The sequence below is a fragment of the Lytechinus variegatus genome, chromosome 8 (assembly GCF_018143015.1).
Source record: "Lytechinus variegatus isolate NC3 chromosome 8, Lvar_3.0, whole genome shotgun sequence".
Classification (NCBI taxonomy): Eukaryota; Metazoa; Echinodermata; class Echinoidea; order Temnopleuroida; family Toxopneustidae; genus Lytechinus; species Lytechinus variegatus.
The window spans coordinates 39,243,685-39,315,773 of NC_054747.1; the positions used below are offsets into that span (position 1 = coordinate 39,243,685).

The following is a 72,089-nucleotide window of genomic DNA, read 5'->3' on the forward strand; positions in this document are numbered from 1 at the left end:
GGAAGAAGCAGGCGCGAAGAACTAGCCAACAAGGCCATGGAGACTAAAAAAAAGATGGTATCACCTATATAATCTTTATAATGAATAGCTGAGAAATGCAGGTCAAAACTAATCTTGAGGCATTGCAAAAGCTATAGCGTTAAGTTTGATTTAAAAGTGACTCTTTTATAAACCTTTTACTTGTTGATTGATGATAAACATATAGGCATAATCATTGCAGAAATTCAATTCAAATATTCATTTTCTTCCATTTAAAAAAACAAATTGAAGAGCAGTTACAACAACAGGAATAAAACTAAAATCTATGACCTTTTCTACTATAGTTCTTGTGATGATAGTTATGGGAATGATGCTTACTCTTCTTATTGATATTAATAATATTTTTGTCATTATCAATAATACAATTGATATCATTTTGTAGTAGTATTAGTATAAGTATTTGTATTACAATTATTAGTATGTTATTATCATTATTATTACTATCATTATCATCACCATCGTTATCACCGTAATTATATAATTATTATTATTATAAATTGTGAATGTTATTACTACTATAATCATCATTGTCTTTTTTTCATAATAATTGGTATTTTTGAAGATGAAACTCTTATTAACGTCTTCATGTACTTTATCACCATTAAATTCATTATCATGTCCTTATCGTATATTGATCCTAAGAACATTAAAACCTAATGAAAACTTTACGAAAGAAAAATTCACAAAGGTAAAAGTATTTGAAACATTAGAATGCAAAAAAGAAGGAGAAATAGAGGAAATTAAGGATAGAGGAAGGGGCGAGAGTGATTATGATGATATCATTTTGGTCGACATGCAGATTCACCGCATCTTGTGGGGAGAAATCAATAATTAGATTAATAGACGGCGTTGTGAATTTTCTTTCTGTTAGACAACAAAGTAATGACAAATTTCTCTATTTCAACACATTTCAAGGGATTTTTCCCCTACATAATGCTCTACGATACAATCATGTAGGAATTCTCCGAAAGTGACGTATTATGTTCTTGTGACTGTGGTAATGAAAAGAAAATCATGATAATCTCCCTGTTCAATAGCTGTTGCCACAAAGTTGAAACTCATTAGCTCGGAGGGTAATTGGCTTAATGCTTGCTTAAAAGTCGGCAGCGCGCGTGCCATGAATGTGTACATTGTGCAAATGTGAGCATTTTGTTTTTGAATTAAAAAATGGCATACGTTTACCAAACGGTCTCTTTAATATGGCAAAACTGATAATAAATAAGCTCTCCTTTAGTGGTCATGAGACTCTTGGTGAATGAAGAAATGGTGAATGGAGGAAGACGTATTGTACTAGAGGGGCTTTCAAATTATTGGTCAAGAGATTCAAACTACACTTTGAAATTCAGTTTCATAATAAATATCATCCAATCAGAGCCCGTAACACAAATCTTAGCGGTGAATAGCAAAATGAAAGAACACTTCTAATTGGCTACTGGTCAGTAGTTTGAATTTAATGTGCTTGTAACATTGATCCAGACTGGTCAGTCCATTTAGTGATTGATCGCTAAATCTTCTTCGTGTTACGGAGCCCAGATCCCTGTTAAGTCAAGTTTAACGATTTTCCACTGGGCTGTGTTTTACGATTGATCATACACAATAATCAACGCAATCGATTTAAAAAAAAACGGTCCCAAAATCAATTGTTAAGTTTAATGTTACAGGGGCCCAGGTGTAGTCGCTCTGTTTTCAAAGAAAAATAACAATATACAGTAAAAAAAAATGCCCATCAAGTTCAAGAGCGCTACTCGTTCGCTGCTTCCTAATCCAGCCCACCTTTCCACGTTATCCTTAGTCGTTCGAAAGAAGGTCAATAAAAGCAATAGCTTTGTCATTAATTTTGATATACCCCGAGTACACTCGACTTGGGTATAAGGAGGGCATGAATCATTTCATTTCCCTCTCAACTCCAAGTTGAACGGGGTCTTCAGGTAAGTAAACGCTCTTTGCAAAAGACTTGGCAAACACTTAGCATGCTTAGAGTAAAGGTATTGGAAAGCGGGTTTTTCTGCAGACGTTTCTTTCTAATTTCTTTTGGGTCAGGGGTTCCCCCTCTCTGGCTCTGTCTCTCTCTCTCTATCTTACTAACTCTTTTAACCCTCTATTTTTTCTCTCTTTCATTTTCTCTCCAACTCTTGCTTTCTTGTGGTTTTCGGGCATTATTGTTACAACCCATTGTATTGTCAAAACAATAACATCATCGACATCAACTACCCATGAAGCAGAGTAATTGATACCACTATACTACTCCTCCCTTCCCCGCTCCTCCTGCTGTTGCTGTTACCATGGTTACTACTTCCATTATTTCTATAACTCTACTGGCATAGCCCTAAGAAGTGGGGGTGCTGGGGGGGGGGGGGGGTGCTGCGTGTATCATTCTCAACAGGCAACACCCCTGGAATTGTGGTAAGTGTGACAAAATGGAAAAAATGCAATCGAAAAGAAAAGTCTTTTTTTTCTTTTTTTGCTTGTCAAATTTCTCGGGACCAAAATGACCTACGTTTTTTGTTGTAGCGAATCCTCTTTTTATATTATTTTATTTATTCTCTTATTTGTTTATTTATATTTATTTATTATTATTTTTTGTGGGGGGGAGGGGGTTGTCAAATTTGAATCAGCAACCCCTGACATTCCAAGGGCCTTGTCTACTACGATCATTACTGGTTCTTATTTTACTATTTCTACTACAATTACTACCAAATAGTTTTTTAATGTTATATTGACCATATTAGAAGAAAAAATGCCTAGAAAACTGAACAGACTTCCATATTAACATTTTTTTTTTACAAACAGAACATGTTCCATATTCCCGTTAGAATCGCATAGACCCCCGCGAAACACCACTTTCTCAGACAATTAAGTTCGTTGTGTAGCAATGAAAAAGTCAAGTGCTCAAGTCTTAAGTTCCCCCGTCTTAGGTTTCCCGATACGTGCATGCTAATATTTTCCACTTTAAGGCTCAACTCCATGTCAATACATCTTGTCAATGAAAAGATTAGACTATACGGACACTGTATTCATTTTTCATATTCCTATATATCTTGTTAATTTGTCCACCTCAGGTCCTGGTGCCATTGGGTGGCCTCAGGGGCAAACTCAGACATTTTAACATTGAAGCAATCAATTGTGAGATGATAAACAACTAAGTACTACATTTTGAAAGTATGAATGTGTTTATTCAGGCATCCCCCTCTCTGAAAAATGTGTGTGTGTGTATGTCAGAGTGTGTGTGCGTATGAGCGTTCATGTGTGCATGGAAAGTCCGCGGTTCGATCCCCGGCCGCGGCACCTATGCCCGTGAGCAAGGCATTTAATCTACAATGCTCTTTTATCCTGCTTTCAAATATAAGGAAATGCTATATAAGCATTATTGGTAGCTAGGTGTGCACTTGTTAATAAAAAAAATGCTGCCTTGGATCAGAGACAGTATACAGAACAACATGCGAGGGTTGATTTTCGAACCCGCCTGCTATTGTCAAATAATTGATCAGATAGCATGATTTTAGACATTTTTGAGAAAAAATGTACATGTTCTTTTCCAAGCCATGAAGTTGGTAATATCATGAACTTGTAATAATCCGAGAGTAAATATGAAATATAAGAATCGTGATAGTTGTATGCTGTATCATGTTCAAGAATAATGTTATTAGGAGGTTTCTGGAAGAGGGCCTATGGGGCTATTAGGACACCCGATTTAATCAGAACTCACGCAAAATTTTGTATAGTTGTAAAAAAAACTGTTTGAAAACCGAACCTTTGTTAAAATATTTATGAAACGGTAACGATATTCCCCTGATTTGTCATGTTTATCGCATATCGGAATGGCATATAAGCGCTTTACTGTACTTGCACCCATCACGCTAAGCCGATGTGCTAATCAAATATCATATTGACGCTTGGGGTTTAGGGTTACGGCTTAATTAAAAACATGATACTATGAGAATACAAATATCGCGACTCTAGGCCCATTTGATATCAATAATTTATCTCATGGAATTTCAGTTATTTACTGAGAATATAACACAAACCCTCATAAATGTTAGATATGAAAGGGATCAAGTATTGTCGTTTTTTGTTTTTAGCCTGTAACGACACGGTATCGATTTTATTCTTTAAATGAATGAAGTTGATAAATTGATTCGGCAGGGGATGGACATGCTGAATAGGAAAGGAAAAGAAAAGGAGGGAGAGTAAACGGTATAACGATATGAAATAAGTATGATGAAACAAAAGCCACCACAAAAAAAGCAACAGTGGCCTTTAATTAAGCTGCCAACGAAAAAAAAAGACGACGAAAGAAGAAGGGAGTGTGGGAATGGACAGCACTTGCACTTCCAGCACAAAAAAACGAAAATAGTGAGGGGAGGAAAAAAAGCCAGTTCATCCCACACATTTCGCCTTATTTTCCATGGCGAGACTTTTCTGGTTAACGGCTGTTACAATCACCTGGGAGTTGTGCGTAATCATCATCGGTCACTTGGTATTTAAAAGACTTTTCCGCTGGAAAGATCACAGTGCACCTACAGTATGCCCAACAGTGTGTTCACAGTGTTGGATACACTGTGAAATTATCTTCACACTGTTCAATTCGAGTATTCTAACAATGGAAATCACATCTTAACAAGCTCCACTGTGTTGAATAACTGTGAACACTCACCAAGTTGAGGTGCCCACAGCGTGGAATCGAATCTTCATATCCCCCACGATGTGAACACATTGTAAATAAGCTTTGAACACACTATGAACACACTGTAAACACCCTGTGAATACACTGTGAACACACTATGAACACACTATGAACACATTATGAACAGGCTGTGAGTACACAGCGTGAATGATCTGGTAACACACTTTAAAACGCTGTGAACACACTGTATACTGAAAACACACTTTAAACACATTGTCAACACATTATTATCAAAAGGTAAACACACTGTGCATACACTGTGAACACACTGTTAGCACACTGTAAACATACCGTGTATACATTGTGTACACACTGTCAACACACAGTAAACATACAGTAAATACACTGTGATTACACTGTTAACACACTGTGTATAAACTGTGTACACACTGTCAACACACTGGAAACACACTGTGAATACACTGTGAACACACTGTTAACACACTGTAAATACACTGTGAACACACTGTTAACACACTGTAAATACACTGTGAACACACTGTTAACACACTGTGAATACACTGTGAACACACTGTTAACACACTGTAAATACACTGTGAACACACTGTTAACACACTGTGAATACACTGTGAACACACTGTTAACACACTGTAAATACACTGTGAACACACTGTTAACACACTGTGAATACACTGTGAACACACTGTTAACACACTGTAAATACACTGTGAACACACTGTTAACACACTGTGAATACACTGTGAACACACTGTTAACACACTGTAAATACACTGTGAACACACTGGAAACACACTGTAAATACACTGTGAACACACTGTAAAATACACTGTGAACACACTGCTAGCATACTGTAAACACACCGGTATACACTGTGTACACACTGTTAACACACAGTAAGCATACTGTGACTACACTGTGACTACACTGTGAACACACTGTAAATACACTTGAACACACTGCCAACACACGGTAAACATACTGTGAATACACTGTGAACACACTGTTAACACACTGGAAATACACTGTGAACACACTGCACCTGTATATACAATGTAAATACAATGTGACATTTTTCATTTCATCAATATTCTGCAGCTCTTCTACTCGAATTTTCAGTTTGGTGATATACAGGTAGGCCTATTTGAAGCCAAATTATCCCGTGTTTAAAACAACCCAACCAAAACATGGATTCTTTTGAATATTTTGGTCAAAAACTGCAAGTTTCGGAAAAGCAAAAGGTGTGAAAAAAGCTCATCCGCAAAGAACAGGACGTATCATCGGAAGAGCGGTTTTGCGGCGCAAACAAGGAAAACAAAAGCCCAAATTAGCAAGAAAACATGTTTCTCCTTCACGGCCCGCTTACGATGAACATGATATATAGGCCTACTTATACACCGCTTAACTATTTTTGATGTCAGATTAAACCGCTGTGTAACATTATTCGTATGGAAATGTGGAAGGTTCTAGAATCAAGGTTACATTTTTTTTTACTTAATATCAACCGGTATGATATTAGGCGCATATCAGGGGGGGGGGGGTCAAAGGAGCAGATATTGCCAATTTGACTAATAATACATAATCGAATCTTTGGATTGTCATAAGTGCTTATTATACTTTTCAGCATTATATGCTTGTTTGAATGTTCTCGATTCATTCAAAGCCAGTTTAAGTTCAGATGGACTTTCCATTCGTACAAACTACATATTTTATACACTCTTAAAATGGTGGGCAACACACTGTCCACACAATAATTGGTTTTCAGAAATATTCCACTCTGGGTATAGTTTACAACCAATACTGTGTAGTTTTCATCCAAAGCACACATTTTTTTTATTTATTTCAAACTTCACAGAATTTGAGAAAGTTTTAACAAATGTTGTTGCCCAACATTTCCAATAGTAAAGATGGTCTCATTTGTCCCTTTTCGCGCATTTTACAACATTTTCATGCCATTTACATAGTTTCTCACAAATTTGAGACATTGTGAGGTATTTATTGATGAAGAAAGGTTCACACTATTACTTAATTAACAATATTTTATAACTGTGACTTCTTTCAAGATAATCATGAGAGAATGCGATTCGACGGATGAATCGAATTTATTATTTTTTCCTACGCTATGGCCGTCCGCACCGAGGGGTATGACACGGAGTCCTATCCCCGTGCCGTAATATTTAGAGTCCTTTTTTTAACGAGGAGGTTCATAAGATTGATTACTAGAGGTCAGCTTGATTAAGGAATTTCATGAAAATCTTGCAATTATTGTTAATACCCTGGCAACATGGTGAAAGTTGCATCATAATGGAAAGGTTGCTTTTATTGTAAGCCTTCATGTATATGAAATGGGCCTTTAGTTGTCCAAAATCAATATTAAATGTCATAAAGTACCTATTGGATGCTCGGTCTCCCAATAATGCCCCCATCTATGCTGCGCCTTTAACGCCCCCGTCAGAAAAAGAAAATATGGCTATAAACAATGAAGTAAATGCTACAATAGGGAACAGTAGTCTTTGACATTAATGGACACTTTCGTGTGGGAATCCCTGCTAATTCTCCGGATCTCGGTTTACATGACACATTCGTGTAAGGAGGTGAAAGTGAAGTGTTCAATCATTGTAGCCAAGACGATTAAGGACTTTTCATTGATCGAGTTATAAGGTACAAGCGGCCCCCGCATTGTACCCCCATCTTGACTGACCGCAAATCGTGAATCAATAGGGCTTTTTGAAATTTAAATTGCCCATGTACTGGCTTTATCGTGCAAGCCATCTCGAAAAACCCGTTTTGAGTTCTCAATCATGTCAATCGCATACTAAAGAAAACAACCTGTTAAAGGTCGCTCTAATTATAAGTTAGTTTAATAAAATCAGGAAAATGAAAGAGAGGAAGGAATATTGATGAAGTTAGATCAAAATCCGTAGAGTAATATTCAAGTTACGATGTCCTTTAGATTTATTTTTTGACATAGACTGGCTGCATTCCCCCACCCCCTCCAAAAAAATTATGTAACATCGCATTGATTCCATCAATAACAATAAAACAAAAATGTTTTATTGACCCAGTTAAGAAACTGGTATACCAGCGAGCCCTGCTTACATAATACATATATATATATATGTTTTTTAAATAAATTCACACCTAGTTATCAAAAATGCATATAGCATTTTGATTTATTTGAAAGCAGGATAAAAGAGCATTGTAGAGTGAATGCCTTGCTCACGGGCATAGCTACCGCGGCCGGGGATCGAACCCCGGACTTTTTCGTGTATAGCCAGGCGCCTTAGACCACTCGGCCACGGTACTCCAATATATGTTAATCGCGATAGATATTTTACAATGGTTTACAGTTTACTGAATAATATATAACTTTTCATTTATAGGCGAAATGGAATAATGTGTCCGATGATTAGTTAAATGCACACGTAGACCTTTTGAGAATATGTTAGGAGAGAGACAGTGGCAGGGAAGGGAGGGGGATAGAGGGTGGGAGGGAAGAAGGAGAGAGAAAGGGGAAGGGGGAAGGGGCATAATTGGGATGATTTTTTTGTGCATGTTTAGAGGCAAACAGGAATTAGGTCTACCAGAACGCAAAACAAGATTGGCAGATAAGGGTTGCCGGTAAACTTGACCGGCAAGGGTGGCCAGGGGCAGGGAGGGGTCTATTTTGTTTCCTCCTGGATATAAATCGGGGATGTAGAAAGGCATTCCACAACATAGTAATAAATGGAGTATCAATCTTGCTAATAGTGAAAGTCATTCCATAGTGGCATCGATTGTAAACACCTTGCTTTCTAGTGTTTTGACGTAAGTCTTAAATCACACTCCAAAAACACACGTACTCCCTGTCCAGGTAACCCCGTAGTTTTACATAACATTGTCGGCAAAAGGGAAATCGACATCATCCGAGGAAACACCACTGGAAATGACGGGTGTTCACCAATCAAATTTATCTTTCTACTCATTGCGACATCATTGAACAGTATATGAAGCAATGACTAATTTTGTTTGAAAATGGTTGTTATATGTCACCATAATATATTTATATATATATACATATACACACACCCACACCCACACACTCATATATACATATATATTGTGTAAAGAAATGGATGAAAAGAACAATATAGGCGTAGCTTAAATTCAAGGTTCCCCAGAGCAATCTACCCTTACCCTTAATATTTAAAATAAAATAAAAGAGTTGCCAAAGCTGTTGTACATGTATAGCTTCACACACATCTATATATATATATAATTATATATATATATATATATATATATATATATATATATATATATATATATATATATATATATATATATGTTTATATATCTACACAGAATGGCAAATGTATTACTTTTTCAGATTTGTTACTTACCTTAATAGAGAAAAAAGACTTGCACATGGACTCGTCTGGTCGGGGGGGGGGGGAAAGAAAATATGAATAAACGAATAAATCTATAACTGATAAAAAGCAAGTCAATTGCCTTTTGATAACACAGGATTATATTTTGATATGAAGAAATGAGATTTCTGTAATTGATTTCAAAAATGATTAAATAATGAATCTGCTTGCCTCATATGCCTCGGCATGTACACTTGCTTAAAGGTACAGGTGTGACCAAATAATGTCAATGACCCTACGAAACCTGCCAAAACCGTCGGAAACTTGGAAACTTCAATATCCATGATTACGTCATAATGTTTAAGTCCACTCACATTTTAAGCTCTCCCTTGATGACGCACATTTTACGTGACATTTGTTTTGTCGTTGAAAGAACAAGGATATATAGAGAGAGTAAATCAGCAAACAAAGAAAAATAGTAGATCAATCAATTCTAAATAGTCAGTAGTGGTTTGATAAAAAAAGCCTGTCGGGATAAATGGCAAAAGATTGTAAACATGTTATGACGTCAACTATTCTAAACTTTATCACCGAATGGGCAACCTTTGCACAAAAACTAACCAGCTCTCTTGTGAATGTGACATGTGTGACGTTATGTAGTACGTAATCCACTTGTTTTTTTTAATAACCTTTTCGAAAGCCTTTACACTTTGGTTAGTTTACCCCTTTTAATGGTAAACATTGGTTAGGTGATGTAATAATAACCAAACCAAACAATTCAGCAAAATTGTAGTGGTCAAGGCAATGCTTTGTTAATTTTTCAATTCAGCTCATTGACTACTGGAACCAGGTGGTTCCTGTATGAAGCCTATTGGAATGACACAAATCCGTAGTCAACAGGTTAACTGTCATATGGATATAGCAACCTTTTCCACGAAAAGTTGTTTGCACAAAATGTATCTTTAAATGGTGTGATTGAATCATTTGCCTTAATATGATGTAAAGACGCGATTTGGCATTTTTAGCAGTCCACAAATGACAAGATAATACGATTGAATTCTAAAAAACAGTTTTTCTTGTGTGTCTTTATAATAAAGACAAACAAAAATCAGTTTACCATGTTTACTGACGAATTATAGCAAAACTATAAATCATGAAACTTTATACTCTATCGCAACGAAACCGTTTTTGGTGCCCGACTACAATGCATTCCATTAATGAAAAGCTATGACAGATGTTAAAAGGACATGAAAGAAATGTAATTAGTTTTATTCATAGCAAATCAAGATTGGCCACAGGTCATATCTGAAGCACCTTATCTTGATCAATTGCCAACTCTGGGGTTAGTCCAAACAGATTACAATTCTTGTGAAAGACTTGCCTCAACGAAAGTGAATTCTGTCGAAAGTTGGAAACTTCCAATGTCATCAAAACTTTACCCTTCCCTCAAATTGAGCTAAAAAATCTTACTAATGTTAGTTTTTAATGTGACAAGAAACATAAAGAAGATAATGACATTGAAAAGGGGGGAAATTAAACACTTTGCTACATTACCTGTCAACGTGTACGTAGGTTGCGGACATTCCAATGGCAAGGTGATCGAAGGTTGTTTGTTGTTTTTCTTCGATACACGAACTTGATGAAGATAAAACACGGCTATCGCATCATCCCGTGTCAGGCTTTCATGTTCTCATGTTTGCTTTTCACGAGCAAATAAGTCCGCGTGGCGTGAAGAGCTTACCGCCAAAAACCGTCTGAGCTTCAATTTTGATTAACGAGATCGCCCGGACTTAACCGGTTGTCGGGTGTACACGCGAAACAGAATCGGGGGAGAAATTAAGAAGCGCCGAGACACGCTCTTAATTCAGCGTATGCACAAACGATGCGTCAGCTTCGAAGGGAAGGGTACAGAGGTGCGGGGATTCGCGTGAAGAACCTGGGAGATTTGCGGTCCCGAAACTTATCCCATACACTCTCTATAACTATACACTCAATTATCAACCGGGAAACGCAAATACCCAAGGTGTGATATCTAGAAGCTAATTGTCATTGTAATATAAAGTCAACAGTAATAAAAAGAAATGTGAATCGCCGCTTAATGATCCACTGTCCATTTAATATTGTTTAATCTTCCACTTCTCCACCTGATAACACAAAGCTTTTGTCGATAGAATTTGTTTAGACGGTTGTAAGAATACAATCGTCTACCAAAGCATTATTGAAGATTCAATTAGAGAAATGAAGAAGCGTGATGAAATGGTGAGAAAAAGTCTATATTAGAAATGGAGAGTTCGAGTACACATAAGAACGGATTAAGTTTCCGTTTACCTCTTGTAAAACAGAATAGAATAAACAAACAAAATCACGCCATGCCATCTAACGTAGATGTGAACGTGGCATTAAGGTAGGTGCCTGGCGCGGGAATCTCTTCTACGCTGGTATCTATCGCAGCCGACCCGCTGTCGTACAAACCGAAACTTTCTCTGAGGAGCGAGCTGAATTTATGGTGGGTAAGTTTAGGCATCGCTGTGATGATATAGGTAGACACGCATGCCCCGAAGAAAAAGTATCACAGGCGATGTATCTACGTGAGCTTTTGGGCTAGTGCGCATGCGCGACATCACACGTCCAGAAGTTAGGTCCATCAATTTAATTATGGCTTCTCGAGGAAGTGGAAGAAGGGAAGCGAAAGGAGGTGGAGAGGGTCGAAGAGGAAGATGGAGAAAAAATGAAGAATGATGACAAGAGTATAAGGGTGTAAAATAGACTGCAAAACTAAGAAGCAATGTCATGGACGGGGATATAAAGTCTTTTAAAGAATAAGAATCTATCTTGAAATGTACGAACAAAAAGGGTGTATGATGCGGAGGGGGTGGTAGCTGAACCTAGGGGAAAGGGGAAGAAAAATAGATAGAGGGAGAGAAAGAAAATGAGAAAGAGAATGAGGGAATGAGAGAAGTCAAACCATTTATCGACAGTAAGTGATGTAGAAAAAATCATAATATTGGGCTTGTGACGATAATGCTATTTTTGCTCAGTAATCTCTGATATGGAACAAAAATATCTCCTATTATTCACCTTCCAAAATATAACAGGGTTTGATTGTTCAAGTTTGTTTTAATGACATTGAACTGTTTATATTTTCTTCTGCAGTATTAATACAAAGCTTAACAAAATGTAACATTGTCCTCATAATGAAGTATATATTTCAGTCATGTCAATAATAAATGCATATTGATGCAAACATCCAAAGTATTTTTTTCCAAATAAAAATACAAAAAACAAAAGAGAGATAATGTTACATGACATTATTCATTATTATACATTATTGATCGTCCATCCCAAATTGTAAAGGAATGTCATCGTATTGTTATATTATGCTTGAAGGACCGGTATCCCCAATCGAGGCTCATGAGAAATAATAATCAGAAGAAATTAGGCTTTATGGAGATACTACGTATGCATAATGATGATAATTACAGATTAAAGATCAAAGAATGATGTCAGAGGCTGAGACGAGGGTATAGTAATGGTGTTAATGTTGGTATGTATGTGCATCCCTCGAAACAAGGCATCCAGGTAACTTTGTTAGTAAATATTAGAGGCAAGGTTATGTGACGACTTCAATAGATACGAAACAGTCACACCATAGAAGCGGACTCTATACTGATCACAAAACTCTTTACTTTTTTTGCAGTTGTCTTTATTCTTCGTTCCTTCAAATGCATACAATAATTAATCTATAAACAATGTCATAGAAAATAACAAAACAACTTAATTGCAGTTGACTATATATTATACAAAGATAAATAACATTTTAGAAAATAACATCGGAGATAAATTGCATTTAAGCATATAGATAGTCAAAATCAAAGTTACAAAAGTACGTTATCATCATGGACAAATCTTCGGTTGGTTTGGAGTCGTTAGTTTTATTTATAAAAAAAGATTATTGCTGCAACCATCTTTTTTTCTTAAATAAAAAAATTACTGTACAAATACAAAATTAGTATAAGCAAAGAGAAAGGTCAACCAACATAGAAAATGTGTTATTTTCACCCTGTTTTTTTTTTAAAGGTGAAACAAATTTGTTTCAAGTGATGAAAAATGACATAGGTTTTGACTTTTTGAACTTGACCAATAGACTGTGGTCACTTAATTAATGAAGCACGATTTAAAAAAAAACACATAATAGCAAAGTAGTGAAAATTTCGGTACCGGTAGATGATGAAGTGACCATTCGCTTCTTCCCATTGACAACAATGACGCCATCGCTGATTGATAAATAATTACAGAAATAATCATTTTTCATTTGTCAAATTGTAACTTGACATGAAAATCAATCTTACTACAGTCGAATTAATGCTCTAGTCTCAACAACGAGACCGACTCCGAATCGATCGGCGGTAATACCATTTAGAATAACGCATTATCCTTTGATCGGGCCGATGTAGGTTCCACGTTTCACGTTGGGTGTGACTGTATCATAATCGTTTTCCTTTCTCTGTCGTTCCGCATATTAGTCGCTAGATTATCCATAAGGTTACAGTCACACCAACGATACGATTCCTAAACGATAGATGGTCTGCAATTGGTCGTAACGTAATAGTTTTGGACGGTCTTCAGTCGATTTCGCCGTTGTGCCTGCTCCCTCACCAGTGATAAGAACGAATGAATGGAATGAAATGATCCTTGCAACCATTACTCATTCTTTTTTATAAGTTCACGAAGTTGTCTATCCAAATAAAATAGGATAGAGAGAGAGAGGGGAAAGGGAAATTTCTTTTCCTGGTATATTTTATTGATACCTTTTAATCTGTAGTTTACTATACAGCGCGTCCCCAAAAAAATGTCCCTCTGACATAGGAATGAACTAATGCTAAATGTGGTAGGATTCTCAAATAAATGTTCATGAGTAGAACTTCTATGAAAATTTCATTGGTCGCGCTTCAGCGGTTTTAAATACACACTCTGTTACGTAACAGTGGTGCATTTTAGCTCATTCCAAGTTTGCAGCAGTGATGCATTTCTTCATTGTCTATGGCATGTTAACCCCCATTCTTACATCCAGGATCTGAGCAGGGATAATTCCCTAATCACATCTAGGCTCATCAAATAATAAACTTGAGCATGTTCAGAAGGACAAGAAGCATAAAAAAATTTAAGTTTGTTTGATGATTGATAGGGGAATCAGTGCACCAACTTGAAAGAAAATGTGAATGATGGATGAGTAAAATAAGCTGAAAAAGGGGGAATCCACAAGTTAATCACCTTTTGCGAAAAGGAACTATACCAAAGAAAATTTTGACATTTTTCTTTTAAAAAGTTACACTAAATTATTGAACTTGACCTCAGTATCTAATTAAACTAAAAAAAGAAATGAAAACAAAAATACAGTATTGTTGGAATTATGCATGAAACAGACATGACCTGTTGTCTCAATCATTGTGCATCTCCCGTTTATCAAACATGAAATGAACTGTCAAATACTGTTTTTGCCCTTTTGAACAGGCTGAAGGTTATGATTTGATGAGCCTGGTTAGATCATGGAGATTTCCTTGGTCAGATCAGGGAATTCCTTGGTCAGAACAAGGAGATAGAGGTGATATCTCCTTGGTCAGAATGGTCAAGGGGGGTTGATATGCAAGAAAGTGCAGAACACAAAGCAGTGTTGCATGTATACAAACTTGGAATGGGCTGAAATGCACCACTGTTACATAATAGGCTGTGTATTCAAAACCACTGAAGCGAGATCAATGAAATTTTTATAGAAGTTAGTACATGAGATGGGCTTCATATATCCATACATTTCATTGAGAATAATTTTTATTTTTGGAAGTTATTAATCCGCATATCAGAGGGACATTTTTTTGGGACGCGCTGTACAACTAAGCAAAGTTTGGATACAGGAAGTACATAACTCGTAGATTTTTAAAATGAGCAAAAAAGTTTCAAGAAGAGGTTAGTATGGAAGCTTAAAAGTGCCACCGAGATGTTGAGATAATTATCTCGGGAAGTCGACATCTTGATAGCAAAAGATAAGATGACGAGATCCTGGATCTCATCATGTCGTCATCTTTAAGAAGAGATGATGAGATGACAAGATCCTGGATCTCATCATGTCGACATCTTTTAGAAGAGATGTTGAGATGACGAGATCCTGGATCTCATCATGTCGACATCTTTTAGAAGAGATGATGAGATGACAAGATCCTGGATCTCATCATGTCAACATCTTTTAGAAGAGATGATGAGATGACAAGATCCCGGATCTCATCATGTCAACATCTTTTAGAAGAGATGTTGAGATGACAAGATCCCGGATCTCATCATGTTGACATCGTTTAGAAGAGATGATGAGATGACAAGATCCTGGATCTCATCATGTTGACATCTTTTGGAAGAGATGATGAGATGACAAGATCCCGGATCTCATCATGTTGACATCTTGTAGAAGAGATGATGAGATGACAAGATCCTGGATCTCATCATGTTGACATCTTGTAGAAGAGATGATGAGATGATGAGATGATCTTGTCATGTCAACATCTCTTCTAAAGATGTTGACATGATGAGATCCAGGATCTTGTCATCTCATCATCTCTTCTACAAGATGTTGACATGATGAGATCCAGGATCTTGTCATCTCATCATCTCTTCTACAAGATGTCAACATGATGAGATCCAAGATCTTGTCATCTCATCATCTCTTCTACAAGATGTCAACATGATGAGATCCGGGATCTTGTCATCTCATCATCTCTTCCAAAAGATGTCAACATGATGAGATCCAGGATCTTGTCATCTCATCATCTCTTCTAAAAGATGTCAACATGATGAGATCCGGGATCTTGTCATCTCAACATCTCTTCTAAAAGATGTTGACATGATGAGATCCGGGATCTTGTCATCTCATCATCTCTTCTAAAAGATGTTGACATGATGAGATCCAGGATCTTGTCATCTCATCATCTCTTCTTAAAGATGTTGACATGATGAGATCTGGGATCTCGTCATCTTATCCTTTGCTATCAAGATGTCGACTTCCCGAGATAATTATCTCAACATCTCGGTGGCACTTTTAAGCTTCCATAGGTTAGGCAGTATACAAGGACAAGAAGAAGAGTAAGAAAGAGAAAGAGAGAAAGAGTATCAAAAGAAGAGGAAGAGAAACAACAACAAGAAGAAGAAGATGATGATGATGATGAGGAAGAAGAGAAGAAGAAAGAGAAGAAGAAGAAGAAGAAAGAGAAGAAGAAGGAGGAGGAGAAAAAGAAAAAGAAGAAATAAGAAGACTGTAAAAAGAAAAAAAAAGGAAGAAGAAGAGAAGAAAAAGAATTAGGAAGTTTGTAAAAAGAAAAAGAAGAGAAGAGAACAAGAAGGAAATGCAAAAAAAAACAGAAGTAAAGGAAGAAATGTTATAAAAATGTATAAGAGGAGAAGGATGGATAATCGAAAACTAAATCAAGGACAAAACAGAAAAGTGTAACAGGAGATGAACAAAAGAAGGAAAAAGATGACTGTGATAAAATAAAGTACCATTTTTTAAAGTTAGTGGGGTAAGAGAAGGAAATGATGAATAAGCTTCGAAATAACTATAAACAATAATAAATTGGTAATAACTTATGAATCATTACCGGCTCTCTCTCTTGATATATTACAACCAAAATATCATTCCACACAATTCGTCATTTATATAAAACTCATTTGTTACAAAATGAAACAGAAAGCGTGTTTTTTAGAAACAAAAGAGGCATGTATAATTAACGCGATCCAACAATCATGGCAATACACAACACACTATTCCACGCATCCTGGCTAGCTTGATAGCTTATACCCACGTCTTTGAACTATACTCCACCCACACACCTGGCCATGGTGGCGTGACATGCAAAGACCCACTCTAGAATTAACAGTGCGTCCAGACCCGAGTTCTCTTCAAGAAGCCTCGAGAACATACCGGTAAAGGTTAGCCATGTACAGCCTCCCTCGAGATCCAAAGCATGTTTAGCAGAATGGGCATTTTTGTAAGTATTACGCCGCAGAGGGCGTTGATTTTTCCTTTTGATTTTTACTCTGTTTTTCTTTTTCCTTTTAGAACACATAAGTGTTTTTGAGTGAGAATTAAGAACCCCATACCGCTTTTCAGTCATAAAGATTTAATGGAGTTTATATAGATAAATATGAGAAATTATACAAACAGCTTTGGCAACTCTCAAATTTATTTCAAGAAGTCAGCAAAGACATAATATATGGAAGGGCTATAAGAACACACCAATTTCAGTATACAATCCATGCCAAGAGCGTTACCACCATGCTTATATATACATGTAGATATATCAAATATGGTGTCATGATAGAAACTCCTCCAAATTTATTTTCATTTTTTTTTCTAGTCTGAGCTGTTTTCTCTTTAACTCTTAGTTTCCAATTTTCTCTGGAGAGTTTTCTATCCTGTATAGCATACTACCAGTGTTAGTAAAAGCATTCCGTGAACGTTTAGAAAAATAATAATAACACTACTTATATATTTTTTTGGTATTTTTAGATCATTTTCTGATTTTTCGCATTATCCTTTGTGATTATATAGAAACTGAAAATGTTTTTGATCTTTTTTCTAAACATGTTCCACGTGCGAGCTCCGGAGAATGTGGACAAGTAAAATTACATCAACAATCTCAGTCTGTCACATCTTGATATGCAATATACATGGTGTCGTAATAGAGCTTCCTTGAAAATTAATTTTCATATTTTGATAGTGATGGTGTCTTTTCCATGCACACGCCATATTCCTCAATCGAAGCTTCTAATCTAATCAGGTAGCGGTGAACACTTCTAAAGTGTTGCACAAGTATTGACGCTTTCGCCAAATTGACTGGTGTCACTGCTTGCACGGGTAGCGTGCCCCTTGCCTCAAGAGTACGGGGTGCAGTTCCCCTCCAGCTCCCCTTCTAAACCTTTGTCCACATACATCGCATATCCGTAATACATGTTACAAATTGGTTTTTGTAGTTTCCTTGTAATAAGTGGAAATCAGCATTTTTGTATTTGAGCCTCATTTGAAGCACATGTCTAGTTTGTCTTTGATTTTCTGGGAACTATCTCTTTATGTTATAACAGCTCATTAATTTTACAATTCATTTTAAGATCACATCTTACGACAAATTACAAGAAATTTCAATATATATATTAATGCGCACATTGTATTTTTGATATTTTAGAGCTTAAACATTTTAAAAACAAATAATGCGCAAATTTTAATTTCCAGTTCAAAATGCATTTCTTCATCTTTCTTTTACTTATAATGTCAGAATTTTGGCAAAACTATTCAGGTCGATACTTTTATTAAATAGCAAATTTAAAATCGATTGATGGCAAGAGTATTCGGAGAAAATCTTTAGACTCAAAACAAAGTAACACGCTACTGTTTTATTGCGCAAGAAGCCCAAAATGTTAACCTTTTATTAATTTCTGTGCAATCATTCGGCCTTTAGCCTAGTTTATTTCCAGATAATGAGTAAACCTTCCCTTTCATCTTTAGGATTAATAGAGAAAATTTCAATAAAACTTAAAGTTCACTCAATCCCATGTGAATAAACTAAATTTAAAGTGCAGGAATATGTTCATAAATTCATATTACATTTATGGTTTGATGACGGACCGAAGAGTAGAAATCGAATCTTACGTTGCGAGAGGTGATTGAACTCTTGATTACGAACGGACGTTTTCCAATTCCATCTCTCTCTCTCCCTCTCTCTCTCTCTCTCTACGACTTTATATCTCCTCTTGTCACGACATTTTCGATTTCAATTCCTCCTAAAATTGATGCGTCTATTTCTCTCACACTTATACATTTCTTCCATATCCATGCGTAGCTGTATCATGACATGCGTATATAAAGTTCTATCTTTCTCTCTCTCTCATCTGCTATCACCCTTTCCCCCTTCCTACTCTCAATCCACCCCCCTCTCTCTCTCACACACACAGACACACACCCACACGTATACACCATAACACAGAAATTTACACAAACCCTCACGCACAAGTCATACACATTCACATCCACACATACACACACCCGAACATCATCTCACCATGCATCTCTACGGTCTCAGTAACTCTTTGCCCCCCTCTCTCTCTCTCGTGTTTCTCCCTGTTTCTCTCCCCACCCCCCTCTACCCCTTTCATTTTCTCACATACAAACACACCCTCACATGCCCTCAGGCTCCAAACCCCCTTCTCGTCCTCTTGCTCTCACTCTCTTTCTTTCTCTTATTTTCTCCGCCATCGTACCACGTGATACCTCCGTAAAAGTACCCTGAACTTACTTTGTCACAATGATTTGTCCACTGGGAATAAATGCCATTGAATTAAATCATGAAACATCCCTTCGAGATTCCAAGCATTTCCTTAATGAACCGACAAAGCGGGTTTTCAGAAACAATTCACCTTCAGTTATTATGGTAAAATCAATATCAATTATCATAAGATTCTCACATTCTAATGACTTCTCTTGGGAACTCCAATTGCTGCAATTCCTGGTCAAATCTTACGATTCAAATAAATGGTGAAAACACCAAAATGAAATATTCATTCCTTATTTTAATCATAATTATTCTGTTTTTTGTGGTGGTGATTATACACCCTTTAATATTTGCAACCCATGAATTTCTGAATCGCCAGGAGTGTCAAATCTGACAGGTGAGAGCGTTATATGTAAATCAAATCAACACACTCTTATTTGACTGATTATTGTAATTATACAAATAAAAATTGTTTTCATGAAAATAAAGAAGGCTGTTTGTTTGAGAAAAAATCAATACTTCTATTCAATTCAATTTATTTTCCATTCTTTAACATAATACAAATAAGTACAAGATAACTTAATTCAATTTAAGTAAAAGCATGAACAAAATTCAACATTGAAGAAATGATATACATATTCAATAAGTGATTCAAATATAAATTAACATGCATGTCAAATTTAAATCGATATCATCAATATAAATAAATTTAATTAAATCAGTATAATTATTTATCATGAGAAGAATGGAGGGGACCACTGAAAAGCAAAGCTTGTAGAATGTGGACCCCTTTAAAAGTTAGATATAAAGAATATTGAAATGCTGAAGATGAGAAGACAGAATAATTATTTATACATTTATATTTATTTGTATTCAATCCAATGTTTTGTTTGCCGAATGTACAGAGTGTGCTTGGATATCCCAATGAGTTACCAGCCCCAAGATTTCTAAATGTACAAAGTAGCCCTTATTGCAGACACAATTGGTAGAGAAGTATCAGTTGTCGACTATGGGTCAAGAAGTGCAATAAGTCTGTAGCTCAAATCCAAGTTCCCCCATCAAAATGCATATAATGTTGGGCAATATACTGTGCACTGTGTTGGGTAATGTATTACTATGCTGGTTTTATATATATAATAATTGGGTGACGAATTTGCTCAAATGGTCAAATGGACAATAATTAACATATGTATTTATATATTACAACTATTAGCAAATATATATATATACTTGCTAAATGTGGTAATGTCAATTATTGTCCATTTGACCATTTGAGCAAATTCGCCACCCAATTATTAGTTTCATTACCCAATTTGGGCAGATTTTAACCAATAATTGTGTGGACAGTACGTTGCCAAGGGTTGGTTAAATGTTGGGCTTTTTTTTCCGAACAATTTTCAGAGTGTACAAATGATTTAATAAATAAAACTTTAAAATGAAATTAGAATAAACAGACAATTAAAGAGAACGAATTAATAACCGAATCCTTTCATTCATTAATAATTGATAAAAGACATCCCCAAACATACAAACGAACTAACACACAAAACAAAGCAACTTCTTACATGTCTTATGTAAGAATCATCCGTCATAATCATAACCATTAATTTCCTTCTTCCAACCGTCCTGTCTCCTGAAAAGATTAGGATAAAATCAAAGTCCATGATAATTGGGGGATATTCTATTTTGCGTTTTTAAATCAATCCAAAAGGGAATATCACTCGTCTTTCAAACTAGTTTAATGATTGTGGGGTCATTAATTGCATCCCGTTCATAAGCTTTTACGGAACTCAAATTTCTGATGACACATATAGACAAATGAGAGACGTTATTCTCAGCGGAACCTATTATCTCGATAATTAATGGTATTCTCGTTAACCCTACAATTTGACGGACTGTATTCAGCTGAAATGAATAAATATTGGGGAAAGGAAAAGTGAGCATGTAAAAATTGTCCTTGTCAAGATAGCAAACGCCTAGGAGTGGTATCATATTCACTACAAACACGGTGTGATGCCAACATTACATCACAAAATTCAACATACAGTGGACACCAACATTGGTTGGGCAAGTTTGCATTTTGCCTTTTTTTAAACTTTGTTAATTATCTACCTGTCTAATTCCAGCGAGTTCCCACTTTTTTTTTGTAATTTTAATTCTGCTTTGTACTTTTATAGTTAATTTGTTTGACTTCGAAATGAAAAATAATACATTTATTCAATCAAGCAACATTACCTATATTATAACACCTACAACTTCACTTTCTTCTGACTGCCTATACGATTCATTTTGCCTCTCTTTTCCGCTTGATGTTATTTTTCCCCAAAGTGAATTTAATGCAAATGTCGTCTTCTACATGAATATATATTGACATTATTTAGACCTTACAAGCGATATACAGTAATTACGAGCGAATCTGCATGAACAAAATATTGGGGCATGATATATATTTTTTTCAAAATCCTATAGAAAAGGAGATGCGTGTTTAATATCTTGTATTCATTCCACCCTCGTAAATTGATTTTACCTTGAATGAGAACAAAGGCCCCTAAAACCATATCAATTTTTGTCATAGTGTAATATTGAAAAGAGCTGTATAATCATATAAAGCGCATAGAGCCGTTTAAATTCACTGATCGCTATATAAGAATTTGTTTAGTATTACTATTGCTATTAAGTAATATCGTGCATCGCACAATAGAAATTTGAAAATCTGGACGCATAAAAATGGCAAAGCGTAGTATATTCTGTCATTCTTTCCACGTGACAAACTAGCTGCTTCACCCACGATTTTCAAATGATGTTATGAATTGATGGTACTGAAGTTTAGAGTGAATTCACCTCTTACTAGTTCCTTTCGTATTCGAATTATTAATCAATTGAATTATGCATTGTACATGCAAACTTAAGTTGAAGTTTATCTTTATAGGCACGAATCATGATCCTATGTATCACCGAGGTTAAAAGAATAGTTTCAAGTCACCCCTTAACTTATTGCATTCGATTGTTGAAATCATCTATCTAATTCTCACTGTTTAATCTTAAACGTCTTAAGAGACGTACAGCATTGTAATATTAATAATAATAGGCATTTATATTGCGCCATCTATCTAGAAATATTCTATTCCGGGGCGCGTTGTTATTATTATTATTATTGCCCCGGCTTTAGCTCGAGCTGCCTTTCAGCGCTCATGCATTCAAGGAATCAATCCTGGAATTAATTCACTTCACCCGGGTAGAGTGCAGCACAATGTGGATGAATTTCTTGCTGAAGGAAATTACGCCATGACTGGGATTCGAATCCACGACCCTCTGTTTCAAAGTCAGAAGACGAATCCACTGGGCCGCAACGCTCCGCATTAGATAGTTGAAATTGTACAAACGATTTTCTATGCGACCTGGCATTGACCTCAACGTTGTACAGTCGAACCACAGATGTTAAAGATGAGAAAATGCTAACACTTTTCAAAGATGCAACCAAATGAAAATGTGGTTTGCAAGAAATGGTGAACAAAGACTTAAAGTGTATGCTGGATGCATTTAAGGGAATGAACATTTTGCTAATGTCCATCTTTACTGGCTAGAGTAAACCGCATAAGGCACGTTTGCATGAACCGTCTTCTTGGTATGGAAGTAGAAAAAAAGGACGAAGAGTTTAACCATGATAACGGAGAAGAAGAAATATGAAGACGGAGAAAAAAGAAGCGAAAGGAGGGGGAGTGAGAAGAAAAAAAATAGGATGACTAAAAAGAAGTGAAGATGATGATGGCTTAAAAGGGGAAGAATGAAAAATAAACAGAGGAGAGGAATGGGGAAGAAAAATAGAAGAATAAAGGAGAACGTAAGGAAGAAAAAGAGGAGGGAATTAAGACTTACGACTCATACGAACGAATATAATTATGCAGGAGAAAAATGATAAAGAGGGGAAAAGACGAAGGTTACAAGAACAAGGAGAACAAAAGATATCGGATGAAAGAATGACAAAATGGTATCAGTGCAGCGGGAACGCTCTTGGAGACAGCTTCGTATCTTATTAAAGGCACTATACGTCAAAGCGTGTAAAGCAAGTATCTCACCTCTCATCCCCGGTTGTATTACCATTAAATTTTAAGTTTGCCAGGACCACAAAAGTCGGATTTAGAAGACGTAAAGTATGACAAGCGGGATTAATTGATGTATAGGAAGATGATCAGCCTCGTGGATGATCCATTAAGAAAGTTGTATAGTAACCTTTAACGCCAGAGTTCAATCATATACAATGGGTTCATCACTCTTCTTACATGTCTTAGTATAGGCATGTGCAGGACGTATGCCTATAGGCCTGTCAATATTATTTGCCCCTTCCCACATACACTCTCCTCATGCGTTCGCTCACACAACAATATTTTCCTTTGTTTTATTCTGATTCCATCAAAACCAAAACATCTTAACGTCTTAATACTCTTATTTCTCATAGGCATGGTGTGTTTTTTTTCTGGGGAGGGGCAGTGAATGAATACTTACATTATAATTATATTTGTCAATAAATTAATCGAAAATGTGCCATTTTTTAAGGCAATACACTCAGAAATAGACCCTGAAAAAGTAAGAAATCAAGACATGTACTATGCACAAACATGACATCCCCGCAAAAACACATAAACCCACATCGCACACATCCCAGGCACACCCACACCCGCATATCCTCACACAGACATTTGTGGGGAACTCCTTGCTTTAATCATCAAAGAAAAAAAAATAGGACAAGACTTTTTAACAGCCCAGTCTGGTTGTTACAGGCCATCTTAACATTTCCTTTCTTCCGGAAACATTAAGTACGCTTAAGAATTTTAGAAGACTTCATTCTCCCCTTTTCCATGTTTTCTGAGAAAAGAACAATTTATTGATGACGACCCATATCCCTCTATTAATCACGAAACCTAGCCCACCTGTTGACACATTTTTAGGAGAATACTAACCTGCAATAGCGACCTTTATCCAAACGATAAACTTCCGGAATGAAATAGTATTAATGACAATCACGGGTGTGAATGTGTTCATTAAAATTGTTTTATTTTGCAGATCATTATTTGTTTATTTGTGCTGGTCATTATTCTTTTTATTTGAAAATATGTGATTTTATCGCATGGCTTTATATGGCAATCAAGTTTTAGTTGTAGGCCATAACCTCATTCATAAGGCATATACATAATATGCAAATACTCCAGGGAAATTAGATTTTTTTTATTTTGATCATCCAGAAGAGTTCATGATGTGATTAACACTTTATGGAATGGTTGTAACTTTCGGTGAGTCTTACTGATTTATTGTCATTATAAAATGATTGACTTTATTCAGAATTGCTTTATCCCATTCAATTGTCTGTATGAAATTGTTGAATGTATTGCATTGCAATCGATTATCTTATAAAATGAAGAACTCAATGGAAGGAAATTTAACTTTTCTTAATTATGTAATCTATACTTATATTGAAAAGAAGTTATACCCCTCCCCCTTTTTAAGGGGACTGGTTTCACCCCCTTGGCAATGCGATACATCCCCCCTCGTTCCCGTAACAAGAGCCTCTCGACTTTGTTCGAGTTTCTTGTCTCATAAATGCTGCCTCATTGGTATTCAACAAGATTCACCATCTCTCCAAATGTCTTTCGAGAAAAACATCCAATAGCAAATTACAAGAGAGGGGAAGAGTGCGCAAAAAGTCAGCGCAACGCCACTCTTCACCGGCCCCCTACTCGATTCGCCGGCCGAGAGCTCCCCGGGAGACCTCTTCAACCGCCGCGTCGAGAGTGACCGAGGAGTTTACTCGCCGTTATTTTCTTTCTATACGAGACAGACATCAAAAATAAGGTTGAACGTAATTTTTTCCATTACCTGACAATTTTGAAATAAACATATCTGTTTGGTTATTGCTATGCATGTTCAACAATTTAAAGGATTTGATCAACATGTTTCAAATTATGATTAAATGTCTTGATGATTACTAATATGTGATATGGTCCCTTTTATGACAAAATTGCAGTTGTGACAAAAAATGACTCTATAATGAAAGTTAAAAACCCTTCTCATATAAAAACTATATCTGATTTGAAACGACTTGACTAATATAAATTTCCGAAATAATACATTAAGATTTATCTACTGGATGTTTATTTTTATATTATTTGCATTTTTCATTATTGAAGGCAATACGAGGAAATTTGTGATTCAAACGGGAATTAGCTAACTTTCTATACTTTATTTATTTTTTGTAGGGGGTGAAATGGTTGTTGTGAAACTAGTATGAACAAATAAGAGGGGTGAGTTTTGAAAAACAAGTAAAGATAGATGAGGTCAATGCCAAAATCCTTGTATATTTGGACAGATAAGGGAAGAAGCCTCTTGCGAAAAATAGAAATGAAATAGGGGAAATAAAAACAAGGAATCGGAACAAAAGAGCATTCCATGATCCATCAACGTTTCTCGTCGGACAATTTGTTGGATCTTACAAATGTTCTTGATGTTGATTGGCCAAGAAGCAATGTTACTATGATAAATGTCTGATAAACACACTTTTCAGATAGAACATCTAACGAGTTTCATGAAACATTCCCCAGCCCAAGGGAAAATAAAATGACAATTGCCACTACGGCAAATAAATTATATAAAATAAAATTCAGATACAAAGGAATTGGGAGAAGAAAGTTAAAGTGTAGCCAAGGTAGATTATGTCAGAGGGTGGCCAAAGGCTAGGAGGAAGATATAATGCACGAAAACAAGACAAATGTAATGATAAAAGTATATAATCAATATAATTACTTCATATTCTTCATATAATCCAGTTTCTCATAATTACAATGGTGTGCACATTTTCGTTTTTCTGTTTCGTTTACTTACATGACTTAGGTTTACGTTATCAGAATATTCTCGCAGCTTATTACTTGATTATGAAAATGCTGATTTCCATTTTTTAAAGGAAAGTAAGAGCTTCTGCGCTTCGCATGGGGAGACGTAAAAGATGGAGAGAAAATAAAATAAGAAATCAAGAGGAGGTGGTCTGTGGGTTCCATGAAAATTGCTTAGGCGACAATATTTATTCTGCTATATATTCCGCACACTTATTGAATAATAATAGCTTTAACCCTGGAACTAACACTATTTTCACTTTCAGTTCCTTTGTTCTTAATTTACTGAGATATCTTGTATTCTTTTCTCCTCTTCTTTCTTAGCGCTTTGAAACTTATGTATAAAACGCTTTATAAATGTTGTATATTATTATTATTATTATCATACCCTACACTAAACGTACAATATTCATTCATGTTTTAATGTGTTAAAAAATGGGGGGGGGGGGCGCCCCAAGTCCCTTTATCCAGGAGAGTCGATGTTGGTCATGAACATTATCAATAAAGAAGATGATCATTTTATTTGTGAGATGTAACAATATAAACGTTATGATTTTGAAATACATCGTAATTTGAACTCGCAAAAATCAATTATTTTACCTCAACTTGCCTATTACAGGTACATAAAACTTCGGCGAAAATATACGAATAAACTGTCGTTAAACGAAGTCAACATTCTCGCTTTATAATCATATCCGGTTTACAGACCAGGTACCTCGTATTGAAATGCAAGTTCATACTCCGCCGTCATTGAAATCGTAGTTTTTCGCTGAACCGTCGCAAGCCCCCTCGAGAAATGACGAGGCCCACTTGAAAATAGTGGCTGTTGACGTAAGCGAATAAACAGTTACTATCATATCTTTATTTTCATGGGTTCTGTCATGACGGAATTGGATTCAACTTCCGTTTCGATGGAGAAGAGTATTTTTGAGAGAATCTTATTTAAAGTGAATAGTAAAAGATCGAAGCACTGGCGAATGAATTTGCTGTCCTGGTCTGGATGTACACAATGTCTATGTTGAAGAACCAGCCCGGAGCTTTGAAGGGATGGTCCAGGCTGGAGATATTTATATCTCAATAAATAGATTAAAATTCACAGAGCTAAATGCGGAAAGGTTGTTAAAAATCAGAAAACAAACAATGAAGTTATTGAATTTTAAAGTTTTGCGTTATTCCGGTGAAAACAGTTCTAGGCATGCATGTCTTTATGAATATTCACTGGGTTGGCTGATGATGTCATATTCCCACTTGCTCTTCACATGAAGTTAGATTTATTCAAATTTGCTCTAACAAGAACTAAAACATTTGGATTGGCAACTGATTAAGCGCATTAATTATTTATTGCCGCAACTTAATTCATCATAATGGAGACACATCGTTTACACATGCATTAAAAATGAAACATTTATGATTTCATGTAATAACATAAGAAAAAGGAAAATAGGGGATATGACATAATTAGCCCACCTAATGAATATTCATGGCGATGTGCATATATCAACTGTTTTCACAAAATATTGATAAACTTTAAAATTCAATAACCAGATAACCTTGTTATTTTTTCACCGATTTTGATGAAGTTTTTCAGCATTTTGCTCTGTGAATTTTACATTTTGCTCTGTGAATTTGTTTAGGTTTAAATATTTTAGCCCGGACCATCCCTTTTAGTGAAATTTACAGATGGGAAATACGTAAATTTAATCAAACAAAAATGTAAGCTTTATACATATTATTTTTATATTTTTTCTATTTTTACTACAACAAATTGAGATAAATCATAACATTTACAAATTTGATTGACAGCTTAGTATATATTTTTTTAAGAGTCAAATTACCGGGTTTCAACAACGAGCTTAATTGAACTTCAAGTTGTTCAATTTGCATAGGAAAATTGGACTGACAATTAAACACTAATATCAGGAAAATAAACGGTTTAGATATATTTCTTCCCCGATGAATATAAAAAAAAAACACATTAGAAAAAAAATCTGCCTCAGTTTACCTTTCCCTCTTTCTCTTCGCTCCCTTTCTCATTGTCTCTCCCCCCCCACCATACCTCTCACTCTCTCTTTCTTCTTGTGGTGGCGAACCAGACCGGGCAGGTCTTGGGAGCGCCGCCCTCCTATGAATATGAAAGAGGGGGAAAGAAGATTTAAAATGATGAAGGCAAAAGAAGAACATAAAAAGGAGTACTGGGAAATTACGTTTTATCAATTGACAACAAAACATGACGTAACTTCACATATTCTTGACACCTCCCCCCCCCCACCCTCCCAATCATTATACTCTCGAGGCCTTTCTGTTCTCTTCATATATTTTCCTTTCTCATGTAAGCCCCTTTTTTGTTATTCATTGTCCCGAACTTCAGTCGAATTTTTCAAATATTCTTCTTTTTTTATTCTGATGGTTCATTTTTAAAACCTTTTTTTTTAAACAATTTTTTTAAACGAAAAGAAAAGTGTTGGGGATAAGGGTCCTCTTAATTGGAGGCTCACAGCGTTTTCCAGACCTGTATTACAGCGAATGAGATGGATTTGAATTCATTGCCTTTAAAATTATACACCAATCTTAGTTTTCTCGAAAATTAAATAGAGGTTTTGGACAAAAAAATAGTAACGTTGTCTTCGTCACGTAGGCTCGATTCCTAAGACTGTGTAGGCTCTGATCGATAGAGGGCATAATACACTACGGAATCATCATGAAACATTGGATTTTAAAAATTGTGGGCGTGAAAATGGGAGGTTGAACTCCAAGCTGCGAGCTTGTTTGATCATAGACTGTTCCCTGATGTGAAAACAGAACGACAAATGGATAAGAGAATGGATAGATGAATGAATGGAGGATGGATGGGTGGATGAATGAATGGCGATGAAAATATAAATTATAAATGAATAAATGGAATAACAAGTTAATGAATTGGTGAATGAACTGATTGGCATATAAATTAATCAAATCATGAAGGAATGATTGTAATAGTTGTATAGTAATGAATATGGCGATGGCGATTTTGCGTCATCTCAAGATAATGGAGATGATGACAAATAATTAAGATTAATGAATATTCCATGAAGTTCAGACAAAGTTGACCCCTTTTGAAATATCTTTATCAACACAAAGTTGTGTTGATAAAAATATTTCAAAAGGGGTCACTTACAAATGCATATTATACTTCACACAACCCATTGACAGTGCGTCATCATATACTTCATAGTCCCTCAAAGTCAAGAAAAACTCGTTATTTCTGTTGATGCCAAATATGCGCAAAAATTTTTTTGTTATATTGACGCCGGGTGTAACCCCTAAAATCATGAAAATTGGCGTCGTCTGTTGGCGCACACTCAATCTAGCACTTCCGACGACACAGAATAACGCCCTCTTTTTTGGTGATGCGCGATCTTTTACCCTTTTCAAGCTGAATTAGTTTTTTTTGGAATAATAATGACTTTTGTTTCCATGCTATTTTCTCCGAATCGAGGATTCCAAATTGCACAATTGTTACTGATAATTATTGAACAGAACTGATATTATCCAACAACTATAGCCACTTTACTAGCTTCTCTAATATGAAGGCAGGGAAGAAAACTGATTATTACTATTGTTAAATTTATTTGTAAAATATGCAACATTGCTACTTCAGTTTGTAAGGGGTAAGATATAATGATCAAAAGGCGGGGGGCACTCACCCCTCCCTCTCTCTTGCTGTTCAATTATCATGGTAGTGTACCAATTTCTTTTACCCCCACCGGCATAAAATAAACTCGAGCCTTTGTATCGAAATGTGATCGATAGTCGAGACGCTTTGTTGGACAACAATGACACCGAGGGGGCGGGCGTTCAATCAGAAAGAAACTCCCCGCGAAGTAAAGCAATAGTCTTCGATCCATTTTAGGATGCTTTGTTTACCAAGGATTAGACACTCGAGAAAGACATTATTATACTGCGATAAGGATTCATCGAATACTCTTCGGGAAAATAATTGTGCGGATGGAATAAGAAAAAAAAGAAAGATGAAATAACCGCCTCTCTCTTAAAAAACACAAACAGCCCCCCCCCAAAAAAAAAGAAAGAATAATAATGATAAAAAATATTACCATGCATGTAATAATGTGTAAGGTTCTTAAAAGCAAATTATGTATTCGAAATGTGATGAAATTTCTTTAATATAATGTTGGCAAGCACGATCAGAGTTGCAAGATTATATGTTCATCTTAAACGTAAAGTCGACTTTACGTTTAAGATGAACATAATCTTGCAACTCTGATTTTGGTGGCAAATATTAAGTTCAATGTGAAAAAAAAAACGATCGGGAAAAGAGAGAAAAAAAGAAGATGGGAGATGAAAAAGAAAAACGAGACAGGGAGACCCACCAGATGAAGAATAGATGAAGGTGGAGGCGAAAGAAGGGCAATGATTAAATTACTAATTTTTTTTTTTTTTTTTGGGGGGGGGGGCAAAACGCATTACAGAGAAAAAAAACATCGAATAGACTCGAGAGCGAGAGAATGAAGCGACAAAGTTTCTAGGTTGGGAGGATGGATGACTAGATATAACTTTAGAACTTTAAGCCCCACCGCGTCGAGTGTTGAATCCGGGTCTGACAATCTTTTGAATCAAACGCTCAGTATAGACAGTCGAGAAGTGTAATGACACTGTTCGGAGGGCATACCACAGGGGATATTGGGATGAGCCCAGCCAACAATAAAACCATAAACGGATCGAATACTTAAGTACATTGTAGAAGTTACTAAAGCCTTCAGTACGAGTGCATGCTCTCGAGTCTGAACTTCGAAGTACGGCATTATTAACAAGAGTTACGAAGCATAATACCAAAATTCAATCGAGTTATGTTTTTTTCCCAAGCAAAGCTCACGAAGGAATAATATTATAAGGAACGTGGACTTCGACAAAGAATAAAGTAAGTGCTTAAAAGCTGTTACTTTTAATAAATTCAGGACGTTGCTATGCGCACATTAACATGTATATGTATATCTGTACCTTGGTTACTACAATTTTTTGTTTGCTTGTTCTATGATGTTTTATACGATTGCTAATGTAAGTTTTTAATATTCTGGTGGCCTATGGTCCACAAGCTAAGCTTTTTAGTAGGTCACCACGTTTCATTTCCATCTATTCTCATGGGTGTTACAAGTATATATATGTATTATGTATATTATCCTGTAATATTTACTTTTTGTTCTTTGCTATTTGCTTGTATCACATTGATTTACTGTTGTTGCTGTTTGTTATCGGATTTGAAACGAAATAAAGATTCATTCATTCATTCGTTCATTCATATTATCATTCCAGTTATACTTTACAGTGATTATTGTGTTGGTATTGTTTGTTCGCCCGTTCGTTGTTTATTTCTTCACTTCTCATGGTTCTATATCTCTTCAAGCTGCTGTTTAGTGACATTTATGAAACAGCTTCTTCTTCTTCTTATATTGGTTTGAGTGGCGATTAGTCATATTTGACTATTGTCGCCATTTACTCTATTAAATACAAAATATTAAATACAAAGCGTCTGCAAATACAAAATTATGGTATCTCCGAGGAGAAATAAATATTCAGAAGGGGAGACAGCGACGCAGATAAGTAGAGAGGGAGAGAGAGAGAGAGAGGGGGGAAGATGGGGGGGTCGATGTAATGTGAAAGAAAAGAGGGGTACAATTTTAACTAGAACAAACGATATTCTAGAAGAGTACAGACACAACGTACGAAAAACAATGATTAATGATGAAAATAATTCATTTCTTAATGACTCATTCTTTCTCTTCATTTTCATAGATTCGTTAACACAGCAACTTTGAAATTAATATATTTAAATACATGTACATAACGAATATGACATTATTATTATCATTAACTTAGCATCATCATTATCATTACCATTATTCGTTTTGTTGTTATTCTTTCATCATCATGATTATAATCATTATTATTATCATTATTATCATTATTATTATTTCTATTATTGCTATTATTATTATTGCGATTATTATAATTTTTACAATTATTATTATTATTATTATTGATAATGTTATTATTATCATCATCATCAATATCATCATTATTATCACCATCACTGTTAATCCTAATATTAACACTGATATCAGTAAATTAATACTCCCAGTGTAAATGATAGATACCATTACTACCAGTATAGTAGTAGTAGTAGTAGTAGTAGTAGTACAGTAGAAGTAATTGTAGCAGTATGGGTTTTAGTGCTCTTATTTCTTTTACACAAATACTTCACCCTCACAGTTTAGAGATGATACCATATACAACACCGCATATTTTTTAAAAATTATTTGTATACTATTTACTGATACAGATGGCCTTCTCTCTAATATTCTCTCTCCACGCAAGATCCGGTTTCAATACCCCGAAATTCCTATATTCAATACCCCCGACAGACTGTCATTTCTGATTCACTGATCAGATAATATCTGAAAAATAGCTTGAAAGGTGTCCCGACCGTGAACTTTATCCCCCAAGTTCATTGAAATTTATGGTCAGCTAGTTTTTGCCCATTCGCTTTCTCTGTGGATTCCATGTTTTCGGCGATTTGTGTATAGTGTTGCTAGGTAACCAATTGCCATTCCAAAATTACATTGCTATAGGAGCCGGATTTGATCTTGAGTTCTGAGCAATTATATTCCGTGTTTTGTTCTTTGATCACGATAGTCATTCCTACAAAAGTTGAACTCTGTCTCCTAGATATTTAGTTCAGTCTCCTTTCACTGCCTTAAAGGGGAATCCAGCCTTGGTCATAAAATGTTTTTTCGGAAAGGAGAAAAATAAATAAAACCGAATAGTGAAAATTTGAAAGAAATTGGACAAGCAATAAGAAAGTTATGGATGCTTTAAAATTGGAATCCCTAAGACTATGTATATTTCAAATTGGCAACTGAGTAAGTAAATTATGACAAGGGGCAAGGGCAACTTTCCCATAGGCCATGTACTTTATTATCAGGGATTTGTGGTTTTCTCCTTAGTACCCATTCCAATGGGGCAGTAATCTAAATATAACCCATGTAGCTTATTGTTTTATGTCCTCATGAAAACAAAATATAAATCATAGTAAAACTTTTGAAAAAAATACATTTTAGCCATATTATGTATTTGAGTAAAGGAAGAATAGTCCTTGCCTTACTTCACTATGCCATCACATTATGTGACAATTTGAAGTATCCATGGGTGCAGTGATTACCAAATTTTACAACTTTCGAAAATGTATAACTTTATTATTGTTTGTCCAATATTGTTCAAATTTTCACCTATCAATTAGTGTGATTTTTATTTTTCCTCTGAAATCATGTTTTTATTTGGGTTGGATTCCCTTTTAAATTGTAACATGGTATACAAAAGAAACACATGAGATAGCACAGCAGGTCCATTTATTGCGACATTCATAAAAGTTGATTTCAGATTATATAAGATGATTTGGATTTTGAAAACAAGTTCTTAATTAAACAAAATCAGTATAGACGTTTATTCCTAGATTTGATTGATTTGTTAACAAAAGATCAACATAATACGTTTATTCTTAGATTTTATGGAACAAATTGAAAATATAACTGATTTTCACTGATTTAAAGCATTGACTTGATAGAGAAAACCGAACAAGGTCAAGTACGGGACAAGAATGGGTAATTAAGAAGAAAACAGGAAGATGAAAAACCCTCAAAACATGAAAAGAACAGAATGAAAAGAGAACGCGACCGACACAATAGACTTCAGACCATAGTAATCGACCATGGCTAAGAGGGATTAAAACATCAAGAAGAAAAGAATATTCGATGAGTCAAGTACGTAGCTTTTTTTCAGTGAATAGTTACCTGTTCATGCGATAAACATTGATAGTTGAGTCACAGTGTGAGGATAAGGGTTATCAGAGACCATATGTTTTGAGCCCCCTTCACTTTTCGATTCGTAAATGAAACACCATTGCTGAATTCCATAACCAGGCTGATAGTCTTCGAATTGTTATCACACTCATTGACATAGGTAGACGCTTAATTATCTAAACGTAGTATTTCTTTACAGTATTTCTTCATATTATTTTCAAATCCTACAGACGAAAAATATCCTAAAGGGAGACGAAAAGCAATACTCTCATTGTATCCCACTATGGAAATATTTTTTTAAACATTTTTTGATCTGTTTGTTTGCTTTTTCATTTCTTTCTTTATTTTATTCATTTTCTTATTTATCTTTTTATATTTCATCAATTTTTATTCATTTATTTTTACAAAATTATTTATCTGCATATTTTTTTTTATGAATCAAGTGACTAAAATCTGAAACACACAAAACAGGGTTCTCGGCGCAAAATAAGCCCCCCCCCTTCCTCTTCAAATCGTTCCACGCAATAGTCACGTGACTATCTCTATAGCAGCGGCTTAGCTAATGATCCGCGATATTCATTAATCATCCATTGCGATGAATCCCGTTTTAATAGCACAAAGAACACAAACAAAATAGATCTAGTACTTATCTGCAGGTGTCCCTATTATATTTATTTGTTTATCCTGTTTTCCCTCTCACATTTATGTACAACTTCAATCCCTATTGATTGATGAGGGGGCTCTCTCCCCCTTTCGCACAATGTGTACATAATTACCCCTACTCCATTCTCGGTGAATGGTGCTTGAAACGAGCTTGAAGGAATACATGTATGCTCGGGGGGGGGGGGGTTCAAACGACAAGACAGAATATATAGATTGAGATGATAACATTCATGTTCTCTCATTATGATACCTACAGAAAATAACATTTTCATGTATGTTCACTGGTTTTCAACCATGTTTTTTTTTTTAAATATATTGTTATATTATATTTCTTCATTTTGTCACAGCTATTAAAACAGCAGCACCCCCCCCAAAAAAAAATCTTAAGGGTGTTTCAGTATCCCCACTTCCCACGTCCACGGAGCCCCCCCCCCCCCTCCCTCTGGTAAGAAAAAGAAATGCAATCATGATAATTTAGAGTCTATTTATTTATTCTTTTAACTATTTAATTCACCTTTTTAACAGATGGACTTGAATAGACAAATTCAAACATTTTGCTGTTGTAAACTTCGCTAGTCCTAATACAGTAAATTCTTCGATATGGCATTTCAAATATTTTTATATTTCAAGATTTCGCTTCAATTCATTCGCTCATAAGGTTCTGAACTTGCAGAAGGATTTTCCTTTGTGGGAAGTTAAGGGCATTAGATATCATTTGTATCCGACTTTTGAATATTCGATCTGTAAAGCCCAAATTTACCTGAAGATGTTGCTTGCAAAGTGAAAATGCACAAGGCACCGGAAACCCCCTCACTTTTATGTCATTCATAATTTAGATAATGATTTTCAGTCACAGAAATTGGATAATTGCTCATTAAAGCCTTGTTTGTTCAATTTTGTTCGATCAGTTGTTTAATTACAAAGAACCAACAGTCTTTGATAAGAATTCGCTGACCTCTTTTCATTTCTGACTCTTCTGAGGTTTCTGTACTTTGTAGGTATCTGTTGTTTCTCTTTTTCATTGTGAAAATCGACAGGAGACAACCGATCCGATGCATCGTGGAAACCTGTAATTGTATCTTTAGCCTGTCGTCTGATATTCAAATCACTCCACGGCATGCTTATACATTTCAGAAAGATTTTCATGGACGTTTTGCTTTGATTTGTCAGTCTTCCATTTTCAGCTATTGCTTCCTATTTTCTGTTGTCATATTCTGCCCCTCCCACTTTCCGGTCGAGTCTATTCAATTTGAAACAAATCTAATTAACATAAAGCTTCGTGATACATGGGTACCTTGGATGTTGTCTCGTAGAACCTTACGATGACGCTTAGCACCACCATTTCAGAGACCCTTCCTTTTCAGCGACCTGACATCTTGACGAATGAGAGCTAGTTGTGTACGATCCTTAAGCTTTTCAAGCTTGAACTAATGATCCGATCAACAGGATCAAAGGGTCACTAAATATATTTGTTATTAAAAGAAATACAAGAATTTAATTAAACCTAAAAACCCTCGATACTATAGTTGTTTTGACAAGAAACTTTTTATTTTTAGGAGAAAGTCTGTTAGGTGTTCAGCGATATGATATCTAATCAAATTCGAGTATATATTACTTAATATTGTTTTCTACCCAGGGTATCTTTCTTTCCGGATCCTCTTTTCACTGGAAATAAACTGAACTGTTACTCTGACTTCTACATTTCCTCTCAATAAAAATAACGATTTTAATTTGAGATAGTTGTATGAACACATTCAAATGACCAGCCCATTCCTTTCTTGCCAGTCGTCGCTATGGCCACTTTAGGTGGGTGTGAACAAAAACCTTGTCCTTTTAAAAAAGGTTTTTCAGCTATTGACCATCAAGGATGTTCGCATGTACCTGTTATTTGCTTTCTAATTGTTAGTACACAAAACACGTCTTTACCTGCAATGCACACAGAGAGACCACGTTACACGAGCGAAACCTAATCCAGACCGACCAAAGCTATTACCTTATTACCAAAGACATACCATTGGTCGGTTTGGAGTCGGTTTCGTAGGTGTGGCTGTCACTTAAAGCAGACTTGAATAACATGAATAATGGACTAACCGAGCATGTTAGACCAGGTTAAGATGTGGAAAACAAGAGCAAGTCCTTTGGAGGAATATTTGTCTTTCCTCCTTCGCCTGGGATAATCTCATTTTCTTGTCTTCCCGTTCTTGAATGTCCTTCGAAAAGTACAAACTTTCTAACTAAATCAGGGCAGTGGAGATGGGAAGGGGTGTGTATTTTTGAAGGAGTAGCCTGGTGTGCGTATTCTTTTTAGCTTTTTAAATATTTTTCTTGTCATTTTTTTATGACGAAAATCCCATCCTTTTTGGATTTTTTCCATCCCTTTTCGGAGGGGAGGGGGATGGGGGTGCTTGCTAACAAACCGACACCCCTCTTTACAAATCGCTCCCAGGTCGGCGCCGGACAATTAAAGAGATATTTCAGTGACGTTTTAATGACATCAGTCGTGAGCGCTGACTAAATTTGAGATTGCTGATTGGCTGAGAAGAACTGGCTACTGTTGGTTACTATGACAACGGTTAGAGAAAGATAACGTATAGGTGCTGACGACTTTCATGAAATAGTCCTGTAATGATTATAAAATAGTATACACTTAATCGATTCATTCATTTCAATTGTTTTAAATTTTTAGTTACCGTTGGGTCAATTTGTATGTTTTCCGCATATTATAATCACTCTACTTATGACTTGATAATTGTTTAACATTTCATTTCCCTATTTCCAAGCGCCATGTTGTTGATCAAACCCGACCTCGTTTCGGGCAAATCAATGGAGTGCTCATTAATCGATTTTCGTTTCATAGCTTCGCATCTTTGAGATGTAAAATGTCAATATACCCTAAAGAACAGGATTCTATATATGTTTGCATCCATCACTTACTATCACCTATATATCTGACCTGAATTAATGACATTTCGCACGTTTTGCCCCCTCTTGAAGCATAAATGACAAGCTGGTATTGATTTGTTAATTTTCCAGACTGAACCAAAGGGAGTTAAAATTACTGTGGGTAAATGAGAATAGACTACGTTTGAACGGCAATGGTAGCTCCAGGATTTCATGTTTGCCCCCCTCCCCGAAAAAAACCCACAATAATGAAACAAATAAATATATAAACAAAAAAAAAACGATGTTAAATTTATGAGTTGTCTAGGTATTTGTAAAGACATTAAAGTTCTATTTGTTATACATGTTATACATATTTTATTTTATATATGAATTGAAGTTGACAATAAAAACTACTCATTAAAAAATATCTTCCTTCCCAAAATCCACTGCAAGTAGTCACTGCATCAAAAATTACACAAGAGTGCGTATGGCATAACGATTATTCTTTTTTTTATAAGTTGGTTAAATAATTATTTCCATGATAAAATGGGGACACTGTTAAGTGTAAAGAGCACTACAATTCAAATTCAACAGTGTTACCAGACAGGAGTTACTTTTCGTATGATCGTTCCAATCTTATAGCCAAACCCGACATTTGCGTATTTCAGTAAGCTTATTTCCCGTGTAATGTTATAAACAAAATGTTCAATTAGGTTAAAAGATTCCAGATTCCAATAATTATAGCAAACATTTGTTTATTTTATTTTTTTAAATAAATAAAACATGATTCATGATGATCAAATGTCATGTACTGGATCTACTTTTTTCAATGAACTAAGATATATAAATAGATCATCGAATGTGCCCGAATTCGTAATTTATATGCTTACAACTTAGTGTTTAAAGACATTGACCCTGTGTTGAAATAAGTGTAACCATTTCTGCTGATATGTAAATGATTTATATTTGTCACCTCATTCGTAAACGTCATTTTCTTTGAAAACGTTTGGATTATAATGAACCAGTGAAAGTCAAATTTCAATCATGGGAATGATATAATTGATGTATTCAAAACTCAATTGATTAAAAACTTATTTTTCTGACATTAATTTGTGTGGTTTTTTTTTTAATGATTTCGACCAGACGGCAAAGCCCACACACTACCCCGAGACATGTAGCTCCGATCTCCATTCTCTAAACAAAACTCAAATATCCCAGCAACACTGAATACTAGTTTGCATACTTCTACCTTTCTTTCTTTTCACTACTACACAAAACCAATCGATAACTGATCAATGTATCCGAACAAAGGTCTCTATAAAGTTTTGGGTGACCGCAATAACGGGTGCTTTCGCCACAACAATAGGTTAAACTAGATGATAAAATGGCCCCGGTAAAGGGATGAGTTAACATCTGGAATTACATTGAAGGAGCGGGTCGCTTTGGGAGGTTCTTATTCTTTATTGTGGCCTTTACCTTCGGAGTCTTATCGATTGATTTGTGCCAAGAGCTCCCTTTTTCGATATTGTGGACATTAAAGAAATTATTGGTGTGGTCAAACACCACTTGGGTTATAATACTTAATTGACATCGATGTGGTTACGCTGTGTAGCTGGTCGGCTATTTTGATACTCAATATTCCAACATTCAAGTATTTATTGAAATACTGCCACTTGGTAGCTCTTGGTTCATCATTGCTTGAAGTCGGATGGATTTGTTTTTTTGTAAGGAATGATTTTTTTTTAATTTTTGTATTTATGACATTATGACTTGTTATGCCTCTTGACAATCGTTATTGGGGGAAATGGATATTAAAACTTTGTTAACAATGTTGAATGTTTTCAGGAATTTTAATGACCAGTTATTTAGACATTTTGAGGGTGATGGTCTTATCGTTTCGCATTTGTTTTTATATTTCCCCTGCAGAATATGATCATGATCACGAGGAACTGATCAGAGGTGAAAGATACATGTAGCCGGGACTATGGCTCAGAAGGTAGCTAGACGTAGCGGCCGCTCGGAGTCGAGGGGTGGCCGGAACGGGGAGATAGGCATCTCCCTGGGAAACCCGGGTGAGGAACGGCGATTGGCTGCTACCCTCAGGAAGATCGACCGGGAGAAGAGGAAACGGGAAACGGCGATGTCGTGGAACCAGCGAAATTTCTTCATGAAGCAGGTGTTTGACCAGGACAATGATCTTCGTTTTGTGAAAGCTGCGCAGAGACCTAAGTATCTCAATTGCATCCCTCCCCCTCCTCGGGATGGGGACAACAGTTGGCTAAAAGAGGAATACGTGTTTTCATTCAAACCAAAGTCGAGTACGAGCCCGGAGAGCAAGGACTTCAAACAAGGGACTTCTGACGAAAAGTCTCTTGATGAATCGCTAAAGACAATGGGGCTTGAAGACGAAACCTCATCAGCAGATCAAGTTCCACAGGGGGACGAATCTAAAACGGATGTACAGGAAACAACGATGACAGCATCTAAAGAAAGCGAGCAAGCTGAGCGTGATAGAAAGGAGGAAGAAAAGCGAGACCTGGCAAGCAGGGGAGTCTTTGGATCCAGGAGAGAAAAGGTTAAGATGCCACCATTAATGTCAGGTGCTTGGAAACAGAAACTAGAATCTGAGATGAAAGTTGAAGAAGTGGTGGAAGAAGACAAGGGGGAGGAGTGTAAGATAACCAGTAATCTTGAACTGGAAGTACAGAAGAGTGATGTCGAAGATGCTGATCCCTTGAATAATGCGAAACCGAACCCCGGAGGTGCTGAAACGGTAAAACCTAAAACAAGGTTTCCTGTTCTAAAAGTAAGAGCACTTGGCCTTTTCGCTATGACGTTCAAAAAAACTCCCGCGGTTCCATCTCTTGCTTCGCAACTTCCAGTGGAGTCTCCGTCAACAAATGACTTGAAGCTATCTCCGATCTCTAGCCCTGAGAAAGATGCCTCAGTGTTAACCGCATCTTTGCCTCCCCAGGCTGCACCTCACGTGAAAGTGAAAGGAAAGTCGCCTCCACCGACAGTACCAGCTTTGTCGGAAATGCACCGCCCAGCAAGTGTTAGCCTTCCAAATTCACCCGTCACTGACAGAAAGCCGCAGTTAATTCGGCAGCAGAGTGACCACTCAGTTCTGGTGTCAGCACCTACACGGGATAAATTGATAACAGCAATTCAGGCAAGCGAGAAAGGTCACAGTCGGTCAAGGCGCGGTTCACGCCGCGACAGTGCCGCTAATCCAAATCAAGAACGTTCAAAACGTCATCGACATGAAAATGGCATTAAACCCGTTAAATCCGCCAGTTCAACCTTGCCAAAGAAAACGCGCGAAAGTACAGCGAAGACCCATTCATCTTCCTCTCTACCGAAAACGGACAATCACGACAGTAGTCACATCTGGGGTGTGAGCGGCGAAAACGAAACCCAGGAAAAGGACAACAAAGACAATGCCCGAAAGAATTGTGACGTCAACGATGAGGAGGAGGTTGACTATCACGTGATTCGCCGTATTGTTAGGACGCTTCCGGCGCACCTGATGCTGAAAACGTCAAAGAGGGAAGTTGAAGCTGGCGGCGACGTTGCTCTGTTACGTCAAAAAATGAAGGATCTCGCTCGAGCGGAGGCAACAAAGAGAGCATCACTGGATCCTCGATTCAAGCAGCTTGAAAAGTCGCTCATTAATAGTCCCAATGATAATATGAAGTAACTGATGATGCTACTGGTTACGAACATGGGTGTTTTCAAGGGGAATGTTCTCCCTATTTTGCTTTAAAAAAAAAAACCCCGGGGAAGTTACTTCCCATGTACGAAAACAACACGATGCCCAAGAATATTACAATTGCGAATAATTGAACTCATCTTGCATTTTTTATTAGGTTTTCTTTTTATTAACCCTCTCGATATCTCATATTTTGTCATACAATCATGTTTGATTTATGTTCCTTTCATATTGAGCATTTAACCAAAACCGCCAATCCCTCCCTGTTACAAAGCATATCAATACAGAATAATTTTCCACGTTATTCAAGGAATGTAATCGTAATTTTCGTGAATTTTAAGTTCTTCTCAAGACATTCTCTTCAAATCCTTATTCATATTCACTAGTTTACGATGTCCTGAATCTAGTCCATGTATTATGTTTGATGTGCATTATCTATACCTTACTTGCCAAAGATCACGAAGATTTTGTGTATTTAGAAAAAAAGAAATCACCTTGTTACGTGTATATCTATGGAGGACTGGTAGTCCATGGTATAACCTTGTGCATAATGAGTCACATTGAATTGTGATTAAATGATATCTAAATATCTATATTGCGCTAATTGTTTTTTTTTGTATTGTATGTAATTATTCAGTTATGATTACTACTCGGTGATTGTGCAAAGCACTTTGAAGACAGTTTGCCTACAATTAGAGGTGGGATACAAAGTTTTCCCATGTCTTGATATTTGAGAGAAAACGGAATTGGGGAGGGAGCTGATGTGTATTTAAAATAAAGAGAGAGGAGGTGTAAGAAATAGCGAGCGACAGATAAATAGATATAGAGAAAGCCCGCATACATTCGTAATTCCGAAGCTTCGTTATTCCGAAGGTTCGGATACTCTGAAGGTTCATTATTCAGAAGGTTTGTATTTCCGAAGGTTCGTAATTCTGAAGATTCCTTAGTCCGAAAAAGAAATGAGGTTCGTAATTCCGAAGGTACGTTAGTCCGAAAACTAAATGATTAACTAGCCTTATTTCGTTTTCGGACTAACGAACCTTCGGAACAACGAACCTTATTTCGTTTCCGGATTAACGAAGCTTCGGAACATCGAACCTCATTTCATTTTCGGATTATCGAACCTTCGGAATAACGCCACTAATGTTTGGATTAACGAACCCTCTAACGTTTTCGGATTAACGAACATCGAGGTATAGGCAATTTACGTGTTTCGGAATTACGAAGTGTAACCGAGAAAGACACCCAGACAGAGAGATAGACATGCAAGCAGGGAGGGAGGGAGAGAGAGAGGGGTGGGGTGAGGGGAAGAGGAAGTTCTAAGAAATGAAGGTTTTCCAGTCAGGTTTATAATAAATGAACTATACCTTTTTTGGAGGGGGGGGGGGGGGCATTGTTTGGAAAAAAGTTTTGGTAAATGCAGAACCAACTGCGGTATCGAAAAGCATGACCAAGGAAGGGGCAGGTACAACGCATATACCCTTTTCTCTCTGATATTTGTTTGTTAAACTCATCTGGTAGTGGTACGATGCAGTGTCTTAGAATATTACATATTGATTGTCGCCGTGCTATGGTTGAAATATCCATTCTAAGTTAATGGAACACAAATATACACACATACACATTACACACACACACACCCACTTAGGGAGGCGCGATAGCTCAGTCGGTAGAGCGGGGGGATCCGTATTCCGGTGACCGGGGTTCGATTTCCACTTGGTGCGCTAGTGCGCTTTGGTAAGGCATTAATCCTCCGTACCAGGTCCTTCAGAGGGGACTTTAAGCCGTCAGTCCTCTGGTTGCTTGCTTACAAGCATTCATGCTTTCTAAGCAATCAGGTAAAAAAAATCACCCCCACCATCACCACCACTTATTGTAACTCAACGCTATACGACAATTAATAAATTTAATTCTCTTGACTTCTCAAAATTATAAAATGAAATTAAAACTATGGTATAGGTTAGAGATGACCATACTACACAATTCTGGAGGATTTCAGTAGTTGATTACAGTTGTCAATAAAAAGCATTGAAAATTTGATTGTATAACACACTTCATATTCTATGGGCATCAAACCCGAATTTTATGATCTAAATCTCCCTTGATTATTGGAAGTATTTGACCCAGATATTTCATCGACATTCTACATGTTCTAAGAACATTGGTGTAGTATGATATCTTAAATGTAGGTTTATAATGAATAATTATGATATGGCCACATCAATGAAACTAACCCCAGCCCAATATGATACATTACGTTAATACATATGACATATCATTAGTCGATATCATGTTTATTATTAGCGAAATTTACCGTACTATAATTTGCATGTTTTTTTTAATGGTGATGCTTAAATTTTCCGGTTCTCTGAAATTCAATTGCTATAAATGCGAGTTTATGTTGGACGGTTCTAAAACCCATATGTAAAAGTATCAAATATTATTTTACACTATATTACAAAACTTTGTAAAGATCAGGCGCTTTACATTATGTTTTAATATCATGGGTTAATTTTTAACAATATTTATTGGTGTTTCATGTATTAAACACTTGTATGCGCCTCGGCACAATAAAAAAAGTACAGATCTGTACTTCTGTACTTCTTTATTTCAATATTCTTTAAACTATTTACATCCGTGAGATTCATAATATTGCTGAATATAACACTATAAAGCATTGTTATACATGTAACTTCCTACAAAGCCACTTATCATTTGTCAGAGTATATTTCCGGTTTTTATTGAAGCAGTTGTAAAGACTTTAATTCATTAACAATCTCAGACCAATTGCATTAACAAGTCAATTTGCAAAAATTGCAGAATCTTTTATAGCCAAATGGCTTCTTCAAGATATCACTGACAAAATTGACTCACGACAATTCGGAAACCAATCTGGTTTTTCGACCACCCATTTTCTTGTGAGTTTGCTCCACAAAATGTATGACAATGGCGGAAAGAGCAAGAGTCTATCACAGTTGTGTGTACTGATTTCACAAAGGCTTTTGATAGGCTGGATCATAACATCCTCGTTAGGAAGTTGATCAAACTCAATGTACGACCTTGTATCATTAAATGGATTATAAGTTTTTTGGAAAATCGTCAACAATGTGTCAAATATCAAGGCACTTTGTCTAATTACCGACCCAATCATGCTGGCGTGCCCCAAGGAACTAAATTAGGCCCTATCCTCTTCCTGATTATTATAAATGATGCTTGTGGAAACACATCAGTCGATTGCTATAAATATGTAGACGATCTTACTTTGTTGGAATGTCGTAAAGAAAATTATCCTTCTGACTTACAATCTACATTATACAATCTGGATCAGTGGTCCTCCCTTAACCACATGAAGTTGAACCCTTCAAAATGTTCTTCACTAACTGTGTGACATTCTCCAAATATCCTCCTGCTGCGCCAAGCTTTCATATGAATAACTTACCTCTACAAAAACTTCAATCTGTTCAAATTCTTGGTGTAATCGTCCAATCAAATCTAAAGTGGGACCTATATACCATGGAAATCATCAAAAGATGTAACAGGAAGTTGTACATGTTTAGGCTTTTGAAGCGATATGGGCTGTCTATCGCATCTGAAATTGGTAAACATGGGCTACATTCGTCCTGTTATGGAATATTGCACCCCAGTTTTTAATGGTGGGCTTACAAAGAAACATGTAAGAAGTTTAGAGCAAATTCAAAAAAGAGCATGAAGAATCATGTTGGGCCTAAACTACACAGATTCTGCCAGTGCTTGCCTATCATGTGAAATTCCTACTCTGGAATACAGAATGGAGAAACTCAGCCTGGATTTCGCAATATCTTTAACCAAACATCCAACATTCCGTACCTGGTTACCTCCTCAAAAAAAAATTAACCAATACAAATGTAAGACAAATCGATTTCGCAATAGCCCCATACCATATTTCATAGATCTCCTGAATAAAGGCATGCCCAATCAATAAACCCATTGCTCATTTGAAAGTAATACAAGCCTACTTGCAATATCAAGTTTTTCAATGAATGAGGAAATCAACTCTTTTACTTTAATATCCATATATTTTTATTGATCTTTTACAGTTTACGTATTTTGTTTTGATTATTTTAATTTACCCTTTCCTCATTATCTTATATACATGTATATAAATTTTCATTGCCTAAGTATTCTTGCCTATACACATATTTCTTATGTCAGTTTTTACAAAGGTTACTGTTTTTTAATGTTTGAAATATGTAATGAGTCTTTTAATTGTTTTTACTTTGTATACGTGAACAATTCAGTCATTTGGCTGCGACTCATGTTTTTTTAATAAACCTTGAATTGAATTGAATTGAAATAAACAACCATGCAACAAAGAGCGCCATCTCAGTCATTCATCAAGTCACGCAAAATGTCATTTTAAATTGATGTCTTATTGTTGTTGTGAAACTGAATCACTATTGTATCGATTCTATAACACTCGTTTCCAGTGCTATAAATCAATATGGATTCTTAAAACACCATAATGCACTCTGTCGTATTTTGTTCTCATATTCTCAGCTTGCTTTCTTTCGATATCTATAGTCATGGAGGTCATTTTTCAAATTATTTGTTTATTGCTGAGCCCTGGTATTTCTTTTGGTAAGTTTACCTAAACTTTATTGCTCATTGTAGCATAGGTGTAGGCCTTTATATGAGTGGGTTAAGTAGATATTGTAGGATGCGAACAGACCTAGAGTTAACAATAATAATAGCAACAAAAATATGCATCATTTAGCACTAAATACAAATATTTTTAAGCTCTGCATATTATTAACCTGGCTTTACATCGGCTACCTTGATTGGGAGCATCGAGCATTCAAGGAATCCCTTCCTGCTGGGTACCCATTTATTACACATAAGTGGCAAATGAAGATAAACGCCTTGCATAAGGAGCCAGGTGCTCCCGTGGAATCCCAGAACTTGCAGTAATGGAACTTCATCGAATATGCGAAAAATTTAACAGAGCATCGATCTTGGTGTAAGTGATAGGGGATAAAGAAGTGGAGTTCGCTCCTATTATGCAATTGATACATCCACCGGTGTCTAAGCACCTCAGAAACATGTCCAAAAAGGATGCACATGACTAAGGAAAACCAACTTAAGTTGTGCTAAAATAAAATACAAATCTGTTATCCTTGTTTGCAAAATATATTTATTGAAGAGGAACTAGAATAACCAACCTGGAGAAGTGCTATGGAAACAAATTGTGCACTAATTTGGTTATTATCGGAAGCATAGAGTAGAGTTGTGTAAGCATTTCCCATCCTTAGTAGCATGCAGGTAACGCCACTACAATCGGGTAATCTACAAATAAGGATATTAGAGATTACACATAATATAGACAATTTTTTGTGTGAGCCTGGGTGGCAAATTGAAGTCTTTTGCATACCATTGTTAATAAAGGTGAATTAAATGGAGGAACGGTTTACATGGTGTTTAGCCATGATTTCAATATATCATTAGTAAAACATTTTGATGGTACATGAATAAAGTTATTAAACATCATCAAAAACAATAGCTTGTTAGTGCCTTTGCTGGAAATTTCACTGGCCATGTTGGCTTTTCCATTTAAGCTCAGAGGTTGATCTGTACGTTAAATATAGTTGAGGAAATGCTCGCCGGTACCGACCAAATACATTATTACACCAAGTTTTACCTATCTTATATTTCACTAATCTATTTTGTTCGCCCCAAGCCATACCGGATGATGTTAAACTAACGGTCCCAGAGGGTCTTCAAGACGGTACAAAAACCAACATCACCTGCACAGCTCGCAATGGATACCCTGCTCCTCTCATCCATTGGTATATCGGATCGAGGAACGTCACAGGCAATTCAACCCTGAGGACATCCATCAACAGCGCTGATCGATATGATGCTGAAAGCAATCTGACCTTCGTACTCAATAGGTTTGACCACGGGAATCATCTTCTCTGTCAGGCAGTTCAACCTGATACACCCTTGTATTTCCCAATTAATGCAAGCGTGATTTTGAACCTTTTATGTGAGTACCAATAACTACTGCTACTACTGCTTAAGTAATGAATTGTGAAATAAAATGTCATGAATATTGATAAAATTGCGCAACACTATTTCTCATTCCATTCAGAATTGCATAGGTCTTCTTTCTATTGTGACATGCATCGACAACTCTTTTTAGCACTGGTCCCAATACAAATTAGTCCTGCGATTTGCGATTTCAAGTGGGTTAAAACTATTTTCCATTTATGTGTCATTCTAGTTTCGCCTACTGATCTGTTGCTTCCAACATATTGCATTCTATACATAGTAACTATTGTTAATTCTGTTTAAAGATCGATTAAACTTTCGGCATGTCCTAGCCAGTCGTCTGATGGCAGTGTAACGAACTTCTCTGAATTGTATGTCCACCAAAGTCGTCCGTCTGATTTTGAGTGTTTCAAACATTTCATCAGAAGACGATAACAAGTTTACCTGTTTGGCTGAGACGGTGATTGAGAATTTAAGTGTGACTATTGTCCTCTTTTATTCTGGGAAATGTATTGGTATCGAGCCGAGGCACTCTTCATTAATGGGCCATGATTCCATTCTTCCCCAAAGCCCTTGCAAGAATAACTTCTTTGTAATCTTCATGATATTTGTGTAATTTCCTTGTAAGTAATGATTGCTTAATGTAATGACCACAACATCAAGACTCCTCAACTCCATACAGCCATCCCAGATCCACCTTCTCGACTCATCGTCGACCAAAACCAGACAACAACTTCAACTCTCTTCTTCGCTTGGCAGCCAGGGTTCGATGGCGGGTTTCATCAGACGTTCACCTTGAATACTGTCCAAAAAACACACTGGCGAAGGAGGAAGAGTGTAGTGTTGTCACCAACTTGACACAATTATCTCTCAGTCTTGACGGACTGAATCAATTCACATGGTACGTGTTGTCTCTATGGGCACAGAATAGCGCAGGAAATAGTAGCATGTTGACAACAGTGGCTTCTACAGCTCGTAAGTTATGAAGTTACTAATTTTACCACCTACTTCGTGTGTGAGCTTAAATCATTAATACACGTAGCTTTAAAGCTGACATTCTCCTACGGAAAGCTGGAGATGGATATCCCTTCGCATACCTTTATAGGTACTGAATTATGTTAAGTTAGACTCTGTTGATATTGTTCGTTTTAGACCAAATATTGCAAATTATCTTGAAGACCTGTTAACTCTTTCTGAAAACTGTCATTCCGATAATTCATATGTATGTTTTTTTTTCATTTTCTAAGAAACGTTTTCATCCCCAAAGTGTATTCAGAGCGGAAGCTCGTGTTTCATTATTGGCTCTACTTGCTCCTGTAAAAGATGTAAAACCAAGATTTAGCTACAGCTTTAATTATATCACTTTCAGAATGAAGAAAATAAATAATGTTTAATACATAATATATATTCACAACGTTTATACCATAAAAACTTTAAGAATATGATCAACCAATAAATGAATGAATAAATAGCTGAATAAATAAATAAATGCTCAATAGCTTTGCCGACAAAGTCATCTATTTTAATTCATGTATACATTACATGTATTTTATAACTATGTACAATCACGATGATTATGTTCATGTTATTATGTTACTGGTATGTTCATTGTTATGTTATTCTGTGAATTTTATGTTTGTTGCAAGAATTGTCAAGTTATACAATTATCCGTTTAGCGGACAAATAAATGAAATGAAATGTATCATTAATTATGTTTTCCAGTATAAATTCTGACGCTTGGTACATTAATAAGAAATATTTTACGTATAACTTAGACATGCACAAAGTATTACACTATGTGCCATTTCTAGTGCTATTTTATGTACATCATTTGTAATCTATGCATTGGCTATAATACACTTCACTCGAGTGTGATTGATAATGGAAAGAAAGACATTTTTTGTTTCAGTTTATGACAGAACGTGTCTACTTGATATTTCTATCTCTATTGTGCATTGTGATGGAAAAATAACAAATCGTAATCTCCCAAGATTAAAACCACTTATGAATTGTCATTGACTCACTTTTTTGTTTTTTGTGCTTCATTGTTTGGTTATTTACAGCTTTACAACCAGAGAACTATGGTAAGGATAAGATATTTTTTATTCTACTTACAAGTCTTTTTATTTTCTTCTTACTAGGAAACCATTCGCTTTCTAAGTACACATGTCGTCATTGCTTTAACATGGCCTCAGTAATTCATTGAGAAAACAATGATCACCTTTCAATTTCTTCCATAAAATTGCTTCTGTCACTACTAAACCTAAATCAAATGCATTTTTTGTTTGTTATTGTTTGCAAAACAATAATTTTTTTTCGGAGAAGTTTACACTATAAGAACTCTATATGTTTCATCATCTTTAATTTGAATTAAACAATAAGGCCTTGAGCAGGAAAAATTGACATTTTCAAACAAGTTTCAGTCGACTTTAGTTTCACATATTTGTAACCATTGATGGTTCTTCGTCATTTTCGTCGTGTATGCGATATCCGTGATAACTAGACATCTATCTCGACTCCCAATAATGGGAAAGGGGGCGATTAGTAGTATTTTGTTGATTTCGTTTGAACCGACACCTCTACAATAAGAGCATAAAATAACTTGCATTACCTTCTTTGGTAAGGACTCGTGTGTTCTAATATTAGATTATACCCTATTTGATAAAGAAAATCAAGTTTATACATGTACATATCCTTTGTTGAAATGTTCAGTGTTATGCTTGTTGAATTATTCCTCTTTTTATTCGAATCAACTTGACATTGGTATGGACTTGTCTTTTAAATAAACATAAACATTTTAAACACAAATCGCACTTTTTTGCTCTGTCCTGTATATCCAGAAGCCTTAACCTTTCATCCTAATATTCTAAAGTGAAATTGCCATGATGTCTATGGTGTCTTCAAAGTCAACACTACTTTGACATAAACAGAATTCAAAGAAAATATAGGGAGAAAAAAACAGCACCAGAATTCTGTTCATTTTATAAATGATATAGATATGAAAACGGAACAAGGAATCAAATACAATTCTTTATTTTTTTTTCATAATAATTTTTTTTGTTCGGAGAAATTTACACTATAAAAACTCTTCATTCCTTCATCTTTAACTTGCAATGAACAATAAGGCCATGGGCAGGAAAAGAAGACATTTTCATACAAGTTTCAATCGACTTTATATATTTCCTTTATTAATATGTGTTGCCAGTGGCGGAATGGGCCATTTTATTTTTTGTGGGGTCAAGAGTTTCTTTTCGGGGGGGGGGGGGGGATCGCCGCCCAAGCCCCTCTCCCATTTGTTTGCTGCCTATCATTTTTGTTCATTGTCTTTTTATTTTTAATAATATGTACTATAAATAAATAATATCTCTTTCAAAAGCATATTTAATCGTACTATCACATTTTAACTGAAATTCTATTTTCAATTAGTTACTGATTGTAACAAAATTACTCTGCTTGGTTTTGCTGTCATTCCCGATATGATATGTTCCCTCTCAAATCAAATATAGTGCACTGTATCTGATATCACATCAATATGGTAGTATTGACCAATAATTTGGCCTGTAACATAAACGTTCTTTTCCTACATCTTACAGGCTTAACAGTCACTCGAGAAAAAGAGGGGCAAGTGCTGCAATTGTCAAAGGCGAATCAGTCATTGGGTGATGTCTGTTTCATTTGGAAGGCCTCCCAAGAAAGTTGTCGCCTCGTGGATGGTTCAAGGTGCATAGACCCCGGGACAAATATCAGCATTGACCAGGATGATGACGTAGTTGTGGTGACCTATGGGAGAGGGTTGTGCAGTGAACCAGCTTTTATAAAAGGTAAAACAAAACCTGTAGTAACTTATTATATTCATTCAACTTTCTATCCATTAACCCTAAAAGCACTGGGCTATTTGAGACGTATTGAGAACTGGGGGAGGGGGGCATCATGACCCCCTTCTCTGATCTCGGCCACTGTTTTCGCGATGGTGCCAAAATTTTGCACGTACATTTTTTTTTTTACCTCATGAACTACAAGTCAGTATAAAACAAATGAAAAGTAATATTGTTTTTATTTATTCGTGAAAAACATTATTTGCATATCTAACACCCGATTTCACTTAACATTTTCTCTCTTTTTTTTCTAGTTTTCATCTTTGTAAACTGATTTAAAGATTTCCACAAAGGAAAATTGCAAAAGCCAATTTTTTTCTTTATGACATAAAGAAAAAAAAATGGTTTTTGCAGTTTTTTAAGTATTTCCTTGTTTTTTCATCGTTTTATTTTTTTCACTAGAAATTATTACAGACCATTTAACAACTAAATTAAAATCTAAAATATAAAGTAATAAAGCAGAATGTTTGGTTGCTGTGTCTTCAGGGGAAATGTCTGTGGGTGTGCGTGATGTGTAAATTATATACAATGACAAGTGTCGACTCGCATATGCGTGTTTTTAGTTGCATTTAATTAACACGAAGGCTCATGATTTGCATTTTTTATTTTGAGCTTCACGACTAAAATGGAAACTTTACCTCTGAAAAGGGGCATCATTAAAGAAACTTGTAATTGAACGTTGATAATTGAATATAGAAATTAATGATAATCTTACTAGCAACCAATAATACTCAGATTTAAAGTGATGAATGTGAATTTGTTTACCATCAACACACTGCGGTCGTCAGTGGCGTACCGTGGGTCACGGCATTGGGGGGGGGCACCAGCAAAATTTTGAGTCACTTAGTGAGCGCGCGAAGCGCGCTCAGTTGTCAGGTATACCGACCTAATAGAGAGATTTTAAGGAAGCACTTGTAGTAATTGTTATCATGAATAAAAATACGCATCTAAGCAATCTAATAATGCGAGCGCGAAGAGCGAGCTGAAAAATTTTGATATTTGGACCTAAAAAGGGACATTATAATCGATTTTGTACTAATGATACGTACCTGTCTTGCTCAATTTTGTATATATTGACCCCAAACAGAGATCTTTAAGGACTATAATTTAATAATCCCTTAATAGTATACATATCTCACCATAGTCATCTATTGCGAAAGCCAAGCGCTTGCTGATTTTGTGAGAATTACATCTGAACACATGAAGCACTTTTTGTAGTCATTGTAATCATGATTACCATACGCATCTCACTAACCAAATAATGCGAGCGCGAAGCACGAACTGAAAATTTTGATATTCAGATCAGAAAAAGGGACATTTGAAGGACTGATTTTAGGAATTCACGGAGAGCAGACTTATCTCACCACTTCACTGATGCGAACGTAATCACGGACAGGAAATGTTTTATATTAAAACTTTAACGAAGGGCAATCATTTTAAGTAGTCTTGAAAAAAAGATGCATATGTCACCACATAAAACAATTATATATTTGGTGTATATTGACTTGAAACGGGAGTTTTTCGTACAACAGGTTTATATATCTTTTTAAACGAACAATGCGAGCACCAAGAATAATAATAACATAGGTCCTTAGCAATTATGTTTCATAAAGTTATAATAAATTTTTTTCCTATGTAATATAACACAACATGATTATAATGTAATATACCATTATAGTGAATAATAATTTCTTCTTTCCCACTCCGTTCCTTTTCCTTTCTCCCTCTCTTTCTCCTTTCCCCGTTTTTTTTTTTTTTTTTTTTTTTTTTGGGGGGGGGAGGGGGTCAGCCGATTCGGGCGGGGGGGGGGGGCACGTGCCCTCCCATGCCCCTCCCGTAGTTACGTCACTGGCGGTCGTGTCTGTTACAATCAATATCTGCATGTTTATGAGATTTGAGGAGCATGTAATGATCCTGCCAAAAAAGGACGCTACAAACGTTTAGTACTTATTAAATGCTACACTCTCTACTGTACAGAAGCTGTGTTTGATTCTGACTCATAATATAACTTGAAACAGTGTCTCTTTCACTTTGTGTTTTAATGTTTGATTTTAGATCTACCGGGTCAGAAAGGTACATCAAATAATCGAAGAACTCCTTACATGACAATAGCTATTGGTGTTATTGTCTCAGTCGGTTTCATCATACTAATCTCACCTGGTCTTATGTACTGTACCAGAAGAAAGAAAGGTTTGTTTTAGATTAACTGGTGTCCCCTTGACAAGATATAATGGAGCGTTGTGGCCCAGTGGATAAGTCTTCTGACTTTGAAACAGAGGGTCGTGGTTTCGAATCCCAGCCATGGCGTAATTTCCTTCAGCAACAAATTTATTCACATTGTGCTGCACTCGACCCAGGTATGGTGAATGGGTGCCTGGCAGGATAGTTCCTTGATTGCATGAGCGCTGAAAGGCTGCTCGAGATAAAGCCGGGGTAATAATAATAACAACGCGCCTCGGAATAGAATATTTCTAGATAGATGGTGCTATATAAATGCCTATTATTATTATTATTACTACTAAAGATTGAAGTAAAATGCACTTATGAATTTCCGAAGTTTCACTGATTTTCACCAATCTAGAATAATGATCTAAAACCTTCCAGTTATTTGCCGGCAAAATCTCTGTGCAATTTCCAAAAGATTTGAAATTGTTTGTGAGTATGTGTGTGTGTGTTTTCATTGAATGTAGGGTATGTTTTCGAAATATACCTACATCACAAGAGTGTATTATATCAATAGGAGGTGTGTGCTTTTTTATAATCATTAGGTTTTATTTCCACAAATCCATGACGTATCAGAACTTTGATGTAATTACATAACTAAGAATAACAACTTTTTTGTAGATACATAATATAGATAACAAGCATCCTAAACTAATAAGAGACTTGAAAGAGGTATTTTGGTTATAAATTGAGAGGGTGTGATTTTCTCAAAATGATGAGATTGCGTGCGCGAATATATATTGATTGTGCGTGCTCTCTGAATACATAGCTTTATTGGTCTTTCCTGTTCTCCCTTTTCACCCTTGTTCTAAAAATGGTAATTGATTTTTAAAAATAATTTAGGATCCCATTTTCTAATATATTACCATATCTTTTCAGTTTTACTATGTGCTATTTAGTTTGTTCTACAACTTCAAACAAAAACTTGTTTAGATATCTTTAATGTTCCCCTTTCATGTTCTCAGAAAGGTATGGAGATTAAAAGACATGATATCAAAATTATTTGAAGCTGTGTGGTAATTTTAGCTTACAAACTGATCGTCAACGATATAAAAAAGCATCAGATAATATGCAGTCCACATTCAAGATTCATGTGCATTGTGAATATAATATCTAAAACCTTTCCAATAAAGCAATATTGACTGGCCTCGGGGCGATACGACATATATCGCCCAAACTAGATTTATATCGCCCGAGTCGTAGACAAGGGTGATATCAATTTAGTGAGGGCGATCCTTTTGCCCCCAGGCCAGTCAATGTTGCTGTTGTTAACCAACATGACCAACATGACCAAATCAGACATCTAGAGCAAAAATCGTTAAAATTTAGATATTTTAAAAATTTTAGAATGAGAATCTAGTTTCTCATGTTGAGCAGACTGGGCCTCTGAACTTTACCATTGTGACGTAATTGAAATGACTCGTCCCTGGCCTAGGGATGCAGTATCGATATCCAGCGTTGTCTCAACTTGATTACCATATAACTGCGCGGTTCAAGAACGCGTACAGAAACGCATAGAATACCCGGATGTTAGCGCTGCCTTTTATTGCCCGCCACATGTCCACTCATTTTCTCATTGACTTTCTTGAGCGGGCAGTACATTGGGCCCGTGGATAAACAATTTGAATTTTATTGACCGGCCATTCGATCCCAGTCTTAAGCAGGCAACAATGTTTCAAATTTGCCCTGCTCAGATGTCTGATACGGTTAATAATTATTTATGTTGCTCACTTATTACACTTAGGATTTAATGTCTTGCATGTTTTATTCATTTCAATACCCCAACCGAAATGCCACTCACCATCAAGATAATAAGGTATGTTCATAATTATATTCCTTTTTTTTCATAATGCTGAATAATATCATTATTATTCAATATTTTCGAGATAAGAAAAATAAAATCATCAAGAATGAATCATTTAATTAAAAACAAATCTGACTTAATCAGACATATATAATGATTTTTAAATGAGAATTTAATCTGCAATATAAAAAGGACTCGAGAGTTTCCAAACTGTTTAACCATCCTCATTATAATTATGTCCAACGGTTCCGTTCTTAATACATTGGATATTAGGTCAATTGGTGATATTCATTTAATCATTAGCACAGAAATGTTCTATCCCGGGGGGGGGGGGGCACTTCCATTCACGAGTGGATACCATGCGCGACCATGGGGTCTCGAAAAGCACCCTAAACACGTAATTTCCGTATTTTGAAAATGCACCCCTTATGCTAGGTTCCCACTGCCGATCAAACCAGCCCGACCAAGCCCGATCAAGCTATTTTGGCCTGGTCGGGCTCGGTCGGCAAGGGCGATCGGGGTCGGTCTACCTTGATCGGTATCGATCTGGCTTCCTACACGACATTTTTTGGCATGCCAAAAAATATCGTGTAGGAGTCGTGAAGGCAAGCCATCGTACAGCGATCGTGTACTGGTCGAGTAGAGATCGAGTTGATCGAAAATCGAGCGTGTAGAGGTCTAGTTTGGTCGGGGTGGATTTTTTCCGCCGATCACTACCCGATCATCTCGATTCACACACAACTTCTACACGATTGGTTCCCGATCAACTCGATCAACAACTCAACTGCTTCACGATCGATACATGTCTGCCCTGAACATTTACTCGACCGAACTCGCTCACTTCTCGACAGCTTTACGATCACATCCCAATCACTTCTCGACCGCACTCGGATCTTTCGGATCGCAACTCAACCAAGGGCAAAGACACAATTACGTGCTGATCTTATCACATTTTCTTCGTACCAGTAGGCCTATTATTACTTTTTACTATTACTTTTGTATATAAAAAATATCAGTAAGAGCAATTCTTTAAATTCCTTATACATTAAACGTGGACCCCTATGAAAAACAAGTCCCACAAGTGGCAAATAAATAAATAAATGTATAATTTCCTTGTAATACCCGCCCCCAAAAGAGAGAGAGAGAGAATGAATGATCATTTACAGTGGTAGGCCTATAATTTATGAACATTGATTTTATTCAGACTGAATTCAAAACCCGGAGGTCCATGCGTCGAATGCTCACTCAGGATGAACAGATGAAGAGGACGATCTCGTGACGTGGCTGAGGGAGCACACCTTTCTGTACGATAAGTCATCTGCCCAGTTCAAAATGAGAGAAAAAAAGAGCAGGACATGGCGGGAAAAGGAGGACGAATTGGACTTGAATCCCGGAGATCTGTCATCGATTTGGTATCTCAACATGAGAACCCTGTTTTCGAGACTCATCAAGACATCTCGCAAGTCAGGATCTGGTGCTGCAGAGCGAACAGCAAGACAGGAATGGATTCTGAACAAATTTGAATTCATCCGGCCATACCTGGTTCAGTTGCGTCATCAGAGAGGATCCAATGTAAGATTTTTTTCTTCTCTCTCTCTCTTTCTTTTTCCTTTCTTTTTTCCTTCTTCAATTTTTCGGCAAAAGGCTTTTGGAATAACACCCAGTAAACCCTTGTATCAAATAAGTACTCCAGATAGCCTGTCAACATACTCTATCAGATAAAAACAAAATGCCAAAAGACCATGGGACAATGAGATTTAGTGCCAATTACAGTGTGCTTTTCAATTATAAAAATGTTGATATTGTAGTCCAACTCTAATGAATGTTCACATTGTGCATAATATGGATGGATATACAGATATTTCCATTTACTTTATGTCCAATATATTTGTAGTTTGCTGAAAAGAGGAAGGAGCTTGCCCCAGAGGAAACAGATGATGATGGTGATGCCGCTTCTGATTTGTCAGCACCATCAACTTCATCTGGAGGCGGTCAAAAAGCAGCTAGTGCAATCTCCTCGCTGACATCTGAGTTGGAGTCCGTGCGTGGTGCCATTACAGGTGCACGGGATGCAGCTTCTCAGAGTGGCCAGTTATTGGTGTACTTGATGCGCCAAATGGATCAGCAAAGGATGAAATCGTTCATCACCCGAGTCACTAGGCAGGCTCTCGACCTTGTGGATGAGAGCCGAGAGGAGAAATTGCGACTGACAGCTCAGAAGGCAGCTCCGCAGGCACCTAAGCAGGCAACAACATCAATGTTTACCCTACCTAATCTTCCCTCACATCAGTTCTCAGCAAACAGAAGACGAGCTCCCCCTTCATCAGCCGCTGGATTAGCAGGGCAACACCACCAGCAGTTCAGACAGCAGCAACAACTTCAGGACTTTCAGCTTGCCACAAACATAGCTGCAGCTGCACCACCAGCCCATCTCACTCCTCAGATGTCATACTATTCCCATCTACAGCCACCCAATGTGCAACCTTTTCTCTCGCAACAGCCAGAGAGCAATTTCCCTGCAGCTGTCTCAACAACCACTACATCTGTCATCCGTCGTGCCATGGATATTGTCTGTACACCAAGCACTTCCTTCAGCCTCAGCCAAGAGACAATTGAAGCAGACATTGACGACTCTAGCATCTGTCATCAGATTGACTGAAATGGGCCTATCATTGTAAGAACCGTCATGTCAAAAGCAGCACGGGACGCGCAGGACCTATGTGAATGAACTGTGAAAGAACTCGGTATCAGTACTTAAGTCCTTGAACAAAGTTTTACATCTTTGACTTTTGACATTTCTGTTAGAGAATAAGACTTGATATTTGGGTGTTTTTGAATGGCATTTGTCCAACTTCGGGTTTTCTTACAAGTTTATCAGAACTAAAAACATTCTTCATCACGTTATTTATTGAATACCATAGCATAGTTAAAAACATGTTGATTTTTTTCTTAAAAGTGAAAGGAGTTGTCATAGACAATCACGGCTAAGTTTACGTTTGACTTGGCCCAAACTTTCCATGATTTCATAGATATTGCAAATGTGGTTCGTGATCAAAGGAAATGAATAAACACTCCAGTGATGTCGAATGACATAAGGTTTTGTTCGAAGTAGAGTTTCGGAACTTATTTTTAGAAGTTTAGTTAATTTCAATTCCAAGAAATTTTGGTGTTCTTTTCTTTCTTTTTATTGCTTTGTACTTTGAACCTTGGTTATCTTTCAGATCATAATATCTTTCACAGACTAGTTGTTCAAGTTTGTATCATTACTTTTTTATTCGCTGTATAAGCCAAACTGGATGCATTCAACTGGCACTGAACCTGTGTTATTTAATGCAGTAGCACAAGAAACACTAATACAAAAATTTCAAAGCTCCGCGAATAGTCAATGGTGACTGTAATGAGAACTCCGAAGTGCCCAATGGATGCTGGCTTTATTCTTAAAGCGAACGTTGATTTTGTAAACGTTGACACTGTTTAAGAGAGCTTGTGTTATTAACATTATTATTTCATGATGTTGGGATAATGTGCTTCCTTTCCTGTTGTGTTAGAGCTAAAGAGAATTTCATCTTTATTAATTCTTTATGAAGTTTTGTGTTTTTGGAAGTTTGAATCATACCGTCTTTAGGTATTCCACGAGCACGTAATATCTGTTGAATTTGATATCGAGTGTACTGTGGAATGTCTAAAAGCAGGGCAGGAAACATTTCAAATATTTTAAAGTTCCAAAAAGAAGATGAAAAAAAAGCAGTGTTGTGAGCTCAGAAGTGCCGAATTACTGACTTTGTAATATGTAAAATCTGTTTTCTTTTCTTTGATAAAACTTTACTGTGTAAGTTGTGCTATTAAAAGTTAAATTTTGTGTACCTTTTATGCTGTTGGGAAAATATATATTTCTTATGCTGTAGTGTGTAATCTAATCTTCACTACCATAACAATGAACTCTTTATCATGAACAAGCAATCATTCCATTATCAAAAGTGGGTCTTGTATAACCTCTCCCCAGCCTACACGCATACAACTCGAAATATCATCTTAATATGATACATTACAAAAATTATTAGAAAAGATAGCTGTATCATGATTATGGATCACTGTGCTATTTATTGCTAAAGTCCTTATGACTATTTAAACAGCCCTTTCCAAAAATAAAAAGTGAGTTTTGACATGAATATGTGGACAATCAGTAGACCTATAGTACAGTGATTAGACAGTGACAGTGAACATTACTGAAATTCAGATTGAAAGTCTTCAAAATCAGGCACGAAAGAGTTCTGCTACAGAAGGTTCTAAATCCATTTCAGTTTTGTTCCAAAGAGGTGCTAAATTCGTATCAGTTTTGTTCAAAAGGTGCTAAACCCATGAAATAAAATTTAAAATGTCAAAATGATTGGGGGAGACCTACTTCTGTTGCAGTGTGCTTTCACACCACAATGATACATTACTTTGACGGGGGCATAATTATAGCACTTTCTATAACCCAAACTTACTTATTTATTTATTTATTATTTTTTTTTTAATAAATGAACATTGTTTCCAAAATGTGCTAAATAAATTCAAAATCAAAGTTAGTTAGTTTTTCATATGAGTATGGCGATTTTGTAGCAGATTTATACAATCCATGAACATTACAAAAATATATCGCAAGAATGAACAGAAAGCCAAAATCGAACATTATATATATATATACTGTTCGATTTGGCTTTGTGTTCATTCTTGCGATATACTCTGATGAGTGCAAGTCGAAAAGCTTTAGTATGTCTCTCTTCAATGCGATTTTCCGATTCTGTAGTACCAAACATCTTTTCAATTACAAAAATACTGTAATTCTGATGCAAAGATTATAAAGCAAGAAAATCATGCAAGAAAATTAGTTTCGATCCAAAAAGTGATAAGTTCAGTTCAGTTTGTTCGAAAAGTTTCTTATCCATGAATTACAAAAAAAAAAAATAAATTGCCTAACAGTAAAAGAAGGGGGAAAAAGAAACAATGAGGAGACCTAGATTTTTTCTTCTTAAGTGTGATTTCAAAGTCCTGAGATAGAGTACTTCCGTGGGGCATAATGGTAGTTTCTAACAACACGCAAATACACCTTTTGGAAGAGAACTCCTCATATATACAGAAGAGAGCGATTAAGGAGTCACTGTAGTGAACTAAATCATATCGTGATGCCAATCCACTGAACCAGCTGGGGAATTAAAGTAGCGCTTGAGGTAGTGCCTCTGGTGGACCCCTGAAATGAGTACTGTACCATCAGCTGACGATAATGTTTGTGCAACCACAGTCAATTCACCACTGATCTTGGATCTCTTTTCGAACAAGTTGATCTGCTTGGGTCTAGATTGTGAAGAGATCGGATGGACGTCCAGCTAGTCTAGTAGGGATCGCGTTGGGATCGTATGTAGATCGGAATGATCGAGAAGAGATCTAAGTTATGGTCGAATGTACGTCGTGAAGGAGTCGTGAATGGTCGAATATGGGTCGTGAATGGTCAAATAGCGGTCGGGAAGAGCTCGTGTTTAGGCATGTGGTCGGGATTGGTCGGGGAAAAATGGGTGATCGGGCTTGGTTGGGTTGGTTTGATCGGCAGTGGGAACCTAGCATTAACAAGTATTGGCGTGTGAAACTCTAACAAAACGATACTCTTGGCAAATTTTGCCTGAAATGAATCCCTAAACAAGTACAGGAATGTTTTATTGTTACGGGTCCTTTGGTTGTCAGCTTTACCTTTTTGGTTCTACACCTCGCGCAAATAGGACTCTAAACACGTAGTGTTGGGGCAAAAAGGACATCCTTTATAAACATTTTAATTTTGTTTTATCATCCCCGCAAATTCGACCCTAAACACGTAATTTTCCTAGCGAAATAGATACCCTTTTTTCATTATTTTTGTGTTTTTGACACCCTTTTCACGTTACGTACGTAACGTGCCCTATCGTGAAAAGGACATCCTTTTTACGTGTTTTTTGGTCGCGCATGGTATCCACTCGTCAATGTAAGTGCCCCCCCCCCCGGGGTTCTATCATTATGAAGATGTACCAAAATTGCATAATCATATTGTATTCGTTTCATGTCACACAATATACATTTTATTTCCGGAACATTCTTTTTTCACCATAGGATTATCATAATTCGTGCTTGGTTATGTACTGCACAACTGGCACTTCAAAGAGATATGGTTCTTATTTATTTTTATTTTTTGGTCATAGCGGGCGGAGGGAATCTATACCGAACTCAGGAAGGACCGGCCGTCGCATTCCTCAGGGCCAGGTGCAAGCTACTACATGGACCTAAAGCCTACCAATCCTACATCAACCGCCGAAGAGACCCCTGAAGGCACGAGAGGCCATGACTGTGATACTCCCGAGGGTTCTAATGATATGAATACCGACATGAATGATGCTCCAGTCCTCCAGGAGAGACCTGACGATGATTACGTAAGCCCTAGTTTTTCTCCCAAGGGATTTGAATATCATTACGCGAATGCAGACGGGACGATGTCCGGAAGCGAGTCAGATTACCATCAGTATTTCAACCATGCTCCCTCGGGAGAAGGAGATGAGACTACCGCTCACATTTATCTGGATATGAAACCTATCCAGATGCCGTCAACTTCTGTTGGAGTGTCTTCCATGGAAGATAAGCTACCAGATAAAGACGAAGTTGTGTATGCCAACACATGATTAATCATAGGAATTTGCGACTCATGAGACCGGGAATATTTTGTTCTTTCGTACGAAATAAGAAATTGTTAATCACCTAAGATTTCCTCTATATCAAATTAGGAACTCAAGTTGAAATTGAAAAAGGCGATATACAAAGGGTGATTTTGTTTTGTAATAGGACTAGATATCCCTTTAATGCTCCAAAAAGAGACATAATAAAAACCTTTAGTTCAATTTGTGTTGGTGGCAAAGTCTGATATTTTTTCATTTTAGAAATTGAATATATTCCATCCGTTCGTTTGATTCGATTCCTAGTACACAATAAACAAATTTGATTCAAACACCATGCTCAAATTTAATGCTACATATTTTAACTTTAGAAACTATATGTAGTATATGTCTGATTATAAAACGCATTTCCTGATGAGAAGAAAATGAAAATTATGGCTTTGCTGTCATTTATTTAAACACACTTGCTTTCTGTATGTAAATCCATCGATTGTACATCTAAATTAAGCTTAAACGTGGTAAAGTGAAACATGCAGAGTATAAACATGTATCGTGTTGTTGCACAAGTTTAAACATGTGCATATTAAGCATCAAAAATATATTGTCTAATTAACTGACGAATTTCAAACTTGTTTCTATTCTGCTACTGAATTTTCTAGCTAATTTTGATAAACCTTTTTAAAACGTATGCAATGTAAACTAATTACGGATTGTGTTACCCTTAATACGGTGTTTGACGTTGTAAGATGACTTTGGTGTTTTCTCTACCAAAATTCAAACGATTTATGTACCATAGGTTTACAAATGAAACAAATTGTTTCAACACTAAATCAAGTTGTGAAATATCACATCGATATAATCTTAAATAAATGCGTTTATTAGTGTAATTGTTGCTTCCGAATGAAAGTGATAACATAGAAAAGACACAGTTGTGAACTGCATCGATGAAATTCAGATGATATGAAGGTGATACTTTGAATACATCAACCCAATTGAAAATATTGATATTGCATTGCTATGATACTACACGGGTGAGCGTTACTTGCCTTATATTTCATTGCAATTTAGAAATAAGTAATATATGATGCATTGCATTAATCCAACGCTGTACTAACATGACTAACATGTTTGGTATATATTCTACAAAAATGGTGAAGTAATCAGTTTTTATACTAACCTTCACAGTTTCAAACTGTTGGAGTTTAATATGAATATCATATCGTAGTCATGGTAGTATAGTGCCATATATTTGACCGTTCCACATGAAACACTTGTAGATAAAATTCTGTTGCAGAAATAAATGTTCTTTTAATTATCTTAGTCATCATTCATTTAAAGTACTATAATAATTAATTTAGGAACATTATAATATAAAGGATATGTATATTGTTTAAATGAAAATAACCCAATCTTAATAAACATTTTAGATTATTAATAAGCATCATTATTCAAATATACACAATTTTTTTTTAGACATGGTAGAAGCTTAACCCTACCTAGGCCGGGCTTTTTTGGCTGTTCTGTGGCCGGGGGGAGGGTTGATTCAACCCCCCCCCCGAGATCTCGGCCGCCGATCGCGCGAGCGCCGCAAAAAATTGCACGCTGGTAGTGTGCGATGTAATCTACAAGGCTGTATGGTATTATTTTCCAAAATAATGATATTTTTTTTTATATGAATTAATTATGTTAATTTATGCATTACTAATTCACTAATTCACTAAATGAAGCTCCTAGAATGCCTATTTTTGGTAGAAATATTCTTTGTAGCATTCTTAACAATCGTAATTGAAAAAAAAAATCGGTTTGGCAATCAATTTCTTATGTATTTTATTGTTTTATGAATTTCTTATGTATTTCCTTTTTTAACCTTGTGTTTTTGCTTGTTTTTTCACCAGATTTATTGCACAACCTTTTTGAAGCATAATTAAACTAAAAACAACTGATTTCAGCTGTTTAAAGTAAAAAATAATCATATCTTTATGAATAAGATGAGAAAACTCAATTTGCATTGAATTTGTACATAAAATCACGTTTATGAGCAATTTTGTGTCTGACATGCACTTACATAATGTTTCGTAATGTCGTAACCGCGTATTGGGCGTCACAAATTTGGTCTCAAAATTTGGGCGAGACTTAAAAGTATAAACTCTCTGAGTGACGCGGTCAAAAAATGTCGTGCGGTGGAATGATCGCAGAAAAGTTGAAGGGGGGGGGGGGGTTGATTCAACCCCCGACCATTTTAGGGTTAATAGCTGTAGTTTTAACATCTATATATTATTCATTATTCTTCTATATTACGTGCGACATTCCATCGGTAGACAAATATGTATCTGGTGAAAAAGTTGGATTATCCATGAACGCTATCATAAACAAATTTATAATGCAAACACATGATCTAAGCTAAATAACGCACTGTAGTTTTAACGTTCAGATTTTTTTATTAGCTATTGTTCATGCGACATTCCATTGGTAAACAAAGATGTCTCTAGTACACTAGAGTTGTTAAATTTTGATCATTAATTCATAATGAAAATGGAATGTGGTAGATATTGTTTTTATTCGAAGCATGCCAAGAGCCAGATCTAGTCTTTTACTCCCACATTCTGTCATGTCTATAAAGATGTGATTATTTTCTTTCGCATTCATTTTTTTAACCGGTAATAATTCAGAACATCATGACGCAAATCGAAATGCAAAAACAAAATAGAAATCTTGATTAACCATTGCCAGTATTGGGGTTCACAGCTGCCTGCGTGATACTCTGACCTGTGCAGCATTTCATAAGACAAAAACAAAAATGATATGAGACAATCAGTTTGAAAGATTTCAGTGGCTTATAACAAATAGTTGATAAAATCAGTAGATGCGTGTAGCACTTTCAATGTTCCCTCTTTTCACATCAGTCGTGTCTGAGATAACCGTGTTCTACCAAAAATTACATGTATTTTGAACATGGGTAATGCCAAAGAGGTATCGATATAGTGATTCATTTTTGGTTAAATCACGGACTAGTAGGTCCATGGTAAAATCGATTGTTTGAAAATATTGCCTGTACGACATTAAAGATAGCACTAAACAAAATTTCAGTTTCATTATAAACTGATTATTTTTGTGTGTGGACTCATTCAATTGATCAGTTTCCTTTGTTCAATTCAAAGTCTTCTTTATTTGCATAAAAATGCACATAAACATAAAAACATGTTTTCCAATTTACAAAACAAACATATTCAATATATAAACAAATACACTTTAAAACATTCATTCAACAACAACAAAAAAGAGGTGAGAACAAGATTCAATAAGCCTGTATGCACAGAAAGCCAATCAGTTCCTTCAATTCACTTTCAGTTAAATAAGATACATCCTTTTTATCCCTCATTGTAATGATTTCCCTAATTTGCTCAACCTTGCGATCCGCATTAGCTAAGTTGCATTAAACCTTATTCCACTCACTATTTACCTGTCCAGGGTCCATCATATATTTACTATTCAAGTATTTGATATTCCCTCCAAGCACAGAGAATGAACCAAACTGACTCATTTTTGTTATTTATGATACGATAAAGTTATCAGCGTTAAGAGATGACAAGATAAAATTTAAGCATCTTCTATGAAATCACAATTTTATGCACATCGTTTTGGCCAAAAAGGGTAAGAACACACTGTATGTTTGCCAAGGAACTTTCCACACTCTACGAGCAGCTATTCCCCAGTGTCTAAATAAAGGTTCCAAAGATGAGTCAAATAGTGCATATAAAAATCCCAATGTCGCTAATTTCAAATAAGATACTATCGACGTTTGTTCGAAACCCCACATTTTTAAAACCCCGACAATGTCATCAGAAGATAAAGAGAAAGAGAGAGATAAATATATCTAACTACAGATTATAAGTCATGCATGATAGTAATATCATAAACTCATTTTTCCGATACAGTATGACAAGTCAATAGCGACTCTCAAAATATTATCATTACTTCAACAGTTATCTAAGGAAGTTAACCCGAATTTAGTGAAGCCGTTACCAGTTGCCACATGCGCGACCAAAAACAAAACACGTAGAAAGGATGTCTTATTCAAGATAGGGCGCGTTACGTATGTAACATACTGATAAGGGTGTCAAAAACACAAAAATGTTGAAAAAATTATATCCATTTCGCTCGGAAAAGTATGCGTGTTTAGGGTCAAATATGCGGGGATGATGAAACAAAATAAAAAAAGTTTTATGAAGGATGTCCTTTCTGCCCCAACAGCTACGTGTTTAGAGTCCGTTTTGCGCGAGGTGTGGAAGGACGGGTTTAGGCCATACTAAACCAAAATAATGGTGTCTAACGGCAACACGACCGACAGACCCGTGACATAACAATAAAATATCGTTGTACTTGCTTAGGGGTTCATTTCGGAAAATACTTGCCAAGGGTATCGTTTTGTTTCCAATACTTGTTAAGCTAGGGTATATTTTAAGAATATGGAAAATACATCGCTGTACTTGTTTAGTGGTTCATTTCTGGGAATACTTGCCAAGGGTTTCGTTTTGTTTCCAATACTAGTTAGGGTATGGTTTTTTACACGCCAATACTTGTTAAGGGGTGCATTTTCAGAAAATGGAAAATATGTGCTAAGGGTGCTTTTCAAGATCCCGTGGTGGCGCATGGTATCTACTCGTCAATGGAAGTGCCCCCCCCCGGCCATTAATAAAACCTGGATAAATAGAAATGAAGATTTTTATTCACACACACAGAAAAAATCGGCATCTTTCATCATGTTAAATTCACGTTACAACATGAATGAATTTAATGAAATATTGACTTTCCCGCCTTGGTAAGAAATCGTGCACTTTATCTTTTAGGTTTGGCAAATATTCCATCCCGTTCACCGCAGTTTATGAAACTGATGTTTTGTTGTACGGAATTTAATGTCATCTAAAACACACCTGACTGCCTATTAAAAACAGTATTAGAGTAATATGAATTGCATTAATTTATTACGTTAACAGAAAAATACCGAAACAAATATATATGAATCTTGTAGTTATTCATATTGAATACTTTCTAAAGTATATCAATATCACTACTAGAATATCACTAGTCGTTCTGAGCGAGTTGTTCTTTTAAACATGCCGCAGATTACCCGTCGAAATTTGGTATCGAAGAGGATAAAAGCTATGATGTTCCAGACACTGCTTACTATACCGAGCAAAAACACACCAAGATAGACATAAGGAGAGAACTCCGCTGTTTGAGCGGCGATCATAGATAAAACAACCATGCTTGGCAAACATGACAGAAAATATATGACACTTATTGAGATCACGAGAATAACGCCGCGATGTTGACGTTTTCTTGTGCCGCGGTTGGTCCCGCGGAATGCTTCAATGGATATGCTTCCCGATGCGGTTGTTTGCGATTTGTCAGTTACCGCGGCGATGCGTCGAGATCTGCGGACGTCACGCGTGATTTTTAATAGGAGAATATTAGTTCCTAAGATAATTACATGATTTATTGACCACATTATCAGCAAGAAAAGAGTGATGGTTTGCTGGTGAGATTCAAGATAAGGGGACCCAAAGCACTCGGGCTGTAACCCCTGGACGAAAGGAAAGCTTGGAAGTGGGAGGTAGACGCAATATACACTTGAAATAAGAAGAATCGTTGAAATTATTAAGTTTATCTTCTTGAAACTGACGAGTCTGTAGTACTGAAGCGGCCACTTCACATGAAGGAATCGGTTGACCGTTATCGCGGTAACAAACGCGGTTGCTTGAAAGTTGAAGACGTAGATGAATGTTTTACCGATCTGACATACAACCGTAGTGTAAGGGAATTTCCCCTCAGGATCAGACAGCATGAAGACTATCGAAATAGATAATCCTGCCATCGTATTAGCAAAGGCAACGAACTGAAAGAGCCGAATAGAGCGGTCATCCTCGTCACTATCCTTGCATCGTTTGAGGATGATGTGGGTGATAACCGCGGTAATGACGGAGCATACGATCATTAACACACCTATAATCACCTGTCGGACCGGATACGCGTTCAAGAACTCGAAAGGCTCTATGGACAGGGTTGATAGATTGTCAGTTGGTGCCGTATCAGTCCCAGACATTACTGTCAAACCTTTTCTAAAGACAAATTTACAAGTAGCAATGTGCAAACGAGCTTTTTTAATAAATTCAAAGAAATGTCAAGTTTGTATAGCACATTTTAAGGATTGTTTCCATACGTATGTTATCCATGGTTCAGGAATATAACCTATGACAAACTTGAACTCTTGAAATGCTTTCCTGATTATGATCCCAACGCTCACAAAATCACTCAGTCAAGATTCTGAGGTCAGCCAAGCCCTTCAGTTTCAGGCTATTTCTTTATTCCAGTTTCCAAAATAACCAATTCAATTTGGCCAGTACCTGTTGCTGTGATTAACGAACTATCAATATAACCAAAGACTATTCTTGATGTTCGATTGATGAAATCCCTTGCTGATGACGTTATCTGTGACTAAGCAGTTGTTACAGAAAAGGTATACAAGCAAAAATTATTAAAGATGTGAAATTTTCTTAAACCATTTTGATTAACGGGGAAACATTGTGTATTGAGATGATGTCAGATTGATAGCTGCAATAAAACTGTTTTTTTCCTGACATACGTTAGCAGGTTCAAGAAACTCTTGCCGTAGACCTTGCTCAAACATATCGAATGTCACGAACTAATCCATATGAATAAAGATTCCCGAGCTGGCGACATCGTTGATGTCTTGCAATAGGTAGAGAGTTCATGATTCTCCTTCCTGTCGATCAAATCACTTATTATGACTATAGGGATGACTTCGACGATCATTTTCATCTTTTAGCAAATGTAAGGCGCCAAATAATGCCTTTTTCTACCGTGATGCCAATATCTCTGAAGATATCATTGTATAGAATGCATGCTGCATTCGAACAACCTTCTGCTTTGTCTTAACACCTTGCAAACAAAATAACTTCTCTACGAATTAACTTGTCTGGTAGAAATGAGATCTCGCCATAAAATCTATTTTAAAGAAAATCTTAGGAGATTTAATGTTCATGCTGCGATGCTACATTGCCTGAGCTAATATTTATTGCTAGGGTATTTTTATGCGATGATGATAGAAAAGTAGACCCTCCGGAACTGACGTTAGCAGTCAGATATATAGGTCAGGAGCATTGCTATGTTGGAGAAGCATGTAATAGCGAGACCTATCAGCAATTGCCACTGACTGCTCTGATTTCCACCAATCGGATCAGAGGATTTTCAATAGCTTATAACAGCCGTCAGTGGCAGCCACTAGCAGATCTCGTCATGATGCTGTCACGCGGTGAGCGCTTTACCAGGGAGATGCTGTCTCAAGACTTATTTTAAGCAAACTGTATTCTTGCATTATTAGCTGAGAACGAATCAGTAACCAAACATTGCTGACACGCTTCCCAACGCAGAAGCTCACCTCTGCTTTACTGCAAAAGTTTTTTTCGCAATAATTACAAAAAGTCACCCTTGTTTAAGTAGGGAAGTCGATCTCAATCCGATCGGATGCACCATTCAGTATAACTCAATAGCCGCGATCGAACTGGAATCGGTTTGGGTGGTGTGACATGAACAGAAACATCTGATCGATATCCCTTTTGCTTTTAAACGCGATCAAACATTGTAGGAAATATGAGGCCCCGCCAACAAATTTGCTTTGAAAACGATGGCAAATTTATTTTGAATTTCCTAGGAGCAAGGATCTCAAAGTGAAAAGAAATTAACATGATGAAAGAGGGGAGCGTGGCTTCGTGAGTACCTCTCTTGGTTAAATGAAACAGGCCTTAATATTCATTGAAAACGGTTTATTACAGAAAGGGTATCTGTAGAGGGTAAATATCCGTATTGCATAACCCTTAACAACATTTACATGAAAATACATTCAAAATCAAGTACAAAGCTTAAGTTACAAGATACATCACAACATATAGGAAAGCTGTTTACGATTGAAATAACCACACTATTGTAAGATTGTATGTTAATATACACACACACCCACCCAGACACCCCACACACACATCACTCATGTATACATCCCATCCACTTGCTGAATGGGGAGTGAATCAGATATTAGATTAATTCAATTGAAACAATTAATTTTGTATTGATGTATTGAACTGGAGTATTAATTAAGTAATCATTCACGATCATATTTTTTTGTAAAATTCGATATTTTCTATAGTATCATTATTCGTTCAGAGCGAGTGGTCCTTTTAAACATGCTGCAGATTACGCGCCGAAATTTGGTATCGAACAGGATGAAGGCAATGATGTTCCATACACTGGTTACTAAACCGAGGAAACACACACCTATGTATGCGTAAGGAGATAAAGTCACTGATTCATTTGACATCATGGAGAGAACTACGAAGCCTGGCACAGACGACACAAAATATATGGTGCTTATAGAGATTACGCGAATAATGCCGCGGTGTTGACGTTTCGTTGCGATGCGGTTAACATGACGTCGGACCTCAAGAGGTTTGCGTCCCATCGCGGTAGGCAGCAATTGCAACGCGTCCGTAACCGCGGCGACGCGGTTGGACCGTCGGACGTCACGTGCGATTTTTAACAGCAAGACGTTGGTAACTATGATGAACACGTGATTTATTGACCAAAGCAGAAGCATGGTGCGACTTATGATTCGCTGGCGAGAATTACCATAAGTAGAACGAAAGCACTCAGCTTGTAATCCCTTGAGAAACGGGAAGCCAGGAAGGGGAAGGTACACAAAATACAGGGTTGAGGTTAGCAGAATCATGAAAATTATCAAGTTCATCTTCTTGAAACTGACGACTCTGTAGTACTGCAGCGGCCACTTCACAAGAAGATATCGGTTGATCGTTATTGCGGTAACAAAGGCGGTTGATTGGAAGTGGAAGATGTAGATAAAAGTTTTACCAATCTGACATGTCGTGGCAATGTAAGGGGCGTTTCCTTTTGGGTTGGAAAGTAAAAACACCAAAGAAAGAGACAATCCAATCATCATATTGGCAAATGCAACGAACTGGAAGAGTCGAATAGAGGGGTCGTCATCGTAAATATCCTTGCATCGTCTGAGAATGACGAATGTGATAGCAGCCGTAACGATCGAAAATAAGGTCATGAACGAAGCTATGATCCCCTGCCTGACCGGATACGAATAGGCGTCCAAGACCTCAAGAGACTCCTCCGAAATGATCGACAAATTACCAGATGATTCCACAGTATTCCCCAGCATCACTACCGAGAATTGATGTTCAGGCATGGCTTTCTACGTTCATGATTCAAGGAAAGACAATTCAAGTGATGGGCATCCGAGTCTATTATACGTCAGCCACTATGACTGATTAACCTAGACGTTAAATGTTTCCAAGGTAATTGGTTATATACCAGCTTGGCGTTTACCAGCAAAAAAATGCTGTCCTGCCGAGTTCCTACGGGAGTTACCACAAACAGAAACAGAAACAGAGTTAACTTTGCAAATTCAAGGAAATAGGATTAATTCGGTTACACAAATCACCTCCACATGTTACAGTTGGTATCAAGAACAGCATGACCAGAGAGTCTGGAAATACTCTAGCTTGCTGCTGATACGTTGACGATTCTGGTTATTACTGAAATTATTCGAGGGATAAAGGATATATCATTTTCTGAAACAGAAATCTCTCTGATTTCGTAATTAATCTGACATACATGTTTTGCCAGATCGATAACTTCTTATTATGGAAAAAAACATCTCCCGAAAGAAGATGATATGATTTTGTTTAAGATGTCTGATCATTTCAGGGGTTTGTTGCAGAAAGAGTTGCGTTTGAATGCAAGTCAAAATATCACGCGCAAGTCCTGAATACTGGTGCTTCATTGGTTGAAAATCAAGTTGCGCGAGATTTTTGAGTTGCGTTTGATTGCAACTTTTTCTGCGACGGGCCCCCGGTGTGCTACATATAATATGTTCAAGAAACGGCTGTCGTAGACCTTGCTCAAACAAGTTGATGCGATAACACTGCCTTGTGTCACTGTGACTGTTCTGCAAATAACCAGAGAGTTCCTTATTCCCGTTGGTATTGATCAAAGTAATTATCATGTCTACAGTGATCATGACATCGGCACAAAATTGCATCTTC

The 72,089-nt window shown here is 36.4% G+C and overlaps 3 protein-coding genes and 1 long non-coding RNA gene across 5 annotated transcripts in view; 3 read left to right on the forward strand and 1 right to left on the reverse strand.

Moving 5' to 3' along the window:
- LOC121420483 overlaps positions 1 to 11,097 on the reverse strand; it is a 14,302-nt gene extending 3,205 nt beyond the window's left edge. The window contains exons 1-2 of the long non-coding RNA XR_005970767.1: positions 10,606 to 11,097; positions 9,085 to 9,119 (exon numbers count right to left, since the gene is read on the reverse strand). This is a non-coding gene — a long non-coding RNA (uncharacterized LOC121420483). The remainder of the gene's footprint in view (positions 1 to 9,084; positions 9,120 to 10,605) is intronic.
- Positions 11,098 to 30,863: 19,766 nt separating this feature from the next.
- On the forward strand, positions 30,864 to 41,814 carry LOC121420484. Of its 2 annotated transcripts, none has more exons than XM_041615136.1 (2): positions 30,864 to 31,151; positions 39,559 to 41,814. In XM_041615136.1, exon 2 carries the CDS (start codon positions 39,617 to 39,619, stop codon positions 41,330 to 41,332), a length of 1,716 nt encoding a protein of 571 aa, XP_041471070.1. In that variant the 5' UTR covers positions 30,864 to 31,151; positions 39,559 to 39,616; the 3' UTR covers positions 41,333 to 41,814. The 2 variants fall into 2 exon arrangements, with proteins under 2 accessions (XP_041471070.1, XP_041471071.1); XM_041615137.1 differs by lacking the exon at positions 30,864 to 31,151 and adding an exon at positions 33,749 to 34,047.
- Positions 41,815 to 42,790: 976 nt separating this feature from the next.
- Positions 42,791 to 54,451, forward strand: LOC121419721. The gene is made up of 7 exons (XM_041614179.1): positions 42,791 to 42,809; positions 47,058 to 47,366; positions 48,035 to 48,346; positions 49,435 to 49,455; positions 50,965 to 51,192; positions 53,302 to 53,436; positions 54,435 to 54,451. The coding sequence occupies exons 1-7, from the start codon at positions 42,791 to 42,793 to the stop codon at positions 54,449 to 54,451; spliced, it is 1,041 nt and encodes a 346-aa protein (XP_041470113.1).
- A 1,256-nt stretch (positions 54,452 to 55,707) lies between these two features.
- LOC121419722 lies at positions 55,708 to 57,932 on the forward strand. The gene is made up of 2 exons (XM_041614180.1): positions 55,708 to 56,845; positions 57,168 to 57,932. Exons 1-2 carry the CDS (start codon positions 56,606 to 56,608, stop codon positions 57,930 to 57,932), a joined length of 1,005 nt encoding a protein of 334 aa, XP_041470114.1. The 5' UTR covers positions 55,708 to 56,605.
- Positions 57,933 to 72,089: the final 14,157 nt, after the last annotated feature.

Excerpts from the sequence above, each read along its gene's own strand:
- LOC121419721 (XM_041614179.1), top strand. Across the intron at positions 47,367-48,034 it reads CGTGATTTTGAACCTTTTAT|ACTCCTCAACTCCATACAGC; the intron begins GTGAGTACCAAT and ends CACAACATCAAG. Across the intron at positions 48,347-49,434 it reads AACAGTGGCTTCTACAGCTC|CTTTACAACCAGAGAACTAT; the intron begins GTAAGTTATGAA and ends GGTTATTTACAG.
- LOC121420484 (XM_041615136.1), top strand. The coding sequence starts at position 39,617 with ATGGCTCAGAAGGTAGCTAGACGTAGCGGCCGCTCGGAGTCGAGGGGT.
- LOC121419722 (XM_041614180.1), top strand. The coding sequence starts at position 56,606 with ATGAGAGAAAAAAAGAGCAGGACATGGCGGGAAAAGGAGGACGAATTG. Across the intron at positions 56,846-57,167 it reads GTCATCAGAGAGGATCCAAT|TTTGCTGAAAAGAGGAAGGA; the intron begins GTAAGATTTTTT and ends ATATATTTGTAG.